General features: G+C 32.2%; 1 long non-coding RNA gene across 1 annotated transcript; it reads right to left on the bottom strand.

The window, feature by feature from the left end:
• Nucleotides 1-6,069: 6,069 nt before the first annotated feature.
• LOC146531543 (uncharacterized) lies at nt 6,070-57,662 on the bottom strand. Its single transcript, XR_014878775.1, has 3 exons — nt 57,552-57,662; nt 39,508-39,598; nt 6,070-6,470 (listed from the first exon to the last, which is right to left on the bottom strand). It is a non-coding gene; the product is annotated as an uncharacterized LOC146531543 (long non-coding RNA).
• Nucleotides 57,663-65,126: the final 7,464 nt, after the last annotated feature.

Raw genomic sequence — 65,126 nt, forward strand, 5'->3', positions numbered from 1 at the left:
AATTTCAAATTTTATAAAAATCGGTGGCGATTTCAGAATTTTTCCGTACAAACTTTCAACCCCTTATTTGCATCTTTATGGAAAGAATTCTAGAAAACCATGAAACACATGTTCAATTAAATACTTTTAAGAGTCTGAATTTCAAATTTTATAAGAATCGGTGCCGATTTAATTTTTTTTCCATACTAACTTTCAACCCCTATTTCGCCCCTTTAGGGTTTAAATTTTCCAAAATCCCTTCTTAGTGGATGTCCAGATTACGAAAGTAAATATCTGTCCAAATTTCACGTTTCTACGCACAGCGGTTACGGCTGTGCGTGCGTCTTACCTCAGTCAGTGAGGACAAGTCCTTTTATATATATAGATTACTTTTGTATCTCAATCAATTAAGGATTTCAAATGTTACGTCAACAGTACAATGTGGTAGAACATTTTGTTAAAACTTTCATCTTGGATATGAGCCAACGCGAGTTTGTTTATTTATTATTACAATTTTATAGAGCTAGCAGATGTGTAAAAATAAAATACTAGATAAATCATCTCTAACGTGTTCAGAATGCCATTGTTGCTGAGCGAATGGTGATAAAAGTTCGTGATAATGGAATTTAGGTCACATTACTACTATCAAATACCTGTGTCATGTAAATGTAACGTTATTATATAAAATAAAAAAAACTTATGATAAAAGAAAAGAATCAAAGTAAAAGATCGAATTCTACTAGTAAAATTAAAAGGGCGAATCCAGTTGTGGCGTAGGGGTGTAACTGTATACACTGTAGGCACGATAGGTTGTAAGTTTGATTTCCACTCAATGTAATGAAATATTTAATATTTTCATTTCTTTGGTAACGAAGCAAATTGCGTTGAGGCATTAAAAGTGGGCAGTGTCTTAATGGGAACAGAGGATCTTAACACTAGGTTCCTAGGCTTCCTTTGCCTATTTTGCTATATGAAACTATTGTTTAGTTTCATTATCAACTATTGTATTGTTTTTTACAAACAATTATTATATTACAGCTTAAATAACAAAGAGTTGTTAAAAATATCAGGGCAAATATGTATGTATTTTACGTATACGTTCTTTAAAAGGTAAACATTAAATCAAAATCGTTTCCTGTTGATGTACTCGTATGCTAAAAGGTTGGTAATTAAATTCTTTGTGTACTCATTAACCGTATATATTGAGAAATTTTTGATCGCCATTAAAATAACAAACTGATTTTGATATTATTATTTTTTTGTTATTTTTATATTTTTGAAAAGGCCAGTCGTGGCGCCAGGGCAAGGTTTTGTCTGAAAACTTGACAAGTTATTAGATCGATTCCTACTCCAGAAAAAGAAATATTAAATGTATCCATTATTTCTGTGTTGACATCTGCCACTAAACACGCAATACCTCCAGAATTCGGGGGAAAGTGGGGAATGTAGTGTCCATGACATTACACATTAGGCTCATTCTGCCTATCCTTTTATATGTTTTATTTCTATCTATCCCTATCTTCTATTTTGGGTCTCATGGTCAAATTTTCTACGCTGAAATTTTTATTAGGTAATTTATATAGCGTATAAAAAAAATTCTAGATTTTTAAAAAAGATATAACTATATTATAATATAACATATAATATGAAAGCATTACGTGTAAAACCTCTAATTGTTATGTCTTTCCGTGGAGCAATTATAACTCGCTGATAAAACTGTTCCCATTAGCTATAATGTCTAACTGCTAAAGTATTCAAATAAATAATAAACTTTCGTTATGTTGGATTTCATAAAAATGTATATTGTATTTATATATTTAGGTCACAATGCTGTCCATTTTTAATATATCAACTATAACAGTATTTTTTTTGTAGTTATATATTTTTTTCTATTCTGCATATAGCGGGTTAGAAAGAGAAAATCTGTGAACCTAGTGTTAATACACTCACGATTCCATAAAGACACTTCCGATTTTCATTTTCTGACGAATTCTCAATAAATAAATTAAAATATAAATAAATAATATTTTCAAAAGAACTTCCCGTTGTAGCGTAGTTTGTCGTAGGTACAAGCGTATAACTGCATACATTGTGGGTTCGATTCCCATTTGGGGGAATGAATAATTATTTATTTATAGTTTAATTTCCTTGTTTTGGTAACAAAGCAAAGCGCTCATCCGGAGAAAAGTAGAGAACGGTATGTCTTAACACTAGGTTATCTCTGCCTATCCTGCTACAGGCGGGATACAGCGTGAAGCTGTAAAAAAAAAAGAAAAAGGAATTATTATTTTCCTAAAGATATATATTTTTCAGTTTATTACCAGGCGGTATAATATGTTTATTATGCGTGGGCTTGCGCCAAATAGTCTTTTCATACAAAAACGATATATTACAGCACATTTTTTTTTCATATATAAATAATTAAAACGTTAACCTAAAAATTGTATACAAATGGGGGAATTTGGGTCAGATTTTTTATATGTTTTTCACTTATACCGTAACTACGGAACTACGAAAATTGTACCAGCATTGTTATCTCCAGAACGATCTTAGTGGCTATTGTTCTACTAATTGTTGTGCAAGTCGGCACGGTCGGGTAGAGTCGCAGTGTTTTGTTTTAGCTGATACAGCCAAATGAATATTTTTGATTGCAGTTTCTCTATATCAATCAAGGAATAGAAGTACTCTTGTATAGAATTTTTTTGTGATGAATATTGTTGAAAAATTGCTTTTTTTTAGATATGAAATATGTAGGTTCATTTTGTGAAAACGTTACGAGTATTTACAGATTTTCTTATGTTAAATATCAATTATAATGTTTGAAAATGTGTCTTTTATTTTGTTGAAACTATTATTAACATAAGTTTATAATTATTTTTTCTATGAAATATCTATAAATTTTCATTTTTTTCTTTATTTGTACTACAATAAGTTTTTACTCAGTTCGTGCCAAATGTCATATTTGTAGGTCCACGGGAAGTAACCAATAGGTTTTGATTTCATAAAAAATGCAGCAAAATCAATTCATAAATGCAACATATCTTGTTCGTTGATTAGCTTTATTTTTCTGTTCTTTAATAAACATAGACCAAAATATTTGATGTTAATATTAGCTTGACGCGTCCACGCGATCTCGATATAAATGGTCTTGACAGACGGTTTTTACTTGATAAAGTACGGAACCCTAAACATAACATCTTCAAAAACAGTACATTCAGACGTGCAAAGAATATTTTATAAAAACATACTACACAATTCTTTATATTTGCCTAAAATAAAAATAAGACAAGGCCAGCACGAAAAGATCATTTTTTTCATTTCAAACAGCGCCCCCATCTCGCTTCTTTAACAGCATAAAATATGCTTGTATTGTACACACGTTGGTAGAATGAAACAAACCAGACCCGTCTTTCATAATTTATACGATAGTTAGCTCTATAGTAGTCTACGGTTTGCAATTTTGTTCTGGTTCTGAACTTTTTGTTTGAAGTACTACGTTGAGCATATAGTGGATGCTATGGCCGAGGAAATACAAGCTGTAACTTAACAATACCTTTCTCCCTTTACATTACATTCCGCACTTGCACCGTAGCAGAGTACCCAGAGGGAACCTGGGAACCTAGTGTTAAGATGCTCCGTTTCTATTAAAATACTTCCGTTCTCAACCGAGTTGAGTGGCGTGCTTTGCATCGGTAACAATACCTTAAGTAAATTGCTTATAAGACCTTTGAAATATGTACTTGTAGACCTACGTGTGTAAATGGTTCGTCCCTGTAATTTGAACATAGTATACGGTGTCGATTTGAAAAGAATAAGATTTTTGAATATATAATTTAACACCATATATAAGACCGTCTGACTGTAAGTGGGTTCACTTCTCACTCAGGGACATTCTTATATTTAATTTTGTTTCTTGCTCCGGCTGAATCGATGTCTCAGAAAATTGGAAAATGGCAATACCTATCCTGTCATGCAGGAAAAAGCGTAAACCATTTTTCTAATCTAAAAAAAAAAATAATAATAAATAATCATTTGAAATTGGAAAATGTAGAAGGGAAACCTTTATAAAAAGAAGTTACAAGGCTTAGCCCCGTTTCAATCAGTTCGATATATAAGAAGTTTTAGTTCAGTACGACTCTATCGGTCACATATAATGCAGAGATCGCGAAAGTCTGGAAGTTTCAAATTAAAAGAACTAGAACCCTACATTCATTTTATTAACTTGTTCTGTTTAATTTCATATAGAAATATAATACTTAAAATATTATATGTAATATATAGCATAGTATATAGACTCGCAGGAAAGTTGGAAACGTAAGTGTCTCAGTAAGAACGTAGTGTCTTACTTAAAATAGATAAGTCAAAGAAACTGAAATACAATAAATGGTATAAAGAAAAAAATAAACAATATTTATTTAAAAAGGTATATACTTTTTTCCTCATACCATCATATTGAAGTTGATAGAAATCCTTGCGTCAATGTTTGTAACATCCGTATAAATCCCGGTTAACAAAAGTCGTGAATACCGTCAATAACAATATACTCGTACAGTATGTAGAAGCTATATCAAAATTACAATTCGTAAATCTATTTTGCTGATGGAAAAAATAAAAATTATATCCATATATATTTATTGTTTTTTGTTCGATTTTTAGGGTTCCGTACTTTGAAATGGAAAAAAAACGGAACCTTTATATGATCATTTTGTTTTTCACAAAAAAGCGTGGAGGTATCAAGCTGATATTTATTTGAAATGTTCTACTGTTCTTTTGAATTGTGAAAAAATTAAACTTCTAAGCCAATACAATCAAAAGATAGAGCCATTTATGCCAATTTTCGAAACTCAAGGGAATCAAAACCTATAGGGTACTTTCCGTGAACTCGGACTCTTGAAATTTGGTACGAAACAACGTCTTATAGCACAAATAGAGGAAAAATAACGAAAAGTAAAAATTACTACTTATTATTTTTTATAGAAAAAAAAAATTAACAGCGTATATTTGTTCATTGCATACAAAATGAGTGCCCGCATACTTAAGTTTGTCTACATAAGTAAGCTATACTTCGTTTTCCAAGTTGACCTACTATCCTGAAATTGGTACGGAAGCTTCGGTGCGTGAATCCGACTCGCACCGGTTTTTTTATACGAAATTTCCCGAAAATTTCCGTGTTATTTACTTCATTAGAATAAAAACAAAATCATATAACCTTGCCCAATATGATTCTGAAATTGGGGTCTACTAATGGTATTACCGGCCCTTTTGATTATATATTAACGTGTGGTACCGAATAAACAATTAATGCCTGACCGATACAGTCAACGCTTTGATCTTCTTGTTGTTTATTCATGTTATTACTTAGCAAGTCATATGGCGTCGGTAGCTTAACCTGTCACATGTCAAGAATTACCTAATTACTTGTTGATTTTGTTTTCAATTTCACGCTTTATCCCGCATATATTAGGGTTCAAGAAGTTCAAGTATCAGGATTTGAGAGGTTAAAAAGTTCAAGAGGTACATGGGTTCATGAGATTCAAGGGTTCAAGAGGTTCAAAGGTTCAAGATACCCCGTTTCCGACTTTCCTCTGAGTTTTTAGGGGCATTGCTTTTTGAGTGATGGAACAAAACGCGACGCTTTGTCTCGTTACCGAAGCGAAAAAATGAAGATATTAATATTTTATAATTTATTACCTCGAGTTGGAATCCAATCCATAACTATCGCTTTTACAGTCACACGCTTATGTGACTATACCACGACGGCAATAGTTATTTAATATTTATTATATTTAAATAACTTTGTAATCCACCTACATTGTAAAGCTTCATATATATTATACAACGATTCGACAACTGCCTCATAACTCTAATTATAAGCTTCAAAACAAATGTTATAATTTATTAATTTATAAGGAAATTCCACATCGGTCGATGCGGTTAAAGTTTCGATTTCAAGGCCCTTCCTACATTCCTCATATATCGTTATAATATATTACTTATATTATATTTAATCATGGGGAACGGAGTGACTTAACTCTGGGTTCCCTTTGCCTGTCATGATAGATCTTATTATTAAAATATTAAAAAGGATATGGATTCGTGATCAGCTTGAGGCACCAGCTTCTAGGGCGTGTCTCCTGTGTTAAATATATGAGAGCAACCGGCGTGAAGCCAGGGTAAGGTAAGCCCTGGCCTCCCGTACTCTCCGTGCTCAGCCCACCCTCTGAGTCCGAGTCACCACCATCTGAGTCCGAGCACCCCCCACTCGAGACCGACCCCTCGCGGTACCCGTAGTAAGGCATCTCCCGTTCTCCCGACATTCACTTAACTTAACTTATAAGCTCATTTTTATCACTACACTACACTATTTCACCATATTTGTTTTTAACTTCAACTATACAGATAGGTGTCGGTCTGGATCGGTAACGAGTGCGCGCACAGTCCACTCAGAGACAGGAGAGCATGTTCCATGTTCACGGAATGTGGAAATTAATCTGAAACAAAGAAAAATAAGTTGAAATATTGAAAAATAATCTTATTAATATTGTTTTAATAAAATCGTTATATTTTAATTTCCATTCCAAATTTCATTTCGAAATAAGATTAACAGTTGTCAGTCAGTCACATTGATATAAATTAGAATTTTATCTTTATGCATTAAAAAAACGAGCTATACATTTATTTATTTTATACGTTTTTTTCATGGTGTATTGTATTTTATAAATAATTTCCTTTTATATGATACCCATATTAGGATTGTGTATAAATTAGTAAACCGCCATTTTGTTACGGCGGCCATTTTGGATTAACGAAGTCGTAATATAAATATTAACTGAATCGTACACTGGGAAGTGTATCAATTTGAAATTGCAAGAATCCACACTTACATATACACTAACACGGCAAGACAAATAAATGCTTATAAAAAACTAAAACAATTTTATATTTCCGCACATATATAAATTTATTATTCCGTTTGAAAACACATAATATTGTTATATCGTACATCAAAGTGTATATCAGCAAAAAAGAAACAAGAACAACTAATAAGCTCCGCGTGTGGAGGAAGTTGTAAATAATTTATGGAATACGAGAGTTATATGTGATCTTGGCTTCGAGAATTATTCCTTTTGATGATTGAAAGTGATCGTTTCGTAGTACTTAATTTAATTAGGTCTAAGGTTAAGTTTTCGCTGAAAATAAGTTTGTTTAATCAAAAATATTTTTATATTGCTTCATGCGAGTGATTGTGAAAGCGACAGGTTGTAGGTTCAATTCCCAATAAAGGAAATTAAATAGTTCAATTTATATAAAGTAAACAATATGTTTCTATTATTTTTTGTCTTTACCAGACTTTTTTAAGACAAGGTTTGTCACAACATCAATATACTACAGGTTTAGACCAAAATTTGTCTTTGAATAAGGAAGTAGAATAGATGATATAAGGAATTCAATGTGAAGTTTAAAAAAAAATCTATATCAATTTGACATAGACATAAATTGTCTCATATGATAGTAATAGAAAATTTTGTTAATTATAACAAAAGGTTAAAATACACAAAGCACCATAAGTTCAATGAATTCTGGGCTTTACTAAAAGCCAACTAGTAGAAGGCAAGGAAATGAAAATAGGAAATAGCGGTGAGATCAAGCGGAAGTACGCGTAATAGACGGAAAATTAAACTGAAAAATGAGAAAAGTTTTTGATATTATATTCGCTTTAAACTAGTTCCTGTAGAATAGAAAAATATTTATATATAAAAATATTCAAAAATGATTTACAAAAGTTTTAGATATTTCATATAAAAATCATTAAAAACTTAATTCATACAAAATTTTATACATCCGCAAATTTAAGTTTATCTATTTTTATAAATACAATTGGTACGGAACCCTCTGTAACCCCGAGTCCGATTCGCATTTCACCGGTTATTCTAATTATCAATATACTTAAATAAAAAAATCTACTAATAAATACTGAATATAATCTCTGAGTATTCTTAATAAATATTAAAATATATTTCTAAACGTATTTCCGAGCTGTGGGTTCCTTCATTAAGAGACAGGCTCTTAGTATCGAGAATACGAAAAATATTTTAAAGGAAAAATAAAACCTTTATTACGAATACTTGCGTAGGAACAAAAAAACGCTTTGTCGGGAGTAATAATTTGCGGACAAATGCTTGCCTATCAACAAAAAAAAAAAATAAATAAATAAGTTAATCACAATTTTTGTGGACCAATAACTATGGACTTTTTCATTAATTTATTAAATTTTAAGTTGGTGTAGGTGAGATCGATATACTATAACATAATGTGACATTACTTAACCTTGAAAAAAAAACATTATATTGCTGTACTTATTATCTTCTTTCTATACGATTCAAATTTTACAAACAAATTTTAGTTCCCCTATATTAGTGGCGGGAGCTTAGTCATTTGAGTGACGTAGCTTAAAACGTATTTAACCTAATTTTATTTTAGCTTGAAAAGTTTTAAAATTTCAAGTATATTTATTGCACTATTGACATTATTTTTAAATATTGCCTTTTTATTCGTTTTGTTATGCAGTAATCATTTAAGGCAGTCGTGGCGTAGGGGCACAAGGGTGTGACTGTAATGCGATGGTTGGGGGTTCGAACTGGACTAGGAGAAATTAATTACCAGTATTATTTATTATTATTTTCATTTCTTCGCTCTGACACCAAACCAAAATCCCGGCGTTAGATTCCGCCGCTCAACACGCAATGCCTCGAAAAATTTGAGGGAAAATGAAGAACGGAGTGTCTCAACACTAGGTTCCCTCTGCCTACCCTGCTACATGAGGGATACAGCGTGAAGCTGATTATGTAATGCAGTAATAGGTTATATTAATATTAATTCTAAATACAGTTGAATTGCTAACGGTACCTATATATAATTATAATGTTAAACTTAAAATTTTATTACTCATATTTTAGTCTGTGACGTTGATATTTTGCTATGTTGTCAGAATTTCTAATGATTTTATTTCAGGCAGTTGACTTCAGAAATGAAGAATTTCATGCAATTTGAATTATAAATGTCATGAAAGCATTATTTCAAATTATCTACTTTTTGAGGTTTACAATTTTTGATCATAAAGTTTCTTGTATGAAACTAGACCGCAGATATAACAATTACGACTAAAGAAAATGAAATATTTTCATTTCTTTGCTCTCAACACACAACGCTACTAGAATTTGGCGGAAAGTGGGGGACGAAAATGTCTTAATGATATTCCGTTATATATCTTAAAACTAGGTTTCAAGGTTCCCTCTGCCCTATCTGCTATATATAATTATACAGTATTAAACAAAAATAAATAAATCAACATCCATATTTAACATGCCATACCGACATTTTTAACATGCAGTTAAATAATGTTATGTAGTAAACAATTACATAAAACATAATTTATCCTTTACTCATTCTCAACCTCGTAATTTTCCTCTAAATACAATTCGCACATCAGTTAATAATAAAACACGTTACAATGTAACCCTACCAAATAATGTTTGCTCGAGAAACGGAAGGAATTTATGTTAACGTCTCAATCTGGCATGGAAAAGTAATAAAGATTGGGAACACGCGGAGCTTCTGTATTTGGGCATCATAATACCCCTTTAGTGTGCATAAAGAAGCACTCGTATCGTTTTTATGTCGAAGTTTCATGACTGTGAAATATTCTTTTAGCTTGTATGTATGTATGTATTTGTAGTGTTTTGTTGTATTTAATATGTATTTTGAAGTTTTTATTGCATACATGCCTTTGTTTTGCATAAAAACATTTGTTAATTGATTCAATATAATTTGCATTATATCAAAATTGATTAAGTTCTTTTTCTTTGATTTCCACTCGAGGAAATGATTGATTTCCGCCACTTAACACGCAATGCCTCTAGATTCCGGAGTCGGAAAGAGGGAAACGGATGCGGGAAACAGCGTGAAGCTGAAAAAAATCTATGCAAAAGAAGTATATGTAATAGAACAACTTAATGATAGTGCGTGACAACTGCTAAGTAATAGAAATATAATAAATATTATATGATTTAATAAATCTTTATTAAATGTAGGTATATAAAACATTTTTTATAGTAATAAAGACATAACAACACATTCGTAAGAATTATATTCTTAAATTACCTTCTCTTGAGAACTAAATTGAAGTAAAATTAGTTCAACTACGATCTCAATCGAATACGCAAGAATGTGAAATGTATCTAAGGCTCTTGATAATGTACATATATGTGCAAAGTTGGACCTTTTGTAAAAGCATTCCTGATACTGTACTAGTAGCTCACTGAACTAGTAGTGTATCGTGTTGGTAGCATAACTTATCCATTTGCCCGTATAACTTTGTAACAGTATGTACATTGGATGGGAATAGTAAAATAAATAATAATATGCAAGGTAATACACTAATAAGCAGAGTTCATTATGCATAATACAATCAATATATTTTTAATATCATATTGATTTACATTCAGTTATGTATGGACGTCCCGAGTGTCGCAACCGTCATTTTATCTATATAGGGGATGGGTAGCTGTAGCTGACGGACGGCAGCGGCCGAGTCAATTACTACGGTACTAATATATATAATACACATAAAGACTTGTACCAAAATAGTCGATATAAAACAATAATTCGAAACTTATAATGGCACGATGTTTTAGGATAGAATTTCTTATAAAGACAATATATGTGGGGCGACACATATTGTGGATTAAAGTGAATTGACCAATAGTATAATCACAAATGTTGCTTGACGTCGCGAAGGCTGACGTGATGAGGTCATGAAATGGAATGGAATCTGCAACAGCAGAGTTTACAATCGCAAGGTATGCGCCACGATGGCCTCTATAAATTTATTTTCTAAAAATGTATTTTTCTTTCCTAAATGTGAAAAAAACTTTCAAAATGCAAAAAATAAATAAGAATGATATATCATAAAAATATAGAACAAATATAAAAAATATAAGAATTTTGTCAAAAACACGTATCCTTCAATACTTATAAATTACCTGCGGCACGCCAGGCAATAGTCAGGCCATTTGTACCGTCAAATCGATTGTCACTACAAATATGCCATTATTCCTACGTGACGGTTCGTGCAACGTGATACCTACCGTGCTAAGGGAAATTGTACGACATTTATCATATTTTGTATTATCAAGAACAATTTATTTTTATTAGTAATAATATTTTAGAATTTTTATCATTTTAGTTGTTGAAATAAAACGGGAAAGTACGTGTTGGAGTCGCGCATGAAGGGTTCCATGTTATTATCTTTAAAAACGACAAAAAATTACGTTTCTTGTATGGGAAGCCTCGTAGAAATTATTTTATTAAAATTTTTAGTATTTTTTTTATGGCGGCAACAGAAATACATAATCTGTGAATATTTAAACTGTCTAACTGTGACGGCTTAAACTTACAAGTAGCTTCACGCTTTTATCCGCAGATGAAGATAGGCAGAGAGAAAATTGAGACTCTTGAGACATTGAGCGTTGAATGGTGAAATTCAACGCCGCGCTTTGTCTATCATAGCGAAGGCATGACTATAACTTAAGTGTAATAATTTCCAAAAGTAACAGTCGAATTTACAATGGCTGGGACACTGCGCTACGAAGGCTTCCACGTAAACGACAATCTCTAAATTGATATTTAAAAATTTGATCTAAATATTTTTTATTATAGTATTTGATATATACAAGTAAAATATATGTATAATACTACAGTGAAAAATATTTTTTACTCAATGACAAATTATTTTTAGTGAACTAACATATTAACGATTTGTACTGATGTTGTTAGATAATTGATTGGTACACCTAAATTAAATTAGACGACACTAAATTTCCATTAGCTATAGTCATCTATGTACATGTGTTTTTCATTATGTGTTGTGGCTGACAAGCGACACACGGTTGTGAGTTCGATAAATACTTAAAGAAATGCCAAATTTAATGCTGCGTTGAGTTACGCCACACAACACGCAATGCCTCGCGAATTCAGTAGAAAGTCGGGAAGGGAAGTGTCTTAATGAGAACGAAGTGTCTTAACACTAGGTTTCCATGTTCCCTCTATACTGAACGTACAAGAAAATTGTCTAACCGCATATAAATTCACCAAAACTTAACAACGTAAGGATACTATAATGAAACAAAAATATTTTTTCTCATTATACCAGAATCACCTTACCGCGCATCTCGTTAAGCGGAGTGAACAAACACCGTGGAGGTATGGCAATTAACATTATTGTGGCACTTCGGTCGATGCGGCTTTATGGGCATTACGCTCGGAATGGCCGCCATAAAGGATCGTGGACATACTGCTGTGAATGTTTTCTAAAGTGGGTTATACGACGAAAATCTCTAAATTTAACTTGCGAAATGAGTTAAAATAGAATATGCTTTTTTATGGTTTTATTAATATTGTTTTTTTAAACGTAAAATAAACTATTGAAATAGGTAAGACAACAATGTGTAAATATTATATTTTGCATATTTTTGTAGTCTTTGGAAACAGTTATTTTATGCGTAAAAGAACTTTGAAGGTGGTACTGTTGTAATAATATTTCAATTTGGTTAGATAGAGAGAGAAACTCGCACGAGGCGAGTATTGACGCGGATTTCAAAGGGGCCTTTTAGACCCATACTTGGATCGCCGGTACAGGGCAATGTTCCGTGCTTATAACTGAGCTGAGCTCTCATATATTTTTGATTTTATATATATTATATTCAAACAAATTATTATTAATTATCAATAACTTTAATGACAATGGTTTTATGACAAGAGCATTATATTAATTTACTCTACTTTATTATAAAAGTGACATAAGTTGTGAGTACCTTAATAATTCAAAGCTAACTATCAAAACTACATATACTACTACATAAGTATAATATACAATTTTTAATCCTCTTTAGAACATAATTACAGGTATATAGTCTTAGTTTTTCAATCCTTTGTATTGAGTTGTGGAAAAAAAAAACTATTTCTACTACATCATATAACGATAACCATAAAATTTAAAGAAAATTCTCATATCTTTTAATAATTCAATTAACTCACAACATATCCAATATCAATATATATTAATAATATCACCAATAATTATTCTTGAATAAAATAAAGTATTATATAAGTGACACATAGCACTATCCATCACGTTAAAGAGGCCATGTAAATGGGCTGAGCGCAGCAAATATTAATCATTTGTATGACAAACTAACAACTCCATACCGATCGAGTCAGTCGCTAGCACGTCGGGATAATAAATCAAAAGTTAGCATAAGGCCTGAAATACATTTGCTTCTCAGAAACTGATATTAAGTTTTATTAATAAAAATAGTTTTAATAAATTTAAAATATTTTGTTTCAGCTTCACGCTGTATCCCGCATGTAGTAGGCAGAGGAGACTAATGTTAAGACACTCCGCTCTCCATTTTTCGCCGAATTCTGGAGGCATTGTGTGTTGAGTGGAGGATCTCGCCACCAGAGCGAATAAATGAAAATATGCAGCGTGAAGTTCTGATATGAACATACAAAAAGACTAAAAATACTTGCAATTTTGTGTACTCTACGTTTATGTTTTTACAAACGAACATCTATGAAAACAAAAATTAATAAAGAATTTAAAACTTTCATTTTACACAAAATGTTCCCAATAAGAGCAAAACTTGAAATTACAGAAATTTAATTCCTCTGTCTACCAGAACAGAAAAAACAGAAAAAAACTTCCAAATAAAAAAAAAGAAAATATCCAGCCAAAGAAGAAATACTTATTTCAGTCAGCAAGACAAAACAAATGAACTCGCGATAGGAATAGCGACGGTGAAGCATCATAGCGTGGACTGAACGGCCATCAGAAACATTCTCTCTAAAGGTCGAGCGTAGCAAATGGGTTACAGATAGATGGATGGACATAACCTGATGTACGTGATAGGTTGGTGTTCGATTGGTAACAAATATTGTATAAGAAACTTTGTTCTTATTTTTACCTATTTAATAAAACTTTACAATATTTATTATATTTATTCAATATTTATTCAATTATTTATTGGTAAAATTGGTAAAAAGGTAATTAATGATTGGTAAAAATTAATCATCAATGTAATGTTTCAAGATTTTCGAATATTTTTAGTCTTAATCACATAAAATGTACTCAATTTGTTTAGGAATATCATAAAATTTTACATAGTTAACATTTGATTAAAATAAATATGGCGTTGAAGTTCGCCATTCAACACGTAATGGTTCAAAAATCTAGCGGAAACTGGGGAACGGCGAATCCTAACACTAGGACACCTCTGAATACTTTACTATACCTACGGGAAAAAACGTGAAGCTGCTTTTTTTCTTAACACTTTGCAAGGAAGACAAATAATATCAAATAAAAACATGCTTACAAGCTTACACGAATCTTTAGTCACTTTACATATAAATAGTATCACAGCAATTCCATATGAAATGACTGAAGCGCGTGTCTTGAATGGTCGGCCGCGCTGATGCCGCATGCCGATGTACTCATATAGTACCGAAGTGGTACAATAGGTTATATTTATTTTTGTCTGTCTGTTTGTGATTCCAGACGACGTGATAGGTTGTTTGAATTTAAATCACTCTTTTTTTTAGTTTCCTCTTGTAACCCACATTTAACAGTGTAGGGAACTTGGGAACCTAGTGTTAGTAGACATTTTGTTCTCCACTTTCCGCCGAATATTTTAAGGCATTCCGTGTTGAGTGGTAAATTCAATGCAGGGCGTTTATTTTGGTGCGAGAGTGAAGAAATGAATATTAAGTATTTAATTCACTCCAGTGGCAATCGAACCCACGACCGTCGACCCTGCGCCATTACTGGCCTTGTAATATACTAATAATTATAATAAGTTTTATAAATTTTAAATACATTAATTAGCATTCCTATGAAAACTTGGTAGCATAAGCTCTTTTATATAAGCTTTATACGTTATCGATATAGTGAATGTTAATGAGGCCTATTCACTATATTCCAATTCAGTAGAGCAAATATTAAACAGCTAAAATTTTAATTTTAAATATTTGTATTTTATAGCAACTTTTTAATCAACTAATAGAAAATGGGAAAAAAATATATAAAGATTGAGGCCAGTTATGGCGTAGGGACACAAGTGTGTGTGTGTGATTGTAAACGCGTCTGTTTGTGGGTTCAATCCCCATTCGAGGAAGCAGAAATATTTATTTAAATTTATATTTTTATTTCATTTGTTCTAGTGTCGAGTCAAATCGCGGTGTTGAGTTCCGCATTCAACACCTACCCCACTGTGTCCGGGATACAATGTGAAGCTGATTTAATTTATTAAAGGTAAAAATATATGTTTCTTTTGTCTTTCTGTAAATGCGGTGGCTGTGGTTTCGATTCCCACTCTGGTGAATGAAGTATATTCGTTTAAGAAATAATCCATTCGTCTCATCTGGTATAAGACTAAGAGCGGCGTTGAACTCCGTAACTCAACAGCGTCCAATCAATCTACTGTTAAATTAAAAGGCTAATGTACACTTTTATATTATTTAATATAATTATTTTTATATTTTTTAATTAATATTATGTATACGTTAATTAAACACCTTGCCTGTTTAAATAAATGAATTATTCGTGGGGCTTCTTTGAAATGAGTGAAATGAGTGATTGTAAACACTAATTGTAGCTTCAAACGGAATATGAAGCCGACGTTGTCAAATGTGAATGGCGAGAGTAATTTTAGTATGGAATATTATTAATTATAACATATTTTAATTAAGTTAAATGTGTAATAAAAGGAGTAATTTGGGAGCGTAGAATGGGACAGAAATTATTTGTTTTCATTAATATTTTGGATATGGAGGAAACATTTATGTGATATCGTATATTATAGTATTTTTTTAGTATAGCTTATAAAGCAGCATATATAGCAGAAGGAACCTGGGAACCTAGTTTTAAGACACTATTTTCCCATTAAGACATTTCCCTTATCACGAGTGGGAATCGAACCACAACCAACCAACCAACTATTTACATTCAAACACATTTAAATTTGTATTCTTATAGTTTTCATCGATTCAGGTCTAATATTGAATAAAATGTATAATAGTATTCTGTATTATCATTTACTATGAATCGAGTAAACATTTGTTAGGTGTTGATATGTTAAATAGTTTGAAGCGATATTTACAAGTGTATTGTGATACTCATTTATTATAATAATGTCAAAGCTAGAATAAATGTCTACATATTATATTTTTTAACCTGTTTCTGTAATGTGAAAATATTAAATAATAAAAAATTATATTTCCATTGCGGTGTTCCGCTGCTCAACACGAAATGCCTCCAGAGTTTGATGGAAAAAGGCATAAGTGAAATCTTAAGAGGAATAGAACGTCTTAACACTAGGTTCCCAAGTTCTCTCTGCCTACCCTGCTACGTGTTGGATATAGCGTGAATCAGAAAAAAAAACAGAAAAATAATACAAATGAATTTTCCCAAGTAAAATATTCTACAAACATAATATATTAACAAAATCTATTTTAGAGTGCAAAATCAAACACGCGAGAGCTAAATAAGAACATTTAAACCCCTTATTTCCGTACTACAGTTATTTCCAATGTCAGTCAGTCAGTTTATTTTCATAACTCCCAACATCAATATTTTCTTACTCCATACGAATTTGAACACCTCCATCGAGATTTGATAAATGTTTATTGTATTTATTGAGATTGTATAGCAATGCTATCAATATAATTGTTTTTATTTAGTTTGATATACTGGGGTATTTACCTTTGAAAACTTTTATAGATTTAAGTGTAAATATTACTAAAAATATGTACTGAAATCTAGTAATATCTTTGTAAATCGTACGTTATTAATTTCCCTCTGCCTAACCATAGGAGGGCAGAAAAAAAGCAAAAAAATACCTAAAATCTGTATTCCCAAGAATCGCAAAAAATAATAAACATAATATTAAGACGTTGGTAATAGCGTTAGAAATGACGTTTGGGGCTCCGATGTCTCTCATCCCTTATTTAAAGTAAATCTATTTTGAATTCAAAAATTCTTGTAAAGTAAGTAATTTTTGAATTTTAAATAATGAATATAGTTGAGTTAAGAGACTAACATTTCGTGATTTCACGATTTAAAAAGCTTGGGTTGTGATAGATGAAAAATTTTAAATTTTAGAATAAAAAATTTTTCCCTGACATGAACAGATATTCATATTAAATAACGCTGCTACGGCAACTGAATGGTTGCAATTGCAACTAGAAAATTAAATTCAACGTTCTAAAGTACGAGATATTATAAAATTCCTACATGTTTCATTCTAAAATTATAATTTTATTACTTACATATATTTTGAGGCATAAAGAAAGATTAATTGGAAGAACATAACGTGACACATGCGGATCTTAGCGCTGCAAATTGTCTTTTTAGACATATAAATAAAAAAACTTTAAAATACGTCAATAATATTCCTTTCAAATATTTTTAAATATTAAAACAATTAAGGGACTAAGCTTATAATATAATTCTATAACAAACATATTGACGTGATAACGTCAATAGTCAATGATTATAACCGTAAACGTCATTCGTATAAATCGATGAACTCGATTGCACGCACGATATAGCATGAGTCATTGTCACGTTCCACTTGAGCCGAAAGTGAGAGCGAGAGAGAGGCTCAAATGATAGAGAGGGACGACCGGTATGAGCATTCATAATGTTACTTGTAAATAATCAGAATAATTAGTAAAAAATGATTAAAATTAACGAGAGCAAATAAATGTTAAAATATCAAAAAAATGGATTTTTAATTAACTTTTTTTTTGTATTACAGAAAATAATGTTAATCCAGTGATAATAATTCAAATTTATTCATAAAAATATGCATTTTAATCAATGTATTCTTAATTTTTTAGCAAATAAAACAAGGATATCATAAGTAAATGATCACAATAAGAAATAACACGAATAGTCTTTTTTTCAAGTAGGTATACGTAACAAAAGTAACTTTATCCAATACACGAACACCTTGTTAAATAAAAGATCCACTCGGTTCACCCGTCTTGGTATCGTTAGAAACTACTCTAGCCTGTAAGTGATTGTTATCTTGTTTCCACAGCATTTAAGGAGTTCCGCCCACGGCTTGTTCAATGCTCATTAGGTGCTTAGGGCAGTGATTTGCGCACTTGGGTTAAAATTGTTTACAGATTTAAAGTTTATTTTTTGAGTTTTAAAGTTTATTGTTACTTATAAAAGTCATGTTTATAAATATTAATAATCGTAATATAGTTGGATTATGTGAATTAAAATGCAGTAATAGTTGATTTAATTTTTTTTCCTAAGCCTAACCTAATATAATTTAGTATGATTTTACTAATTTTCATCTGACGTTTTCTTGTTCTCTAGGGACTTTTCCACACATAGGGTAGGCAAGGGGAAGTTTCTGAAAAACTAATGCAATTATTTAATTATTTCTACATTACATTACTACAAAATAAATAAACAAGTATCGTTCCACCAAAACATTAAGTTTTCACAATACAAACCCAAGTTATTTCGATATTATATTGTTAAGCTCCGATATTAACTGGAATAGTTTCTGCGTTCATCTATTTCATGCAAGAGTTCCAAAGTTATTGTATTTCTTGCTCCGTATATCGAAATCTGCTTAATTAACTTAGTTTAACCCCAGCTATTGGGTAGATTGATTTGATAGCTTCTGGAACCTACTGTTTATTTCAATGGGACGGAGAGTTTTAATATTAGGTTCCCAGGTTCCCTTTGTCAAACTTTCTTTGTATGGTAATACAGCGTGTAGCTAAAAAAAGCAAAAAAACCTTAATAATAATAAAGTAACGACTCTACAAAAAATATTATATATGTATATTTCTTAGTTATTGCATTTGTAAAGTTAATTGATAAATATTGGAAACATATTTAAAAGTGCCCTGTGAAATATTTTACGACTACTATTATTGATAAAACAATCTATTATAAAAATAACAATGGAGTGTCTTCTCATTGTATTATCTCTCTCAGAATATGACGTACAAACCGAGAAGATAAAAAATAGAATAAAGAAACTTGCTCATATATCATCACATATTTCTCTATATTATATCTAAAATGAAATAAAATGTAATTATACCAAAATATTATTTAATAAAATTATAAATTAAAATTAAATTTAATCAGCTTCATGCTGTATCCAGCACACAGCAGGATAGACTAAGGTAACCTAGTGTTAAGACACTCCGTTCTCCAAATTATAATATTTGCAAATATAAACAAAACACAAATGCTCCAGGATATCGTAAAAAATTTAAAAGTAAATTATAAAAGAGTGTATAAAACGACAGAAGGTCAGCAGTTGGGCCTGTTCATCGGCGATCACTTGTCCGCATTGTTTATATTACGCATCTATTTTTACTTCATCTACCCATTGTTAGTGTTAGCGGACCGTGGTGTATGCTTGTGGTGTTGGGTTATTAATATTATGGCTTTTCTACCTTATTTTAGAGTAATTATTGGTTGGATTTTGAAGATTTTGGTTCATTTTGATGAGAAATTAAGGTTATCTTTTAAATGTATTTGAAAAATAAGCAGTTTCACGCTTTTTTCGATAGTAGAGGCATAGAGAAAGCATAGTGTTTCTTATGAATTATTTTTATTTCATTATTAATAATTGTAAACGATGTTTTTTCAATACATTATATTATATTTATGTTTAGTTCTATACATAACTAGCGGACCCGGACGCGGCTACGCCTGCTTGAAATATAAGAATATAATTTCTATAGAAGTATACTATTATATTTATTTTCATAAGGATGAATATCAAAATGACGCGGTAACGAACGCGGTCGCGTAGCGACGACGGTTGTTATTAACATGGCAGAATAAATTGCATGTCAAATTAGAAAGTATTTTAATTTATTAGTATATATGTGTAATGTAATGTTATATAGCCTATAGCACTTCTGAAGAATGCAGCTTTCATACAAAACAAAAACAAAGTAAATCGATCCAGTAGATCCAGAGATCTTAGCGTTCAAACAAACAAACAAACAAACAAACAAACTCTTCCGCTTTATTATATTAGTATAGATAGCAAAAATAGTTACATAAAGAATTCTTATTACAATATTTATGATATTGAAGAAGGCAATAAGACAATAAGTAAGTACAGACAGACAGACAGAGTCATTTTTATATGAGAAATTAGTTTAAAATTAAAAAAAGTTTAAAATCATTAAAATAGCAAAGTTTTCCGTCTGCGAATGCTAAAATGAAAACATAGTGATCTCAGTACATATGCATGGCTATAATTAGATTTCAATATTTAACTGTACAGGACGAAAACACCATAAACAAATGTGTAATAAATAGTGTTCTAATATGTCGGTACTATTAATATGTTTCCAATATTTATGAATGAAATAATTTTACAAATGTAATAACTAAGAAATATACATATATAACAATCCTTGTAGAGTCGATACTCTATTTATTTATTTTTCTTCGTGTGTTAAAATATTTATCTATGTTGTGGCAACTCTTGTGACTGTTCGAGGAAATAAACTATTTAATAATTTATTTTTTTCACTGTAGTAACAAGACAAAGCGCAGCACTAAGTTTTACCAATGATCTCGAAAATCTGGTGGAAAGTAGGGAACAGGGTGTCTTAAAACTAGGGACACATATCCTGATATATACATGATACAGCGTTAAGATAAAACTAGTGCTGGGAGGTCACTTCGTTCCCATTAAGACATTTCCGTTCCCACTTTCCACTGAATTCTAAAGACATTGAGTGTAGCCTCGTTACCAAAATCAGAAAAAAAAAACTAAATACTTCATTACTACTTCCCTCGAGTGGCAATCAAATCCACGACCTTTATTTATTATCGGATTCACAGTATAATTGTAATTAAAAGAAAGACATTTTGGAATTTTGGTGCTAATATAAACAGATTTAATATAAGAGCAATTTGTGAGCATATGGTATCTAATTCGGCGTTAGTGAGTTTATTTTAAAATTTGCAAACATTTAAATTGGTAACGCAGCATAAACTAACATCAAAGTCTACTCTGGTAACACACAACCTGCACATGTTTTAGAAATAAAAAATAACGATATTTTCTCAATAAATTTCAGAATCTCGAATAACTTAATGGAAGTAATAATAATAAATTAGAAGCAAACGATATCTTTAAATTAAGACATTGTATACAAATTTCGTCCACAATAAGAAAATGTTTTATTCATTTCATTATTTACAACCTCATCTATTAGATGCCATTTGTGTAGATGCTATTAGATGCCAGTGGGTGCGTGTTCGATGCTCCGTTTGGGAATAAATTTCCCTACTCTGACGAAATATAACATTAGCGTCAATAAAACACTTTCGAGATATTACGTGTTCAGAAAATTAACACGTAAAATGTCGTATTGTGGCGTTAAGTGGAAAACACACACTAAGTTGTCACCCTCCGGGAAAAGGCGTGAAGCTGAAATATTTTAGCATTACAATGAATCCTGCGTACATAGCAGGGAGGGCAGTCCTGGGAACCTAATGTTAAGGAACTCTGTTCTTATTAAGACACTTCTGCTCCCCACTTTGCAACAAGTTCTTGAGACTATGTGCATTTTGTGGGGGAACTCAGTTTCCAGAAAAAGACTAGAACATTATTAAATACTTAATTCCTCGAGCGTGCATCAAACCCACTATCAGTAGCGCTTACAGGCCTTCCAGGACTACCCTCAATAATAACTAAACGAAAAACAATAAAAAAACTGCACAAACCTCTACAATTGAGTTAGAAACCATCACATGAGCTAAACTCACGTAATTCCTCCGCCTTTACGTAAGGGAATGTTTTGTATCACTCAGTAGTAAATCAATTGCCAAATTCCAGTTCGTTTATTATGTTTGTCCGAATCTTCCGTTGTTTGATCGATTGTTGGACGGATGGATTCTTTCTTTTGACCGTAGCGTTTGAATTTTGAAGATGAAGTTGAAAATGAAGTTGAGTTTGAAGATTAAACATGTTTTGTGAAATAATATTTGTATATTATTCTTGTTTAAATGGTTGGAATGGAATGGTTAAAGTATGTACTGATCGAAATATTTATGGTATTGATGATGGGTCTACTGCAACAAACCATTTTTAATGCTATTGGTTCTTGAACCCACGTTATACAGCAGGGTAGGCAGAGAGAACCTAGTGTTAAAACACTTCCCACAGCTCTCCACTTTCCTCCAAAATTTTCATGGTATTATGCGCTGATGTGCGAGCCTGTTGCCAGAGCGAAGAAATGAAAATATTAATAAATAATAATTCATTCTACAGAGGGTATATATGTATTTGTTAGGATTTATAGCCCACGCCTTTTAACCACTAGTCTTAACACCCTACTTTACCTAAACCGGTGATAAAATAAAAAAAACAATACCTCATATTGTTATAAAGCCAATTAGATTCCCTTACAACCACGGACGGAAGTGACTAAAGTTTGCGATTAAGTTCCCGAATACATTGTGCTTGGCAAACTGCCGAGGTGCACTCGTGCGGACTTGGAGCTTAGAGAATGTACTTTAGCAGGACTATCCGTGTTTAGTAAACATTTTTTGTGCTGAGCATTGTTATATCAGTGTTTGGGAGGAGAAACAAGGAGAGCTTGTGAAGTGAATTTATTAATATGTAGCTTCACGCTGTTTCCCCACATAACAGTGCTTGCAGAGGGAACCCGGGTGCCTAGTGTTAAGACATTTCTTTCTTATTAAGAAACTTCTTTTCTTGGCCTTTTGACTTTTATTATTATTGTTTACAAACGTATTAGTAGATTTTTCTGATTATGACAGTTATTTTAATATTATTTTTGTTGTAGTCTACAGAGAACATTGAAGACTTTTTATTGGATTCCTATTCAGGTTTCCAAGCAGAATAATTTTAGTAAATTCCAACCTTAGAATGACCAAAAGGTATAAATGCGTCATTTTACAGGTCACTTTAAGTGAGACTTAGCAGAGGTTTTTGACAAAAATTTCCCGTTACAAGGGCGACAAAAAGACAAAATATTTTACTTTTACGTCATCCTTTTAAAAGGGAGCAGAGATTAATTTTTTTTCCAAGCGTTGTCGACCCATATTTTTCGGTGATGTCTGAAAACTTTTAGGTAATTTCACTTCTTTATGCCTACATCAGAAATAGAAATGTATATCGTTAGCTTCAAATGAAGTGTTCTCTTTATTAGGTTAGCTGCCAAAATGTTATTTTACCGTGCTTTCCGTGTTTATATGCATGTAGGAGTACATGTAGGTTTTCAACTTTCACGAATCAAATTTACATATATAATATTCAAAAAATTTCCTGCTTTTATATATCAAATTATATGAAGGAAGGACACATAAAAAGCAGGATCCCCAATAGGATATCTATGAAAAGGTCGATGATAGTGAGTTCGTAAGAGATATGCATAGATTTTTTTTGGTTCGTCAAATACTAACATTTTCTTTGGTATGTTTGTTTTTTTTTTAGCGGGAACAATGCATCGAAAATAAAATTTGCATTACAATGGTCCATTATGTTTCTACAATATATCTTTTACGTCCTTTCCACTTTTATATCCTTAGAGATTTTTCTTATTTTTGTAGAGTAGCCAAATAGGATTTAGAGATAAGTTACCTCGTTACTAGCTTCTTATTTATTTAGAGGTGCTGACGGAACGAATACGACGAAAATATAAAAATAATAGTAGCTTTAATATCCTTTTAATTTCAGCTTCAATTTCACTTTATATTTTGCATGAAACAAGAAAGGTAGAGTGAAGCTAATGCTAAGACACTACGTCCTCAGCTTTCTGCTCATATTTGAGAAGTTAGTTGTTCATTGAAGGAAATGAAAATATTTTTTTTCATAAATGGAGATGGATTTCAATCTTCATTACTTTTTTTTGCTTCACGCCATCTCCTGTAGCAGGGCAGGAAGGCCTAGGAAACCTAGGAATAGTGTTAGAACTCTCCATTTACCATTAAGATACTTCCACTCAAATCCACTTCCACCAACGCCGCACTTTAACTGGTTACCAGAAGAAATTAGAATATTTAATATTTCACTCCCCCGAGCGGGAATCGAACCGAGAACTGTTGCGTCACACGCTTGTGCCCCTTCACCCGGTCTCACCCGGACTTTCATATAAAAAAATATTCAACAACCAACTTCTTTAGATAAAGATGAGTTCATTACAGCAAGTACATATTTTTAGTATAGTCTAATTCCACCGACCAGAGTCGTTCAGGGCCAAACAGTTTTTCCTCAGCAATTTACACGGAACGCGTACAGGCTGACGTAGAAACAATTGTTATGATGCTTGATTTATCGGGTGCACATTTTGTTAGAAAGTTTGGCATGAGCTGAAACCGCCATGAATCTTGGTAACGGCCGCGGTAGATAAACAGTGTAAAGGTGATGTCTAGTTTATGTTTCTGTTGTACGCCTACCCCTTTTTTAGGATTTAAAGTATTTTTTTTTAAATATTTTTTTTTTTGGATTTTATGAAATTGGAGATATTTGAAATGTTTTGTAATCATCCACACCATAAATGCGAGTCGAACTCGCATTCCGAGGATTCTGTACCAATTCCAGGATGTCAAACTGTCAAGATGACATGATGATGTCATCCTCGCAATCTCGAGATAAACGGACAACGGACAGACGGACAACAAAGGGGTCCAGTTTTTTTCTTTTGAGGTACCTCCAAAAAGAATAAGAAACTATATTTTTCATTCAAAACAATATACAACGTTTCCCCGACAGTTATGACCAAGTTTGTGGTATGCACAAACAGTTGCTTCATGAAGTACAGGTATTGCGGTCAAGTTAAAATTAAAGGCATCTCAAATGCCTACTAAAGTCGTACCGCACAGCGTCGCGTGGAAATATTACATTCTTGAAGCCTAGAGAACCCCACGGAACTTTAATTTTCTTTCATTATTCTTATCGAACAAATTTATAGTTACAAATGTATAGCTTTCAGATTTTTCCTGAACTAGTACTACCTGTAGATGATATCTGCCAATTTTCATAATTCTATGTTAAACGGAAGAACCATTTTTAGTTTGAAAATACTATTTTTCCTGATATAGAAGGTCTTTGCAGACAGACAGACGAGCTGTTGCTTGAACAAAATGATCTCTTCTTCCTGTATTATATATAACCCTAAAAACCGGGAGATTTTTATTAAAAATCCTAACCCTAATTTTGTAATAACACGCAAGCGTAACAAGATTGAACAATAATTTACCAATGGTTAAAACACCATCAAAATTGGTCAGTAATTCTAAGTATATTGTATGTATATGAGTGTACTGAGTATCTTTGTACCTAGTTAACAATAAAGTTGGTTAGACTGTCACGAGCTAGGTACCTGAATGCCACAGGTGATAAAACTATATCTAAGTAAATTAAAATAAATCAAAATAATACTAACATATTTAAATAACAATATAGTATTTTTTTTATTCCACACATAGCAGGGTAAGTACAGGGAACCTGGGAACCCGGAGTTGAAAACCCTGGACCTGTACTTCTGAAGGCATGGCACGCTTTGCCTCGATTTCAGAGCGAGGTAGTAACACTATTAAATATTTCATTTCCTCAATTGGGAATCGAACTCACAACCTGTCGTTACAATCGCATTCTTGCGCCCTACGCTACCACTAGCCTAAGATTACAATTTAACGATAGATTTAGTAACTAATATAGCTAATTTTAGTATTAGTTATTATACTTTTAAATCGAAATAGGCAATAACGTAGCTTCTTACCCTTGTCAGTTTATGCCACAGTGCGTACAACCCTATCTGATATTCATATTTAATATTTATCTATTTCATGCCTCATCAGAATACACACAATGAAAACGCAGAGGGCGTACTCATAAAAGATGCTCGCTAAGGGCTGTGGCCTGATTCCTGGCTTTAACTGGAACGCCTGGGAAATACAGTACATTTATTTCAAAAGTTTCTGCACACTTGTTACATTATATTATTTCAGTTGAGGCCAGTCGTGGCGCATAGGTTCAAATATTGTACTGTAAACGCGACAGGGTTCGATTCCTATTCGAGGGAATGAAATATCTGATATTTTAATTTTTTCGCTCTGATTTCGGGGTAAAACGCTTCATTGAGATATGTTATTGAAAACGCAATGCCTGTAGACCTCGGTGGAAAGTGAGGAACGGAAGTATCTTAATGGGATCATCATCAGAGATTTTTAACACTAGGTTCCCAGGTTCCTCTGCCTTCTCTGCCATGTGCATGAAGCAAAAAAAAGCTCCAACATATAGTATATATAAGTAGAATATTTCAAGGTCAAATCCACAATGCCTATCGATCCAAATATAGATACTTAAGTACGCACAGAAAGCATTCCTAAGCCGTGAGATCATACTCCACCAATACTTATAGAGAATCTAGACATTTCAAAATTAAAATATATTAAATCAGCTTCCCGCGGTATCCCGCACACAGTAACGCAAGCAGAAAAAACCTAGTGTTAAAACACTCCGTTCACCACTTTCCGCCTAATTTTTCGAGAGTGGCATACATACATAGCTTCACGCTTTATACCTATCGCATTGGTGCCAGGGCATAGAAATGAAAATATTAATTAATAAATAATAATTTATTCCCCCGAATGGGGATCGATCCCACGACCATCGCGTTATAGTCACAGCCATGAGCCCCTGTGCCACGATCACCTCACTAGATATTTCAGGAAAGACTATTTTCAAGTTGCCGTTTGAATGTAGCTCATTAGGTACTATTCATTTCGATTGCTCTTTAGAACTCCTTATATTTTAAAAGGAAAGCAAGAATAGTGTAGTTAAATTCTAAAACAATAACAATAAATGTGCATGCAAAACGTTTTCTACTATTGTTGGCAATTTTCCCAAAATAATGGTGTTCCAGTTTTTAAATTTTCTCAATAAAATAGTAAAATGGCGCTATAACTCATATAAAGATATAGTAAAGAAAATTGGTTCTAAGAAGTGTTAGAGAATTGACGTTGTATATATTTTGTTATATTTATTTTGTTTTTTACCTGCTTAGTTGTATCTGCGGGTTAGCACAATAATGTTTTTAGCGTTCATTTTGTATTCTGTATCCCGCACACAGCACAGTAGGCAGAGGCAACATAGTGTTACACTTCGTTCCACATATTCCACCAAATTCTGGAGCTTTTCCGCCGAATTACCGAAAATTCGGGAGAAAGTTGGGAAGGGAATATCATGACACTAGATTCCCTCTGCTTACCCTGCTATATGTAAGTGCGATACATCATGAGCTGAAAAAATAATATTGTTTCACAGCGATTGGATTTCCTTCAAATCTGGTTATTTTCCATTGTTTCAGTAACTCATAAAGCTATAAACATTAAACAGCCATAACTTACAGTAATCAGGTATGGTAAATTAATTAGTATTGAATGTAAACATTTCTTTAAAAGAAATATAAACATGGATTATTGATATTTACCATGGCACCGAACACGTGTTTTTAAAATTGATCCCGCTTTTACCTTGACCTTGTTGGAGAATATTATTTAAAATATAATTAATTTTGTATTTAATTTATATAAAAGAAAATGTTTACCCTATCTCAAACATTAATGAGAAATGACAGCCAAGTTAAATGATAAGTTATACGTCGTTCCCGACTTTGTCGACAAACGAATGGGTATATAAGTATTGAGGCCGTAGTGGCGCAGCGGCACAAGGGTGTGACTGTAACGCGACGGTTGTGGGTTCGATCCCCACTCGAGGAAGTGAAATATTTATTTACGTTTATATTTCCATTTCTTCGCTCTGGTGTCGAGGCAAAGCGCGGCGTTGAGTTCTGCCCCTCAACACGTAATGCCTCCAAAATTCGGCAAAAAGTGGGGAACAGAGTGTTGTCTTAACACTAGGTTCCCTCTGCCTACCCTGCTGTGTGCGGGATACAGCGTGAAGCTGATTTATTTATTTATATAAGTGCCAATTTCTATGTTCATTCGAGATAAAATTCAATCTCTAAATCTTACTTGACAATTTATTATCTACATGCGTGTCTTAATTATTTTTGTATTTTTATTATTACCCCTTTGCTTGTTATCCTTGAAATTTTAATATTAAAAATATTTATGTCTGTAAAATACTAAAAGGCTGTTACATTAGCTATAACATGTTTACATAGTATAAAACAAAGTTACTTCGAACCGCGCTTTTAACTACATCACGAACTTTGCTGGTTTCACTAAAATGCAGAGTGATTCTAGAGGAAGGTTTATTTAATCTTCCATAATTTAAGCTTCCTCAAGTACATAAAGAATAAAAGAAAATATTCTGGACATATCCATAAAACAGAAAATTATGAAATAGCTAAAACCGTGAAATCTACGCAGGAATATCCAACATTAGGTCTTAGCTTATATTTATTAAGTCCATTAAAATAGATTATAATTACAGAATTTTATGAAAATAATAACTAAAAGAGGGACGATCTCTTTTAGTGTTTGTAAAGGAATACTCTCTGTTATTAATTTTTTCATTGTACACTTTCAATGGGCCTTTCGTAAAGTGTTTTTGTTATAAAAACGCAATCACGCCGCTTCTCAATCTTTAAATTGAGTTTCTTTACAATTTTAACGATAGAAAAATATAATGAGTTTTATTGGAAGTTTTTGACCATAAATTATACGATTAAAACTTTATTTTTCTACTTTAAATTCGGTTAAAAAGTATAAAATAATAATTAACAAAATCATTAAAATTCAGATTTTGCAAGAATTAAGAAAAATCTGTCACAATTTACTGTTATAATCAAGTTAAATAAGAAATGCTATTCATTACATAAATCATAATAATTTTCCAGTTACTCGAAGTATTAGTCTTGAGAAATGATGGAACACTAATAAAATTATCCTTAAAAAAGAATAAGTATTTAAATAAGGCTTGCATATATTTTTCCACGCCATTACGTTTCTGTCAACTATTAGAGTTTCAGGCGGAAATGTGTTCATTTTGTGTCACAGGCGATCAATGTCGGTAGATCAGAAAGAAAAGGAAAGATTCTGTATCTTTTTTTGCGCCATTACTTGTAAGAAAGTAGATTTTTCCTTTTTCTATCTTTAAATCTATTGTAGCTTTAGCAGCACTATTAATGTTCTAAACTTAATCATAATATAAAATAAGTTTGAGAAATTTTAACAAATACTTTTAAATATCTGAACAGATTTTTTAAGATCTGTTTAGATATTTAAAAAAAATATGGTACACAATTATTTTATACTTGTATAGTATTTGGAGCACATTTTTTGATAGGATTCCGTCTCTCATCTCTTCCAATCTTCAGGACATATTTCTGGAATTCTTGCTTTTAGCCTAAATTTCTGGGGCGACATAAAATTGAAACACTTCAAGTATAACAAATAGATTGAGAGACTTTGATCTTTTGTCTTCCAATCCAATTTCTCAAGGTGAATGATTTGATTGAAATATTTCGTTCTCATTACAATGCCTGCTTTAGAATTATAAAGTCATCTGATTAACAATAGCATTGTTAGGTAAATAATTTTACGATAAAACAAATTCAAATAGATTTTCATATAATTAAAGTTTTGAGGCCAGTCTTAATGCAGGATCACAATTTACGTGACAGGTTGTGGGTTCAGTTCCCACGCGAGAAAATTAAGTATTTAATTTGTTTTATTTCCTCTCTGGTAGCTCTGGTAACCAGGCAAGGAGCTTTTAGTTTTGCCATTCAAAACGCAAGACCCCCCAAATTTGGTAGAATTGCATGGAACGGAAGTGTCTTAATGACAACGAAATCTCTTAATACTAGGTTCCCAGGTTCCCTAGACCTACCCTGCTATATTATGGATACAGCGTGAAGTTAAAAAAATATACAAATATAAATATATTACAATACAAATATAAATATATCACTCTTATATTTGTCCCAGAATTACTTAAAATGTTTCCAATATTTGTTACTTAGATTTTCTTAAGTAAATTCTGCGAATCCCAGTCAGATATTGATGAGGGTGCATACGTGCAGCACTTAAGTACTCGATCCCGGTTGTCGATTTAACATTACCTAAGGTCGTTCGTTTCAGAAGATTGCTAGTTACTACTTAATATTTAAATTTAAAATTTCCGTTGGAAACAACAGAAAATAATTTTAAAACGTGATAAGCGCTCAACCAATGTCTCCAGAATTTAGCGGGAAGTGTGGAACGAAAGTATCTAAATGGGAACGGAGTGACTTAACACTAAGTTCCTAGGTTCCCTCTGCCTTGCTAGGTACGGGATACATCGTCAAGCAATTAAAAAATCTACGATTCCATTTACGTGAACGATAGTTATAGTAATTGGAATGTCACTTACTAAGCGACAGCAAAAGTTATAATCAATGAAAACTTTGACATCACGCGAGGTATGCTAGTAAGCAAAATAAAAGCTACAGATTATTAGTTAAGGCCGTCCTGGCAAAGAGGCATAAGCGTGCGACAGCCGTGGGTTCGATTCCCACTGCGCGGAATTTTATTTTTTCCCTCTGACACCAAGGCAAAAGCGCGGCGTTGAATTACGTCTCGAAAATTCGAAGGTAAGTTGAGAACGGAGTGTCTCAGCACTAGGTTTCCCTTGACCACCCTTCGGGATTTAGCGTGAAGTTGGAAAAAAATAAAAATATATTAATTTCTATGAAGTTTTCTATGAAGAAATAAAAATGTTTCATATATATTGTGAATGGAACTAAATAGAAAATATATGTTTTTATAATTTCTTATATCTAAGTAGAGCGCATTGCGTTATTTTTATAGAGAACGTAGGTTCACTGTTTGTATTTTCTTTTCGCAAACATTTTTGTACTGTGGAACATATTTCTTATATAAAAATAAAGTTTATTCATGTTTGCAGTGCAGCTTTGTATAAATACGAGTATAACTATTTTTACAACTTCCACTTTAATTCGCATGAACTACAAGTTAATTATAAGATTAAACTTTTTTTCAACCTCAAACTGTATCGCTTATAGCAAGGTAGGCAGAAGGAACGTAGACTTAAGACACTACGTTCCTCACTTTAAGAAAAATTCTTGACACATTGCATGTGAGACCGAACTTAACGCCACGGCTTCCATCGATATCAGAACAAAGAAATTAAATATAATAACCAACATTTAATATATAATTACCTCGAGTGGATATCGAACCCAAAGGCAGAGACCGAACACACTCCCTGTCACATTTACTTATTACTACTCACTTGTTATTATTATTCACATACCCTCCATTCAACTGCCAACCTCAATCAAAATCTACCTAATTTAACAACAAAACAATACAACATAAACAATGTAATATTCTCTTCAAGCTGTTCCATACAAGATGCATTAGGAATTAGCATAATAACTTATTAAAGCACTCTACATATCTAAATAGTATATAAACTTTAGTGAAACACTGACATGGTTCTTATCTCCAGCTTCCGTGATGCTCATAGTTTAGTGTGGCTTTCTCCTTGGACAACAAAACAATAAAAGATTAAAAAAAACACTAAAAATAGAGGGAATATTAAGATACTCCATTTCCCGCGTGTTGAACGGCGGAACTTAACGCCGGGCTTTTGCCTTGGTGCTACAGCGAAGAAATGAAAATATTAAGAAATAATAATTCATTCCCTCGTGCGGGGATCGAACTGACAATCGTTGCGTTACAGCCACACTCTTAACCCCTGCGCCATTAATGGCCGCCTCTTCCAGCTGTTCCATACAATATGTATTAGGATTCAGAATAATGACTTATTAAAGCACTCTACCTAACTAAACAGTATACAAACTTTCCTGTAACACAGACACGGCTCTTATCTCCACAGCTTCCGTGATGCTCATAGTTTGCTGCGGCTTTCCTCCCGGACCTCGCACCAGTTTTGTGATAAAATGAAATTTTCATTTCCATTTGCATGTTATATTCATCGGGATGCTATGGTCGGGTTATGGCCACGTTTTGCTACGGTATGGCCTTAATGAGTTCAATATGCTTATATGATCTGTTGTCATGTAGTGGATGAGTGTTTTGGTTATTATTTTGGGTGGGTACGAGGTTTCAGAGAAGTTTTAATGATTTGAATTATGAAGTGACAACTTATTATACAAATAAAGAAAGGAATTCGAAAAGTGAAACCTTAGATACATTTTATAGAAATAAAACTATTGCAAGTTTATATTTGTAGTTCATTTCATAGAAAATTATTGACGACCGCCGCATACTTTACTTTTTTCAATTATAATGAAACATGTAATTTGGCATGTGAACGTATAATACAAATAAAGGAAAAAGGGGGAAAAGAAAAAAAAAAGAATCGGTATGTGAAAAAAGGGGAATTTATTAAATTACGACTAAAAACTACTACAAATTTATAATTGCAATTTATTTCATACAAAATAAGTGCATGCAAGTTTAATTTTGCGAACTTTTATAAGTTCTTCTCGTTGACCTATAATCCTGAAATTGGTACGGAAATCTCGATTGGCGAGTCCGATTCGCCCTTGACCGATTTCTTTATTAATTATAATAATACAATCACATATAAATAAAAAAACATTTTTGTCCATATTAGAAAATTGTAAAACAACACAAAAAAGGTCACCTTATAATTATTTGTCCATTAGAATCCACTGAAAAGTATATTTAGTAGAATGACCCATTAACGCGTTCATTTACAGACTTTTTAATACGTGTGATAACAATAACGAGGGCTGGAAATTTTAGAGAATCGCAAAAAAAATGCACAAACTTTTTTTTATACCCGCAGTTGAGTTTTAAATAATTCCAGAAGTTTCCGCCGCAGTTTGCTGAGCTGGGGACAGTATTTAATTACTCACTAAGAGTTTCTTACTATCTAAAATTTTTTGAGACTTTCCAATACAGTCAAGAAGAAATTGGTTGGAGATTCCATTGAGAGATTGTACTTGTTCTGGTTTGTTTGGGGTCAAATTCATATCATGGCAATATTTGTTTTATTTCTTTTTAGTAAATCTATAACAAAGTGCGTTGAACCTCGCATTGCAGAATAGGCAGAGGGAACCGGGAAACTTAGTGTTATTTCATTCCGTTCCTATTAAAACGCTAGTGTCCTCAATTAAGCGCTGAGCGCAAATACTGGTGTTGAGTTTCGCCATTTATCACGCAATGCCTCTAAAATTTGTCGGAAAGTTGGGAACAGAAGTGTTTTAACGGGAAAAGAGTGTCTTTACACTAGATATAGCGTGAAACCAAAAAAAAAACACAATACTAATATGTTATTATTAGTTATATTATTTCAGGTTTAGTATACGTTCTATTTCTTGCTTATTTTGCTTATCCTCTTATATTAGCGGTATCTCCATAATGTTATTTCTACAAATCGGCTAAGAAATCGTACATGACGTTATCATTTAGTTAAACATGGCGTTTAAAATCAGAATTCTTGGGTCCAAGGCCGCACTGTTTTCTTAATATATGGCAACATTCCAGCAAAAGTATATCCACGAAATGACGCGAATTACTGGTCTTATAGGTCACTGTGATAGGGAGGGGTGTGACGAAAAGGAAAAGAATTTGGATAAAAGGTTCCCGCAGCATGGAGACATGTGTACAATTGTATATTATGGGATTGTCACGGAGAAAAAAATACATTTCAGTATAAAAAGAAACGAATATATTTTGTATAATTTAATTACGTTAAAACTGTCCGAGTTGTATTGTATTTTATAGTAAAAAATCTTCAAGAGCTTTCTATTGTTCTTGTGATTGATGAAAAAAAAGCTTAGTTTCCCAAATGGAGAACTACGGCTAGTTTTTTTTATATTTGTTTAAAAAATGTACATGTTTCACAGAATATAATATGTATTTATCAAGTTCCAACTATGTTACTGTAATAGTTTCGGAATAAAGCGGCTGTGGCATACCCACAGATTAAACGAATCTATAAGGATTACATTTTGTACACGGTTACGAAAACCTAACCTCATATATTAAACTATTGATATTCAGAATGAATAGAATTGCCTGAAAATAGACTAAAACCCGTCAAAAGTAATTAGAAAAATAACTAAAACGTCGGGCAACTTAAAGCTCTACTACACAAGTTCTTTCATTATTACAGTATAATATAAGTATTTACCCAACTTTATATCCAAAGAGAATCCTCATTTTACTATATGTTTAGACTATAAATATAGTAATATCTTGTGTTGCCATAAAGTAAATATTAGATATCAACTGAAGCCAAGTTGAAGCCGAGGGTACAATCGTGTTCCAATTTCGCAATCTCTCTATAAGCTTTTCTGGTAAAATGAATTATATTTTACATTTGCATAAGATTTGAGGCCAGTAGTGGCGCAGGGGTACAACGTGACAGAGTTAGAGTTCCACCACTCAACACGCCGTGAATTCGACGGAAAATGGGAAACAGTAACTTAACACTAGGTTCCCTCTGCTTATCCTGCTTTGTACGGGATAGCGTGAAGCTGAAGCTGGATAATATTAAAAAAAAGTAAGCAAAATATATTAAATCCAAACATAATATCAAATATTAACCCAGTATCGACGCTGTATTCTCAGGAGACATATTCAAAAATATATCTGGTACGGCAAATCCGAGCCGTCCTTTATAAGCCTCGCTGAATGGCTCGTATCACAGCTATTTGGCGTCTGCCAGCTGAATTTTCAATACCTAAAATTTCATACTTTATATTGCTGATGCGAACGAGAAAATTAGTTTCGTGTATCTCTCTATCTCTAACCACATTTAATGTTTGACCAGTGTAATTGGAACCACATTTTGGAATTATGTTGCTGGTACACAATTGTATATAAAAGATTTTAATGGAGTTATTAAATAAAAAGTGTAGTGTTTTTAAAAATGAAAATAGCTAGGTTAGGTGTTGAGTTCTGTCACTCAACGGAAGTGGGAGAGAACACTAAGCGAGAAGTTGGGAACGAAGCGTCTTAACACTAGGTTCCCTCAGTCTACAATGCTATATGCCGAAAAGTTGATTATATATTAAAAAAATATAAATCTATAAATCAGCCATTTAAAAATTAAAGAAAATTTTAAATGAACTACAAGTCGATGTCTTCTAGAGTAACTTGACTTCTGACTCTGGTGTCAAAAATTGATGCAGATGGAAGTACAAATAGGTATTATTTACTATTTAAGAAGTGTACAAAGAGAAACTATAAATAAGAAATGCTGGTTTAAATTCTCCTAAGCAATGTAGAGTAGGGGAGAGCGGGGCCAAAAGTTCCGATTTTTGATTAACCTCAAATATTGTTACGAATACTCCCCTACATTGTTAGGACTTGCTTTATAAAACCATTCCTCGAATGAGGAAGAGATTTGAATACACAATCATCATTTTTCAAATAAATACTCATCCATAGTGGAGAAAAAAATAATAGAAAAAAATCATCGAGATTTTTTATTTAAATAGTAGTCTCTCTTGGATTCTAATCATTTCTCATTATACGTATGTTAAAAGGCAGTATCGATATATATTTTTTAATTATAATGAACTAGCTAGATGGACTCCTACTAGTGAATGTGGATAGTGCTGGATGTTCTAGATACTTCCACACTATAACGTGATCTATTTAAATAGAATGATTAATAAAAAAAAACTGTTTCACGCTGATTCACTTAAAACCCGTGTAGCTTAGGTAGAAGGTATATACTAATAACACGAATGTTAATCCAACTTTCTATATTATAGCATTTTTTTATGTGATGGTTAAATAAAATTATCAAATATATATAATACTAAAAAAAATATAACTTCAAATATGGTTTTTAATTATTTCCCCGACGGAGATAGACAAAAACAGCGAACCTTTGGGTTCCATTATTTAATATCTATTATTTATCTAAAAAATAATGTTTTTAAAATTTCTGAAAAGTAAAAGAGAAATTTTATTATTATTTATGAAAGTTCTAGGAAAACTCTACGTATTTTTTTTGCAAATTTTTCTTTATAAAATATTATAGAACATTGTAATAAAAGATTAAGATGTTTATTTATACCAAAGTAAATATTACCACGGCTTTATATTACAACGTCGGTCTGTCTATATAACGACTAAATAAGATTTCCGATGCGAAATTCCGATCTTAAACTTGTTTTGATCTCAGCACGATCCGTTTGTTTGCTCCAAAAATAGAGTCCGTCTCATACAAGAGTTCTGGAGAATGGTTAAGAAACATGGTATTATTTTAGAGGTATAGCTGTACTCGTGTCAATCAATCAATTGCTACTGCTGGAATCGCTTCACTATTCCATGTTCCAATATTTCTGTAATGTCGTAGCGGTGCAGAGAGACGAGGGTGTGACCTAATTACCCACTCGGGGGTTTGAATTATTATTATTTATTAATTAATGAAAATCATTTCCTCACTCTGGCACCAAGGCAAAAGCCCGGCCTTGAGTTCTACCACTCAACATGCAATGCCTCGAAACATTCGGCGGAAAGTGGGGAACGGAGTGTTTTAACACTAATAGTATTAATAATACTAGGTTCCCTCTGCCTATCCTGCTGTATGCGGGATACAGCGTGAAGCTGATTTATTATATAGGTGTTTCCGTTTGTACGTATACGTTTCATGCTTTCTTAGAAATGTTGATATGGTTCTACAAATAGCAAGGGCAATGGAACGATAAATTTGATGTGCATTGACGTTTGCACTGTACATGACTAATATAGCTATGGGTTCGAATCCTATAAAATTGTGGATGTATTATCTATTTTATTTAACTATGACTAAAGAGAAAAGGTAAATCTGAAAATTTATATTTCAATTTTTAATAAATTATCAAAAATTTCACTTATAATTTGTCCATTTTCTTTTATTTGAAATAATGAAATATACATTTTTTTTTAATTTAGTGTTAACGAGTGCATATAAGTATACCTAGTTTGAAAGTAAATTTTACTTATTTTTCAAAGTAATTTTTACTAATTATTGTGTAACTTCTCTACTTTTATACAAGAAAAGATTTTAGCCATTTAAACTATACAGGCGTTATTTGAATTTAAAATGGTTTATAGTGCCAAATTCTAGTGGCGCCAACCTTGGTTGGACTCGCTGTCTCAGGTCATATTTAAGTACTACCTAAGAAATTATTTTGTATAAATAAAAATGTGCAAATATGCATGTTTTCACATGTGCATCTTTTCTTCATTTTAAATATTATTTTATGACAGTTTTGACCTACTTTAGGTCTCATTGTAGCATTTGTAGGAGTAAGTACTGTTAATTATTGATTGCACAGTTGTTATTGTAATTTTGATAATATTCGAGTGGGGATCGAACCCACAACCGTCGCGTTACAGTCACAATCCTTAATTATTTATAAATTTTATAAGTATATGATATTTATAATGAATTAAGGCCTCGGGGGCGCGGTAAAAGCGAAGGACTGTAAAAACGATAAATTGTGAGTTCGATTCCCACTCGAAGAAATGAAATATTTAATATTTTAATTTCTTCGCTCTGCCTTCTAGGAATTTGGCAGAAAGAAGTTTTTAAAACTAGGCTTCCTCTCGCTACTCTGCTACATATAGGATACTGCGAGAAGCTGAAAAAAATATATATTTATGTACGTACAAAAAAATAAAAAATAATAAGAAACTGCTAGTAAAATAAATGTTTCAGAAAAAAAACTAAATAACATTCCTATTTAGGTCTTGTAGGGCACTTAACTTAGTGCAAGTTGCTTGGGAATTTCGAACATTCACAAGTTTTTTCATAAGAAGGTAAGTCGACAAGAACTGAAAGTCGGTAACATACTTTTGTTTTTCTTTTTTAATATGTTAGAAAACTTAGGAACTGGTTTATAACAACTTTTGTATTTTATTAACTATTATTTAATTCGGTAGTGCTTGGAAAAGGAAGTAAAATATAAAGTAAAAAGTACTGAATCAAAACTCTACTAGCGTGGCTTGTTAATATTTTAATGAAATTAATAATCATTATTATCGTTAAAACACTTCTCTATCACTAGAGAACAAAAAATCAAATAAGATTTTACCTTGTTCTTGCCTCATTCTTATAATTCAGGAAAAATATTGAAGATCAAAACAAAACCGTTGTTCTGTTAAAAAATTGTTTAGACAATACAAACCACCGCTAAATTTTCGTATATTTTTCCAAGTACTCCCTTTAAACGGAATCTTTACTCATGCTACGATTTACGACCTGAACGGACTGTTCGCGTTATTCACTGATGCGTCGAGCATCTGCTTCAACAACACATTAATTTAGACAAGAAAGCTTATACTGCTTATTGTCCACGTAAAGCTGACCACGGACGGTGTGGATGACGGTATCTTTATACGATTTTAAAAAAATATCTTTATACGATTATAGAATTGAAATGGATATATTTATAGTAAATTTAGTTATTATTCGTTTTGAATAGTCGGGAAATAACTAATACAACACTAATTTGATTGAGGAAATTTCATTGAGGTAAAGAAAGTTATAGTTATACTTTATGGTTATTAAAAAGAAGTAAGTGGGATTTGAAACCATAATCGTCGAAAACCAGTCAAAAATATTTGAACTGCATCAAAAGAGTGAATTAATTCCACAAAATAATTTAAATGCATATTTGAATTCGTCTTGGTGTAGTGGATAAACGCGATAGTTGTGGGTTCGATTCCTACTCAGATGAATGAACTATTTTAATTTCAATTCTCTCAAAAAATATTATTAAAATTCTAACATTTTGATTCTAGAGCACCCTCAAATATACAAAACACTCAGCCATATCTTCCTCTTTTACTAAAGAAACCTCCACAATACGCTCAACGGGAGTAAACTGGGGCGACCATGATATCTATTCCGTTCCAATCTTATCTCTCAGTTCCGTTCCGTTCCGTTCCGTGCGATTATAAAGTAGACAATACACTTTTGTCAACGGACCGCCTTATTTATGCTATAGGCGATCGTAATCGAATAAATGGTGGTCCTTAGTTTGCACGCAATTAACACTGTTTACCTATAACGGGGATGTGTGGCAGAGATTATTAATATTACTAAGGGCGTTGTGGTCTATAGATTGTAAGCTCGATGATTGATTCTTACTGGGGAAAGTTTTTTATAGCTTCGCTCTGTTGTTTGTACATGGCAAATATTTTGTTTTCTCTAGTGGGGATTGAACTCACGACCAGTAGCTTTTACAGGCACACTTTGTGCCCTGCACCATGACTGGCCTCAATAATAATTAATAAATTTAATATCAAAGATATTTCATGTAAAAAATAACGTCCAAAAAGAACTTTTTCGGTTTTATAATTTCTTAAGTTTTGGCGTGTGTTTAATTTAAATATTTACATACCATACATTATAAGCACATTTTTTATAAATATTATAAAAATTATATTAATTTAATCTCGCTCACCTTTAATGGAATAGAGTATAGTCCAGTCTTGAAAGTAACATACACTTCACTGGTATATAATCGAATCGAATTTGAAATTTATTAACTGTATCTGAAACAAAAACAAAATGAAATTTAGTTAAATAACATAAAACATCGGAAATATATAATGTTTTTCATCTACAAATGATATTCCTTTAAAAAGGTATTAATAAATTAATAAAAATATATATATTTTGAATGTATAAACAATATCGTTCATTTGGTGCAACAATGACGTATCTACATATTTTTAAATATTGCAGGAAATGCGAACTAATTTTATAGGTAGCCTATTGTATATATTGACATATTTAACGTTTTTTTTAAAGTACAATTCATATAAATTTGATATTATATTTTCAAGCACAATATCGAGAGAAATATTTAAATAAACCTACTTTTAAGAAACATCAATATTTAAAAATGAATCTAATTTTAATGAATTGACAGTACCTATAACAGAAACAAGAAAGTCAAATATTCGTAACAAACTTTTCCAATGCCAAATATTATTTACCAACCTAAATCATTATTTTCTTAACAAACAATCATTCAAAGCGAAAATGTTTGACATTGATGAATCATGAATTTCGTAAATTAAATAACAAGATTACAAAATTCTGTATAAGAATTTATAATTACACCACAAATCCACTACATCTTAATCTGGCCGAGCTGGTGGTTGTGTAAAATATTCTCTTTTGGCAGAATTGTTACCTACGTAATGAGAAAATCAATTATTTACGAAAAAGGTGCACGCGGTAATCTCCTGACAACGTTTTGGTACAAGTAAAAATCAAGGCCGTAAAATAGGGAGAGCTTATTATATATATATATATTATATAATGGAAGGAATAAAATTGTTGAAGTCAGTCGTGGTGCCGTGGTATGGCGTGGTGGTAAATGCGACGGTTATGGGTTCGATCCCCACGCGAGGAAGTGAAATATTTGTTTGTTTACGTTTATATTTCCATTTCTTCCCTGTGGTGTCGAGGCAAAGCTGCCACTCAACACGCAATGCCTCTAGAATTCGGCAGAAAGTGGAGAACGGAGTGTTTTTTCAATAGGTTCCCTCTGCCTGCTCTGCTGAGTGTGGGATATAGCCTGAAGCCTTTCAAACAACAAAAAAAAAATCAAAACCAGCTCATACGTTTAAGAATTACGATACACAATTACAAAAACACGTAAACCTACATCCTCTATTTTTATAGATCACTAGCGGCCCGCTCGCGGTTACACCCGCGTGAACTACGTTATTATTAATTTCTGTCTCCATGACTACGTCCTAGTGACGTCTATGCTAAATTTGAGACTCCATTTATAGTAACGAAGTTTCATACAAATTCTCGACCCCAAAAACAACCCCTTAGAAGTCGAATATTGCAAATTCCCGTCTTAGCGAGCACCTACGTCCTATAAGTAACTCCTATGCAAAATTTGAGATTCCTAGCACATGTAGTTTCTGAGATTTCGTGATGAGTGAGTGACCTTTCGATTTTATATATATAGATAAGACACACGAAAACTGGAAATACTATACTTACTGCATTTGTTTTTTTTTTAATTTTATTTTATAAGGACGTGTGAAATAAAAGTCTTAATTTTTTTATTTTATTCAGAAAGCTTTATTTAGCATTTATAGATATAGACATCTATAGTGCCGTAAGGGCACAAGTGTGTGACTGTAAATGCGACTGGTTGTGGGTTCGATCCCCACTCGAGGAAATGAAATGATTATTTAAATTTTATATTTTCAATACTTCGCTCTGGTGTCGAGGCAAAGTGCGGCGTTGAATTTCGCCACTCAACCTCTATACCTCCAGAAATCGGCGGAAAAAGTGGGAACGGAGTATCTTAGCACTGGGTTCCCTCTGCCTACCTAGGAAATGAAAATGACTTATTATTCCTAGTGAAAATCGAACCAACAGCCGTCGCGTTTACAATCGACGTTGTTTGTTATTCACATCAACAATTTCGTCATGTTATTCCCATTTTATCGAGATCATAACATTTTATATCTCACTTACGTCATTTTATATGATAAGCTAAAGAATTACTAAATAAAATAACTCATTTCTTATCAAAATTATAATTTGTCTAATAATAAACTACTATTTCATTTTGATCGTATTATATTCATGAAGTCACTCCATAAGCAAAAACCGTTTTCGTTTTTACTACATCCCGTTATCTCCAGTTCGACCCAACCTGGGGGATTTACCTCAGACAATTTCGTATTTTCCCTTAATTGTTCAGTTTTTTGGTAAACAAAACTAACTTTCAAATAATATTCATTATCATGCGACCACTTTTCGAACATTAATTTACCCCCCACAGGCGTAGTTTCGTATTGATCTGGTAGTGTATAATATTTAAAACCTACGGCTGACAGTACAGAGTTCAAATTCGCGTCATGTCCATGCAATAAGGTGAATTTCGGAGAACCTTTCATGAATACATTTTTTATATAACCAATTATTGGTTTCGCAATTTCTTTGGCAGCGGCCGTTAAATTGAATCGTGAATTCTGATTTTCTTTCGTGATTTTAGTTAATAATTTCCAATTTTCATCTGTTTTTATTTTACCCCAAGCTACGTCTTCTGGTGGCATACCTTCGTAGTAACTCATTAGAAATGAATCAACTATTGTATTTCCTTGTTGTAAAGGCCCAATTAAATCTGGTTCTTCCCCGACTTCGTATACAATTTTATCTCTTACATCAAAACTGCATATGCCATCATTCTTGCACGCTGGAGAATTTTCAAGGTCTAATATTTTCTCCAATAAATCATAAGACTCTTTAAGTTCTAATTTATCTAAAGCCGCCTCCATTTCTTTTATTACAATATCTTTTAATATAAGTGAATCGTTACGTATAATAGGATTGAAAATAGGATCCATTTTGTCAGAATTTATCGAATAAACTGTTACATTGCACATTGGAAACGCACCTTTTACGAACGCCTTTGCTGATTCTCTGGTCCTTTGTATAGTATTGGAGTAAACGAAAATAGAGTCGTTTTGGCAATCTTCAGAAAACAAGGTTTCCTTTTGAAGCCACCGTGAAATATATTTACCCAAATCTTCTTCTAATTTAGCTCCCTTGTCAGTTAAAACTCCAGCTTCTTTCCACTCAGGCCAGGGATTGGAAGAGAACTGCTCCAAATTCTTAGTCAAAGGAGTCCTTATGTTGTGACGGCTCAGAACAACCACTTGTTCCAATTTATAACCACTTATAACCACAAGGAGATTTAATAATAGAAAAATATATAACATTTCACGATTTTGCATTGTGCTTAATAGTAATAAAAGTTTATTATAGTAGAATTTTTATTATGAAAGATTGATAAATTTTGACCTGCTATCATATGGTTTGCAAAATGCGTCTGAGCCAAGGCCAGGACGGCCACTGCTAACTGGTTTATTGAGAGATTTTCATGTTATGTATGAATATATAGTAAGTAAATCTGACTGGCATATATAAATGTTGCCAATATATTTGAAAATTTACAATAAGCGATGTTGCTATATAAAATATATTATTTTTATTTATAATTTTATATTATCTATAAGAGTATATTTAAAATAATTTGTACATTAATAGTTTATTTTCTCATTCAATATATTAATAGATATTTTTTACATTAAAGATGCTATTTTATTATTGCCTGATGTCCTCATACCGAAGAAAACTAAAAATGTTTAGCATTACAAGCTATGCTTCAATTTTCAGTTGTGAATGTTTTATTCTCAAAATATGACTTTATAAAGATCTTTTGGTTCTTACCTTCTAACTTGAAAAATAAACGACAGATCATTTAAGTATACCTAAGTCTATATTAATTAGAATGGCAAAGATTAGCAGCACGTTTTTTTTCAGTCACGTTTTTCTCGCATTGGAGAGTAAGTAGACGAACTAGTGTCAAGACACTCTTTTGCTCCTTTTCCGCCCAATTTTGGAGACATTGCGTTTTGAGTGGCGTAACTCAACCACGCTTCATTTACCAGGTTTTTAAAAAATAATTTTTCCGTCTGGGGATTGAACTGATAACCGCGTTTACACTCACACGATGTGCTACTGCGCCACGACGACCTCAGCATGAATCTGTTATATCCTGGAATGACAGACGCCTCACAATCAGTCTGACATTATAGAACGGCACCACAATGGTGCGTTGAATATACAAAAAAAAGAACATGCTGTTTCCCGGGTAGCTTAGTAACAAACGGATCATAGTGTCAAAACATTAAGTTCTTTATTTTCCCGAATTCGTTAGTGGAGCTGAACGCCGCGACTATTTTAACAGTTAGAGAAACTGAAAAAAATTTAACTGCATTCCATCCCAGTTGATATTGAACCAATAACTAACATTTATTTATTAAATTTATATTTTAAATAAACAGATAAGCAAGCCAAAAATAAAAAAATATTGATAGTTCTCAAATAAAATGTTTTACGCTTATCCGAAAGGGTATCGAACTCACGACCCTCAACGACTTATTAAGATTTTTCTTAGGTAAGTATACTTATAATAAAGTATAATTTACTAGCGGCCCACTCGCGGCTTTACTACCTTTTAATTTTTTTTTGGGGAATACTGGGATAAAAAGTAGCCTATATGTTGCTCCATAACCCCGTCTATGTTCCAGTCTGAATATATTAAATTGGTTCACCAACCGGAGATTCTGGGAAAGAATCCGGAGAAAGAGAAAGTCATACAGATAAAACTTTTAAAATCGTTTGTTGGTGTTTAAATGAAAATGCATGTGTGCACTTGAAAAAATACACACACAGACACTCAGTTACTGCAATTTTGTTTATATGAATAGATAACGGATGTTTAATACATTTATTTACTTGTGCACACAATAGCTGTAGTATTAATTCATGCTAATAAATAATTATATATATAATCAGCTTCACGCTGTATCCCGCACACAGTAGGGTAGGCAGAGAGAACGTAGTGTTAAGACACTCCGTTCCCCTCTGCTGAACTCTGGAGGCATTGCGTGTTGAGTGGTAGAACTCAATGCCGGGCTTTGCCTAGACACCAGAGCGATGAAATGGAAATATAAATTTTAAATAAATATTTAATCTCCTCGAGTGGGAATCGAACCCACAACCAGGCGGTTTTATAGTCACACTTTGGGCTCCTGCGCTTCGACTGCCCTCATCTATATAAATATAAAAGTAAATTAAATTTCAAATGCACAATATATAGGGGTGCCACATCATTAACATTGCTTAATATAATCATTTTTTAATTAATAATTTTAATCTTGGAAATATAAACTTAGAGCTGTAATATTTTAAATTTCTAAGTAAAAAAGGGAAAATACTTTTTTAAAATAAGGTAAAACAATTTGAATATCTCTACAATTTTATATCAAATTCACTAATAATGACATTCATAAATAGGTTTTGCAATATGAGCGAGTGGGGGCTAGGGGCGGCTCTAGCTCGTGTAGCGCTCTCGTGCAATGAAACCTTGGTGCACCCTAGGCCTGAATTCTGATAATCCTTTTTTTATTGGATAGAAAACACTTCAAGGGTAGTTTGATGAGAGTTTGGTTAGGTTCTGATTATGGAATCCGGCGGAATTCGGGTTTTTTGTAAAAATTATAATTATTTTACCAATATGAATTTATTGTCACAACTAATAATAAGAAATAAACAGTTAAAAATTAGCTTTCTAAGTATTTTTATGGTGTAAAACAAGCCCTTTCACTTGCTATCCATATCAGGTGGGCTGTACAAAAAAAATTATAATATTGATTATATGTAATTTTATTATCATAAGAATTAAAGTTGCAATCCAAATTTCAGCTCATTCGAACACTAGCAAGTAGTTCAATTTAGCTTACAATATTTCACATACTTTTTACTGACTAACACAGCAACTTAATAGTATATATGTATCCCATCAAAAACATAAATGTAAAAAGAAAGCCAAGTTTCGTAATAAAACGTATGCTTTCAGCGATAAAAGAAGTGAGATGTAAATGTATGCCAAGTTCAATGGTCAGTCCTGAAATTTATTTTTAACAATATAAAATATTTTATAACAACTGAAAATGCCCATTCTTCTTACAACTTGGAGACTTTATTTATGTGTAATATCTGACTTGGCTAGTTTTCATATGAATTTACAATAGAATCTTAATAGAATAGAATAGAATTTGAATACATTCATTAATATCGATGTAAATTAATTTAAAACTAGCCAAGTCAGATATTACACATAAATGAAGTCTCCAAGTTGTAAGAAGAATGGGCATTTTCAATTGTTATAAAATATTTTATATTGTTAAAAATAAATTTCAGGACTGACCATTGAACTTGGCATACATTTACATCTCACTTCTTTTATCGCTGAAAGCATACGTTTTATTACGAAACTTGGCTTTCTTTTTACATTTATGTTTTTGATGGGATATCATTACTTTTTGTACAGAAATTATAAGTAGGAAGGTTTATAATGTTATCAAAATCAAAATATTCTTTATTCAATTTGGCCATTACAAGTACTTTTCCTATAGGAAGCTACTATAGCACGAAACTCAAGAGTTGCTCTTTTTAAAACATAGTTTAGAGTAAGCGCTTCATAGGACATTTCTCTTCGCCGAATAAACCAAGTAGGACACCATTGTGATAATACACTTCTATCTTAATATTGTACAAATCTACTGCAGCCTTTATTTCGGAAGTAGCTCCGTACGTAGTTAAGCAAAGCATGTCTTCTTTAGAAGAGTAAGGATTCCCGTTTCGAGCGCTAGTGTAGATACTTAAATCATTCCAGTTACGACATACGTACTCTACTATAGTCTCGCGCAATTTATTAGTTTGTTGTATATCAAAACGCTCAAACAAAGAATATGCAAAAGCATGGAAGAGACAGCTCCCATCGGGAGGCATTGGAACAATTCGGTGTAAGGTTCTTGTTTCACCCACAAGCAATTCTATTGAACGACTCATTGTTCAACATGTCTTGGAATGTCTTTATATTTATAAACAATAAGTTTATTAAGTGCTGACGGTACCAATCTGAATTGATATGATCCCAAGGTTAACTTCGTTCTCTGCCGTTTTCACAAGTGTTCCTAACCTAACCAGTAAAATCATGAAACCCAGGCCAAAAAAACCATTAAAATATGAGCGCCTTCGTACAATAAAATGTATCTAATATAATTAGGTATTTACTTTTTTTATTATAGTCAATAATATTATGTTTTATTACTCTTAAGATGATATTTAATTATATATGAATTTAGATTATATTTATCTATGAATCTCGACTATAGTTTTTATTTTGTTGATTAAATGACAGTTGTCAGATTATAAAGTAATTAATGTATGCTGCGTTTAGAAATCTGATAAATTTATTATTATTTTTTTCTAATTTTATTATTTTGTTGGAATAACTCAACACGCAATGCCTCCAGAGTTCGAAGGAAAGAGGGGAACTGAGTGTCTTAACACTAGGTTCCCTCTGTCTACCCCGCTATGTGTGGGATACACCGTAAAGCGGATTTATTTATTGGAACGAAGTTCCTTACGGCAGGCTTGGAAGGGATAGGGATTTCGCTGCGTGAACGAACTGAAAAAAATGTGATAGTAAAACCGTAAGAAAAATGCGTGGAATAAAACCGTTAAATGAGACGTGCGCAGGCGCGACAGTCGCATACACAGACGAGTAATGTATAATACCTTTCTCTTTCTCCCTCTTTCTTTTTTTAGTTGATAATTTGAATTACGATGTTTTTTTTATTTTAAGTAATTTATTATTTCCTAAAATACTGAATTTTCTAAATACTTTCTTGTACTTAAATAAAAACAAATCAGCAAAATTTAAGAGAAAAATCAAGAAAACCTACATAAAATTGAGCACGACTTTTTTTGCAATTTGTGTCGATTCTAAATTAGCCGAAGGACTCGTCGTTCGTCGAACTTCGTTCCTAACTGGTGTCCCACGACACCACATTTTGGTTTTTTTTATTATTTTGTTTAAGTAATTTTTAATTTTCTCTTTTTTTCTCTTATTTTTTTATTAACAATTACTTAAATTTTTACTGTTAATAATTACTTTATAATTACTTCTGTTAAGATAGCTGGTAGGCTGACAATGTTTCAAAATAAAAATCAAATCAGCTTCACTCTGTATCCCGCACACAGAAGAGTAGACAGAGAGCCTAGTGTTAAAACACTCAGTAACTAGTAACCAGTAACCAGTCAGGTTTTACAGTCACACTTTATGCCCCTGTGCCACGACTGACCTTACAGATAGTATATTATTATTAAATTTTATATATATTTCTATCAATATAATTACTTTTTAAAAGCTTTTATTTATATTTATTTTTTAGTGTATTTTTTTCTGTTTTAGGATTCTGTACCTCGAAAGCAATAAAACAGAACCCTTATAGGACTTAGTACTTAAATATTGTAATAATAATTTGTTATTTGTTATCATTGTGCCGATAGTGGTTTCGGTTAACGGTTTAATAGCGAAAAGCCTCGACCAACACCTTAAGAGGCTATCGCTTAGCTGTTGGATCAAGAACCGGATACAGAAGGAAGTATTACTTGAGACGGCACGTATTGTGCGGCGGTTCCTCTCTCTGGAGCCCTAGCCACCGATGGCTTGGACCCTTGTCCCGCCCTCGGAAGAGTGGTTTTTTTATATTTTTAAATGTATCTTTTTTATAATAATTTATATTTAAAAATGTAAAAGTGATTCACTAATTTAATAAAAGTTCTTCAGGTATTTAATATCAAATACGTTAATCGACTATGCAAATGCTCTTAGTATAATAAGTACTAAAATGTTTAAATTATCTATATATATAAAAGGACTTGTCCTCACTGACTGAGGTAAGACGCACGCACAGCCTTAACCGCTGATGGTAGAAACGTTAAATTTGGACAAAAGTTTACTTTCGTAATCTGGACATCCACTAAGAAGGGATTTCGAAAAATTTTAACCTTAAAGAGATGAAATAGCGGTTCAAAGTTTTTATGGAAAAAAATTTAAATCGGCACCGATTTTTATAAAATTTGAAATTTAGATTTTTAAAGGTATTTAATTGAACACGTGTTTCATCGTTTTCTAGAATTCTCCCCTCTTATTATTCCCCCCCTAGAGAGAACCTTTAGGGGTGCAAATATTCATAAATATTCATAAAATTTGAAATTCAGACTCTTAAACGTATATAATTAAACATATGTTGTATGGTTTTCTAGAAATAACCCCCTAAGGGTGCAAATAAGGGGTTGAAAGTTTATATAGAAAAATTTTTAAAACGCCACCGATTATTATAAAATTTGAAATTTAGACTTAAAAATATTTCATTGAACACATGTTTTATGGGTTATTAGAATTCACCCTTAAATAGGCAAGCGAAGCTGCGCGCGTCCGCTAGTAATAAATAATAATGAAGGATGTTAATCCATTTATTATATTTTTATATTTTTACGTGAAGCCCTTGAAGTCCACATGATGACAGGCTTTCTCAGGACATAAATTAGAGTCATTTTCAGCTACAAATGGAGACATATCTTATCTTAAAATATACTTGAAAGCATCGTGTTGTTTGAGATGGTTTACGTAAGTAATAGTGAAGTTAGTCTACAAAACAAATAAAATATTTACTAACGTGTGACATAAATAAAAGCAAATATATATAAATAATGCATTGCTCTTATTTTGTTGGCAGGCGCTATGCCTAAAAATCAGTTATAATTAACTTTGATTGCTATGCTTTCATTACAGGTGCTATAAGTAAATGTTCCTAATTGAATCTATTTATTGAAAAATTATAAGAAAATATTTAAAAAAATACTAGTTTCGGATTTTTCCCTTGACATACACCCAATTACTTAACCGGATGCTAAATTTCACCATTCTAGATCATCTGGAACTTGGTTAACATTAAGGTCTATAGGTCAGTCACCCCCCTAAAAATTTACGATTTTTGGACGTCATTATCTAAATAACTGTTTGAGCTGTGTTTATGAAATTTTATGCACGTATACAGGTAGGGGGTCTAAATATTTGAGCCAAATATGACAGCTTTAGGTGGAATAGTTTTTGAGTTACGAATAGGTAAAAAGTGGCTTCAAATGGTTCGTGTAAAATAACACACGGTGCTGCTCGCCAGTTCTGAAACCCAGAAACTTGGCACGCGCTCCGCGCGTTTTAAATACTAGCGGACGCGCGCAGCTTCGCTTGCGTAATTAGGGGTGAATTCTAATAAACCACGAAACATGTGTTCAATTCACGTGCCCCTTATGTGCCCCTTATTTGCACCCTTAGGGGAAGAATTCTAGAAAACCATGAAACATGTGTTCATTTAAATACTTTTAAGAGTCTGAATTCCAAATTTTATAAAAATTGGTGCCGATTTTAAAAAAAATCTATACAAACTTTCAACCCCTTATTTGCACCCTTAGGGGGAGAATTCGAGAAAACGATGAAACATGTGTTCAATTAAATACTTTTAAAAATCTAAATTTCAAATTTTATAAAAATCGGTGCCGATTTAATTTTTTTTCCATACAAACTTTGAACCCCTATTTCACTCCTTTAGGGTAAAAATTTTTCAAAATCCCTTCTTAGTGGATATTCAGATTACGAAAGTAAACATCTGTCCAAATTTCACGTTTCTACGCACAGCGGTTACGGCTGTGCCTGCGTCTTACCTCAGTCAGTGAGGACAAGTCCTTTTAAGAAGAATGGAGAAATATCTACATATTCCTCGTACCAAAAATAAAAAGTGCATTCTTCTCCAAACACCTATACACTCGTACAACGGCTTACGTAGTGACGTGAACAAGCTTTTAGTTATCGTCTGTCCATTAGCGCGGCCCGCTTAGTTTATCCAATACATATTCGTGTTTCAAAGTGGTTGTTTATCATTGCACCCGCTATCTGTTTTGTACATTCAGTTAAACAATATTCAATTGTTTCATTTAATATTGAAAATAAATATTATATTATATAAATAATAATTAAGGTTAATCGTAACACAGGGCACGCGCTACTATAGCGCGTGATTGTAAAGGGATAGGTTATGGGTTCGATTTCCAATCGTGGAAATGAAATATTTAATATTTTAATTTCTTCGCTCTGATAGCATTCCACATGCAATGCCTCCGGAATTCTCGGGAAATCTCCGAAAAAAGGAGAATGGAGAGTCGTAACACTTCTCTTTACTTTCAATTATGCAATAAGTGAACAAACATGTATCAACCTCCAAGTTCTGTTACCTATTTAAAAGATCCGTGAGCAAAAAATAATATACTAAAAATTCAAAAAAAATTTTTTTTGGTGGTGTAAGCAAAATAAAAGATCCTTTAAAACTTCTCTGTGTAGGAAGTTTCACGTGAACCTTACAAGAATAATAATAATATATCTCATATTAAAATTTGCATGTCATGATGACGAGCTATTACCAGAACATTCTACTTGATGTATAGAAAACTAAATTTACTCGATTCCGTTGAAAAGCTCATATTACGAAAGTCAAACATGTCTGTTGTTAATGTTTCTTAGCATAATGTATACTTGTTTCTAGCAACCAATAAATCACTAGGATTTAGGAATTCTTCTCAATTTACATTTTAAAGTGAATGATCGAGTGCTTATTCACTACGTCGTCTTCCTGTATATTGCCTTGAAAATAAGGAGTATTATTTATCTTCTTCTTCTTCTTCCTCCTGGTATTAATCCTGGCTATTGCCAGGGTTTGCCAAGGAGTATTATTTATGTAGTAACATTTTTAGCTTGCTTGCCTACCTTAGGCAGAGAGAACTTGGGAACCTAGAATTAAGATACTCCGTCCCCATCCCATTAAGACAAGAAGTTCAACACTTTCAGCCGAATTTTGGAAGCTGTGCGTGTTGAGTGTTGGAACTCAGTGTCTCGTTACCATGAAAATGTTAAATATTACATTTCCCCGAGTGGGTATCGAACCCACGACTTGACGGGTTTACAGATGTGACTTGTGCCTCTGCACCACCACTGACCTCAAAAATATGTTCTCCATTTGTTTAAATTATCTATTGACGAAAAAAATTAAATGATTTTAATACCATTTGATTGTAATGTGGTTTAAATTTTAATAAATCCAAGGCTTCTACTAAGTCACTAGTAAATAATATAATATAAATAAATAATTAAGAAATTAATAATTAATGAAAAAATATTTTTTTAATTTTTAACATCACCAAAAACATATTACGAGCGTAATAGAAAAAAATCACCGGTTATGATTATCAGAAAGATTTCCAAATCATTAACCTTTGATGTCGGTCGTATTCGATGAGTGATGCCCATGACAGGACAAAACGTTTTTACCGTATACAACCGTATATTTTCATATTTATTTAAGCAAACATAAAAAAGGCCGATTGATTTCTAACAGTTTAATGGCCAATATTCAGCTTTTAATGTAAATAGGTTTTTATTCAACTTCACCCTGCATATACCAGGGTTGTGAGAAAGAGCCTAGTGTTAAGACCTTCTGTTCCCCATTTTCTGTAGAATTCTAGAGGCATTGCGTGTTGACTAGCGGAACTCAACGCCGCGCTTTGCCATCGCACCAGAACTAATATACCATTTCTTTAAGTGGGTACCGAATCCTCAACCTATCGTGCTTACAGTTTGTGCCCTGCGCCACGAATACCCACTTGCCATGAATAGCACAAAATAGGCGGTCGTAGAAAAAAATAGTAATAATTGCGATTAGAAGAAATAATATAGGAATAGTGCGGATAGGAGCAATAGTGTTTTCCGCATTTTCCGCCGAATTCTAGAGTCATTGTGTGTTAAGTGGTGGAACTCAATACGACGAGAAATGAAGATATTAAATAATCCAATTCCTCAAGTGAGGATCGAACCCACATTTTGTCATGTATGTATATAAAATTTGTCTGTCATAGCACCTCCTAAATGCAATTCTAACTGAATATGTTAATGTTCTACACAAAGTACTCTAATATTTAAGTAACTGACTGTACAAGCTAGATCCTGTAAATTAACCTCAAACGTCGCGATTTTATTAACTGTATTTTAATTGCAAATCTACCCGCCAGTATTTAAATGAACGACACTTGTATGAGCTTTCCGAGTCATATTTGTGTCAATTAGATTTAAATTGTAGTATTTTAGTAAGTGGAATCTCTTTAAATAAATTAAACTTAATTTTAACAAATTTTGTGCTATTATAAACTGATAGATGTATATACCTTTATATGAATAGTTCTTTTTTTAGGGTTTCGTACTTCACAATGAAAAAACGAAATCCTTAAAGGATCAATTTATTGGCCATCTGTCTGTCAAGACCATTTTTCTGGAGATCCGTAGAGGTATCGAGCTGAAATTAATATTAAACATTAGCCCCCCCCCCCCCCCCTTTTGCCACAAACACCAAGACTCTGTCTATGTCATGTATAATTAAATAATTTTAATTAAAAGTACATATTTTATACCAAAAATACAGTAAAGCAATAACAATTGCTTACATACAAATACCATATAAATAACATTTAATTTCTTTTCGACGATGACCGCCGACTCCACGCGCTCGCGGTAATATAATTCACATTTTTAATCTCCATGAATATTTACAAAAGTTTCACAAACAACAGTAATAATAACTTGTTTTACAAACAGGAACACCAAAACGAAATGTAGTTCGTAAATATTTATAAAGGCGACATACATATATTTCACGGTATATTCTAAAAAACCCGTATGGAAGTTAGGATAGGCCATTTTTCTAAGCATGACTGCCGTGGAAGTGAAATTGAAAAAATATATTCACTTAGAGGGACCCCTTGTGAATAGAATCACTCTATAGATCAGCTTCAAAGGTACGCCATCTAGTCGACAAATGAGGCAGGAGTAAGGGGACGATCCAGATTTTATTATGAGATTTCGGCTCTTTTTTTCAACGACAAACAATTGTATGTGTATATATAGTTATTTAAATATTAATATAATAGCTTTCATTTTTTTAGCTTCACGCTGTATAGTAGGCTGAGATAGATTAGTGTTAAAATACTCCGCTCTACCAGTACGCCGCTTTACCAGTACCCATTCATTCCCTATAAAAACAATCACGCAGATGAAAATAAATCTTCGCTTTCAGCTTTTTTTTGATAAGATTTTCTTAGATATTGTAAAACGTCTCTTAAATTTGTAGGAAGCTAAGAATACTTCCATGTACACCAATCAGGGTAGTCACGTTGCATTCCAAGCACGTCCAAGTGGATACACTTCCACTCTTGACCTGGTAACCTCCTTCGATTGCTCAGAGGATGTCAGGTATACATTCAATACGAAGAGAAGAAAAATCCTTTAATATTGTTTACCCCACAATCTTATAATATCTCAATGCTATATATGTGTAATAATACTAAATCTGGGAAGTAAATTAAACAGGAAATAATAAATTCTCGTTTAATTATTTGTTCACGATATGAATGGGTGTTTGTTTTGAAGGCGCAGGGGCACAATGATTGTAAACGCGACTGGTTGTGGGCGCGATTCCCACTTGAGGAATTTAAATATTTATGTAAATTTATATTTATATTTAGTAAAGGCTAAAATGTTAACAAATGTTTTACACACAATTCTACCTTTACCGCCATATTACATGATCTTTCTATTTTTTCTTAAACTCACGATGTATCTTGCTTATTTTCTCTCTCTCTTTCTCTCGGTTAGGCAGGGGTAATTTCGTGTTATGCCAGTCTACCTCCACCTGTCACCCAATTTTCGAGACATTGCGCATTGGGTGAGGGATCTCAACGCCGTGCTTTGTCTTGTCACCAGTGCGAAGAAATGAAAATATGTAATTTATTACCCAAAGTGAGCATCGAATCCAAATCGATCCATCCAAAAAATCTTAATGTCACGTTAAAATTGAAATTTAATAAATATTTACTTAAATTCAAGGTTTGTAACACCGCCTTGTTCTGATTCAATTGCAAACCAAATTAACCTCGTGTGCCAATAAATAGCTATCTCATAGATAAACGCGAATCCCGATATCCCGATAACCAAAACAGAGTGTGTTAACACTAGGCTCCCAGGTTCCCTCTGCCTACCCTGTTAAGTGTGGGATACAGCGTTAAACAAAAAAAAATGATTTATACTTTATTTAATTGAAGTTTACTAAATATTTACTGAAATTCAAGGTTTGTAGCACCGCCTTGTCCTGAACCGATCGCAAGCCAAATTAACCTCGTGTGCCAATAAATAGCTCTCCAATAGATAAACCTATATCTAATGGAAACATAAGTAAATTCTTGGCTTTTGGATTCATTATTAATAAATGCATTATCCACTATTACGTCCGTATTATTATTTATTAACGATTTTGTAGTAATAAATAATGAATCTGTTTTATGTATTCTATATTAATTTACTAGTTTTGCTATTAAATATTATATACTATACTAGCGGTCCACTAGCGGCTTCGCCTGCGTGAACTACGTTATTATTAATTTCTGTCTCCATGAGTACTTACGTCCTATAAGTGACGACCATGCAAAATTTGATACATTTGTAGTAACGAAGTTTCATACAAACTTTCGACCCCAAAAACCCCTTAAAACAACCCCTTAGAAGTCGAATATTGCAAATTCCCGTCTTAGCGAGCACCTACGTCCTATAAGTAACTTATATGCAAAATTTGAGATTCCTAGCACATGTAGTTTCTGAGATTTCGTGATGAGTAAGTGACCTTTCGATTTTATATATTTAGATGAATACAGGATTATAAGTCTCTATCTTTAAGTAGTATGCGGAATGAAACGAATCTTTGTATAGTAAAATAATATAAGAGTTCATTCGCGCTAATCTCAGGAACTAATGGATTAAATTGAAATATTTTTTGTATTGTATATAACATTTTAATTGTTTCTATTTAATCTACTGTACCTGCGGTCATAGCTAGCTCAGATGTCATGCGGGCTATTTGAATTGAATGCAGACTTCTAAAAGATTTTAAAGCAGTTTTAATCTTTTAAGGACTACATTTACGTATAAATATTACATATTTAAAATTTCAATTGAAGAGATTTCCTAGAGTTGGAATCGAACCCATAACAAATTTATATTACTTTATAGCTTTAATCTATTTCCTATTATATTATACAAATACAACTTGTTAGCAAAACCGCGATATCAAATTTCTTAATCATATCACATTTAGTTCTAAGTCGCTGTTTGTTATCAGCGGTAATCGAACTAGTGACCACTGCGGTAACCAGTAAGCCAGTTTACAGCTGAACTAACATTTTAATTTAATGACATATAATTATACATAAAGTAAATAATGTAATTATATTTTGAGTGAACGTACGTGACAACGATGCCTGCGGCCATATTGGATGTGCTGCTACGAACACGTTATTATATTAATAGTGAAAATTGATTTTCACTTTAGGCGTAACTTTGTGGTAAAATTATATTTGAACTTTTATAATATATCTATCAATAGTTTGATTATTTTTAATGGCTGTCTTGGTATAGTGACATGGCGTGTGTAAACGCGACGGTTGTGGGTTTGATTCCCAAGGGGGAAACGTTATTTTTGTTTAATCAGTCTGGAACCAAGAAAAAGCGAGGCGTAGAGTTCCACCTCTCATCACTACTTGTCTCAAAAATTTGGCAGAAAATGGGAAACGGAAAAGTGCAGTGCAGTTATAGGTATATAGTTTTCTTTTATGAAATTACATACTTATACTAGTAGATTAGTAGCGACCCAAACGCAACTTCGCCCGCTTAAACTTACTGTTATATCCAAACTATACAAAATATTTATAAAAATTGTAGCCCATGTCTTATTCTGATGTATAGGCCATATTATTTCAAAGTTTCACCTAAATCCATTCAGCAGTTTTGGCGTTAAAGTGCAACAGACATCCTCATAAAATTTCACATTTACAATATTGGTAGGATGAAAGAAAACGTCAAATAGGGTTCAAACCACTATGACCATATCTAATCTTAAGTTAGTTTTGGGTTTGAGCCAAACCCGGATTAGAAATTGTCCCCAGCCCTTTGTCCAACTTGTACCGTCTCGGCTTTAACTTTCGCTTTCTGATATATAATTTACATTATTACTGTTGTATGGTAATCCTTCTAAATTTGATAAATTATATTGTATTACTTAAATAAATTTATTTGGATTGCGGGTTTGATTCCCACCCACTTGATAAAGCCTTAAAATAATATAAAAAAATAAATTACTTCTTTTTCTTTTTTAATCACAATCCGAATATATGTACATATTTATGTACTCGTATATTGTAAAAGTAAAATTTTACAGCAAACAATGTAGTTGGGAACAAAAAAGAAGTTTTAGACACGTGAGTGAAAGACTGAATAAATATTCGTTGTTTTCAAAAGGGATGTTTTGCCTATCTTTTTATATGCAAATTTATTTTTAACATTTACAAATAAATCGCATTTATTTGAGAGCTTTTTTGTTGTTTTAAAAGTGATCAGTGATATTTTGTGTGCCATTTTAATATATTTTATTTATAAAAATGTATAATATACCCTAAAATGGGAATAGTTAATTGGTTTATGAATTGTGAATACATTTTGTACAATTTTATCCTGAAATATTATTAAAAAAATGTCTCTGTCCTTATATATCAAAATTCCTACTGCTACTTTAAAAAAAGTAAACAGTATTGCATGAAAAGCGCCGTAATATAATTATACTACGTAATAAATGTTTAACTGAAATAAGCACGATTTAACTTTAAATAAATGAAGCGATCGTCAAATGTGCAACAAGTAAAATCTACGTGAACTCTAGCCGCTGTAATGGCGGTAATTATTTTATTAATATAACATTTATTATTAAAAATATATATCTTATACTTAAGTTATTAAAAAAATACAATATAATATAAATTGATGAAATATTTCAATTAAAATTAGAGAAAAAAAAAAATGAAAAATATTTTTTTTACAATAACAAAAATTAGAAAAATACGTACCTTAAAAATCCTTATTAATAATTAAATAAATAATTAAAAACTAAACGGCATAGAACAACACAGAATGGGAACGGTCACAGCACACGCGCGTCCGTATCGCGCGGAGGCGGCGGTAGCACTGCCCGCCCGCCCTGCCTCCCCTACCTGTTACAGGTAAAGTAGCTCATATTGACGGACAAATTGATTCTTTCATTAGCTTTGCGTTTGACAATTGTCATTTTTTTTAAATATATTTTTATTGTATAGGGTAATGGGTTTTTGCTAGGATTTAGAGCTTTAAGCTCTGGTTGGGCGGAATTGCCGTAACTAGTGTTATTTGTTAGGTAAATAGTTTTAAAATCTAATTTATTAAATGATATTAAACTAAATTATGTAAATTTATGTTTTTTTTATTCTGATATCCTTTTACAAAAAATAGAAGCTTTTATATAGAATATTTTGTTTATATACATATTTTAAATAGAATAAATAAAAAACTCTTTTTCAATTTACAATCAAAATTCATTGTAGAGTCAGCGGAGTAAGTAGAGAGTACTATGTGCCCCTAAGTTCGACATTGGGCGAAAAATTAGAGAACATAATATCATATTAAACATAATATAATAAAATCTTTTAAGAGTTCAATATCAACAAACAGCAAAAAAAAACAATTTTCCTAAAGGTAAAGAATTCACTTTTGCCAACGGCATTTTTAAAAAGGCTCACATACTCAAAACGAAGCCGAAAAAATAGGAACGGAAAAACAGACGCGCTCGAGGCCCACGTTTATGAATTTTGTGAACAAAAATGAATGTAGTGTCACCCGAATACTTTGAACATTTGTTGGTCACAGTGTGGTTGTTAAAGCTTTCTTAGCTTCATTAACTAAGATGATTTTAATGATACTCATATTTTTGCTTAATTTTATTATTTTAGGAATTTTAGAGAACTTGATCATAGAGGCAGAGGGAACCTAGTGTTAAGACAGCCCATTCCTCATTTTCCGCCGAATTTTTCGAGGAATTCATTCCCTCGAGTTGACATCGAACCCATAACTATCGCCGTACAGTCACACGCTTGTGCCTCCAAGAAATCTGATAAAAAAAACGAAATAAAAGTTGAAATTATTTATCTAATTGTTACTTTAATCAAAATTTTTTGTTCATATTAGACGAATATTTATTAAAATAATAATAATCATTATTATTTAACATATTTTTAGATAAATTAAGTAAAATTTAAGCTTATAATTATAGAATAATATGTAATTTTTATTTCCTTAAATATTATAGCAATAGCTGCATCTATGTAAACTAGATTGTGTTAAATAAAAAAATAAAAAAATCTACGTCAGCATTTAACATTTAGTTAGTGTTATATATATTCACACATGTTATTTGACATGTACATGTTTGTACCATGAATAAGTAACATGTTATTTCGTACGTTATATACGCGTTGAATACTAAAATATTCTTTTACACTCATTTATCTCTAAGGGTAGCTAAAAGTTTATAAATATAGGCGGAAATGAAATGAGGTTTTTCTCAGTTCATATAGTATCCTACTACAGAGAGAACCTAGACTATACTTCGCTCTCTACTTTCCGCTGAATCCTATGGGCATTGTGTGTTGACTGGCGGTTATCAACGCCGCGTTTTGCCTCGACACCAGAGTGAAAAAATGAGAATAAATACATTTCTCGCGTTAACAGTCACACGCCTGCCACGATTTCTAATAAAATAAATAAGCTTTTTTGAACTTTTCAAATAAAAAAAAGGTAAGACCAATACACGTTCATACAAAATTATACAATCTCATCGGCATAATAGATATAGCTAAATTACTTTTGTAGAAGTATTACTAAGTGAAGAGAAAAAGCGGGCCTCTCAAATTGCAGATAATATTTCTCCTGGTGGCATCTGGTCATAGCAAATGAAACATTTTGAATATACCTTAACTTGAGAAACTAAGCTTGGGTTCCTTTCTTTTTAAAATTGCATGAGAAGCTTAGGTTAAGTTAGAGTTCGATAACTTAGGTTTGAGGCCGTAATGGCGCAGTGGCACAAGCGTGTGACTGTTAAGGAGACGATTGCGGGTTCGATTCTCACTTGGGAAAAGGAATTATTATTTAATAATATTAAATAATTAAACTTAGGTTATATTTACATGGCAGATGGTGGAAGAGAAGAAGAGAATGTGGAGAAAGGTTTTTTAGCTTCTCGCTGTCTACCCACAGGCAGCTGTAGGAGGATAGGCAACTTAGTTGCCAGAACAATTAATTTAAAAAAAAACATAAATAATAATTTATTTACCTGAGTGGGAATCGAACTCACAATCACGATGCACTACGCCATGACGGCCTCAATAAATATTTATTTTATTACATATATTTTTATAACTTACGAATACAGATAAACTGTACTGAAATATATTATTATATATTAAATAAATAACGATATATTGAAAAGCGTTGCCGAGATATCGGGTTGCCTTTCATTTTTTATTCATTGTTTGGAGCAAATATACCTCCTTCAAAATTAATTAAATTTTAAATTGCTCTCTCCAGAATTACTATGAAATTCAAATATACTTTCATTATTTCTATACATATAGCGAAAGTATATGCTAATAAACCATATTAAGCAATATTTAGTTAATCCAATATTACACTATATTTAATTTTCACGCTTTTCTCATATTATTGTGGTGTAGGCAGAGATAACCTCTGGGAAGCCAAGATATTTATTAAGAATTTTTGTTATTTTACATATACATATAATGTATGTAAACCACAATTAAAAGGAGTGTTCTATGATTCGGTTTCCAGGTTTCCCCTGCGTACCCTGCTATGTGCGGGATACAGGGAAAAAGCTGAAAAAAAAATGTAAAAAATGCTATTAAAAACTTATTTTTTGAGTTTTTAATGGGTATTTTCATGGACATGCATTGCACATGCACGCTTGCACGATAAAGTATTACATATATTGGGGAATTATATTAATATATACTTATTTTATAGAAAATCAACAAACAAAAAACCCATTAAAACAAAATCAATTCATTATAAACATGATAAATGGGTCCAAAAATGTAAAAAAGATCAAATTGCCGGCAACTCTCACGCGAGCTTAAAATAATTCACAGAATTTCGGATAAAATTGGTGGTAGGTATTTAATATTCGCCAAATTTGTATTCAACTGGTAGAGTTTAAGCTACTATATATAAAATTGTATGAATTTGTCCACCATTAGCTGGTCTTTTATGAACAGAAAAAGATAATTCAATGGATTCGTTGTCAGTGGGTTCGATTTCTCGTTGGGTACCAAAATACAATCAATGTTCTCTATTTCCAACAGGAAATGTTCAAAATTGATTATACTCATCAGAGTATAATGGAAACAAATAGATAGATAGATAATAGATTTCTAAGTCTAACAGTAAAGTGATTTGTCACTATGTTGTTAAAATATATGATCCACATAAAGCAGTACACAGATTGTGGTTTGGATTTCCACTCGAGCAAATTAAATATTTAATATCTTCATTTCTTCGCTCTGGTGCCAAGATAAGCGCGGCGTTGAGTTTCGCCACTCAACACGTAATGCTTCCAGAAATAGGCCCAATGTAGGAAGCAGAGAGAATAAAACGAACAGGCTTAGTAATTTGATATTGTAGAAAGGTTGTTGTAGCATTAGCTTAACATCTACGTCAAAATTATAAAATGTTTGTGAAATTATTTTTTACTTTTTAGTTCGTTGTTAGAAGTCGGGTTTTCTTTTTGTTAATTAATTAAGTAAATACTTGTTTATCTATATTTAAATGTACATGCTTACTACACGGTAAAAATATCAAAATTTATTATATTTTATTATATTATAACTTAATTATTATAACTTCATTGGTAAGATACACATAAACTACGTTAAAAATAGGATTTGCTTCCTAGAATCATCCAATTGAAACTAAAATTTAATTAGGAAATTATCATCAACACCCAATTCTTCGTTTTATCAAATAGACCCAAGCGGTTACCTCGGGGAGCTACAATGAAGGTTTACTTGCGCTATATTTTCTTAGTAAATGGGTAACCTGAATAAATTGGCTATTAAAAGATTTTACTTTCATAATATTATTAATTCCAGATATGTTTTCATTTTACATTATATTTCCATTTCCCCCATAGTTTAGGCAAGCTCTTTAAGTTCTTCATCAGGTAATCGAGACCTTCAATTTTTGTGAAGAGAAAACATGAAGAGTCTCACGTCGCTGAATACATTTTGCAAATACAGTATGTCGATATGTATAATAGTTTGGCTAGGCTCTTACAGTTTCTCATCAGAGTCACCAGGTACTCCAGATCTTCGATGTTCCTACATTTGATAATTTTCCATTTATGTGGGCATTAAACCCTACACCTATATACTAAATTTCAGTTCTCAAAGTCTATGGGAAGTAGTAGTTTTATTTGGTGGGTGAGTTTTTTTATTAAAATCACACTGTATCCCGCACTTAGCAGACCAGAGAGGTATAGTGTCAAGACACTACGCTTAAAAAATGATTTAAAGAAATATGACTTTAATATCGTTTATAATTTAAGATATAAAAACAATTTCAATTTTCGTTAATATAATAAACATTATTAAGTTTATGTTGAATATTTAATGAAATTCTAAATAATCTCGTTCTTAGACCCTTCTTAGTACTCCTAGAATATTTAAAGCTTTCTATTCATATTATGTTTTACTATCCATCTAAATATGTTTATTATTTAAATCCTAAATTTGAGGCGTAGATACGTGATAGGTTGTGGGTTCGATTCCGTTATGGGTTATGGGGGTGGGGTGGTTCGTGGGTTATGTTATGAAACCATCTGATTAAGGTTTGGTCTACCTTGGTGGTTGTCTCTCCACTGAGTGTCATCTATAGAGAACCATTCTACTCAGATACCATAACCCAGCTACCATCAGCTCTCTTCGCTAAGTGTTCTATAAAAAGAATAGGCAATTAGAGACTATTGCCTTATCATCTTGAAAGATATATAATAACAAAGGAATATAATAACTAACATAGCTTCCACGATACTACAAAGACAATAAATATGATAGTCTTGTCTACATTGCAGCTTCTCTATATAGAATGTCCGAGCCACTTCCATATACTAGTATTGTCATAGAGTCAATACCATGTTTCAGTACATATTTCAGCGTCGTGTTCTATAGAAACGATGTTCGGATGTTAGCGTTTCATCATGAACGCCGTTGCAACGGCAGGTCGTAATTATATGTAAACTGGACTATATGTTTTAAAATAAAGGAGTATATATGCTTTGTTTTTAAGTTTTTTAGGAAGAGTCAGTCATAATGTTATAATTTAGGTTATATAAAACGTATATGTTCCAAAGGTATAAAAAAATTTAAATACTACCCATACTATCTTGATATGAGGCACTCCAGTACTGTGCGCTTTCGTAGAAGCTTCCGTCCACGCGCTACGCAGCTGTTGAATGGCCTGCCTAGGGCAGTTTTTCCAGGTTAATATGACTTGGATACCTACAAAAAGTGCGTCTATCTCCACTTTAGAGGCCAGCAACGCACCTGTAGTTCCTCTGATGTTACGGATGGTCGTGGGTGGTTGGGTTGGGTGGACCTTGTATTTCCATCAAAAAGTACTTTTATATCTTTTATGAACTTTGTTTTGTTTGAACAAAATTTTGTTTTCAATAAAAAATAAAGATTATTTTTCATTTTATTAAGTTAAAAGACTTAAGTAATTGCTATAACCTATTAAGATAATTAATGCAGCTTTAACATGAAAATATTACATATCTTTTTTCCTTATATCTCCACTTTGATAAATGCTTCCCAACTTTTCAATTTTTGATAATACGAAAAACTTGATGGTAATAAACAATTAAAACTTATACTAAGTTAAAACAATTATCGTCTCTTACTTTTAATAGAACTTTTTTAATCAACGATATTAGAAAAAATGCATAAAAATCTCTGTAGGTCGACTTAACAATTTTTCAGTAAAACTTATTCCAGTATATTAAATAGTGCCAGCATGCTTCAGGGAGTGCTCATTTTTTATGAGATATAATAAAAGTTAAAGGTAGCGAAACTACTTGAAACTTTGACAGCTTGAAGCTTCGAATCGAAGTTCATAAGTTTCAACTTTAAAACCATCCGTGCTGTAATCAATATCTATTAAAAATATAACAAAAAATATCGTTAAGATGTCAATAAGATAAAGCAATCGTGGCCCGGTGATATAAGGTTGTGACTGTTAACGTGGTTGTGAGGTCGATTCCCACTCGGGGTAATAACATATTTAATATTTTTATTGCTTTGGTGAGATATCTCGCAGCGTTGAGTTCAGCCACTCAAAGTATTTGGCGGTAAGTAGGGAACGACAAGTGTCTTAATGGGAACAAAATTGCATGGAGAGCGTAGCCATGTGTGGGATAGTATTATAAAGATTAAAGTTATATAAGTTTTAATAAGCATTTTTATAAAGAAACTTATTCGAAAAGTAAACATTAGTTTTCTTTATATTTATTCTCGTATCGTAAAACAAAGAAATAAACTACAATTCTAAGTTGCAAATCTTAATACAGCTCTTAGAAAATCGTGACAGGGAAGAATACTAGATTTTTATAATCAGTAAAATTAATTTTAATAAAATCCTTAAAAAAAAATCGCGAATTTTTAAACTTCCGGAGCAATATTATATTTAAAAACTAAAACTACTACATGGGTATAAATGTTTCTATTTCAGAAATCCGACGTTAAAGTCCTATGAGAGAAGCATTGGCGAATGCAGTTCAATTATTTAGTTATTTATAGCAACTAGCATTCGTTGTATGTTCAAAGCGAATATTGAGTGACCATACTGCAATGGATTTTCATTTTAAAACAAAGTAGGAAAGAAAATGCAGGAAGAGGGGAACGGAGTGTTTTAACACTAGGTTCCCTCTGCCTACTTTTCTGTGTGCGGGATACAGTGTGAAGCTGATTTCATTTTTTGATTTTATTTAAAATGAACATTTAATTTCTTACAGTTTATAGAAATTTTGTGTACGTCTTGTACATTTTATTTATGCAAATAAAATGAAAAGCTTAAAAAAACTTCGACCCAATAAATCATTACCTTATTTTAGCAACGTGCTGGCAGCTCTGCCACTTATGCCCATGAAAAACTGCACCCAAATTAGTTCATTCATTCGGGAGCTACGGTGGTACAGACAGATAGACAAATTTACGAGTATAATTCCTCTTTTTTTAAATCGGAGGCTAAAAACAATTAAAATCTAATCTTTCCCCCGAGAAATAATCGAATCCATAACCATCACGTACAGATCTAAAACTAATTTCGTAACTTTAATAATATATTTAATATTTATCTATCCTAATTTGTATCCATATGAATTGCTAACTGCTGGATAGTTTTGACACAACTAAAACCCAAACTACATTTACAACTATACCAAATAGAGAGAGTCAGAGTTACGGGTGTTTAATATTATCTATATAGATATTATCTATACAGATATTATCTATACAGATATTATATTATCTATACAATTTGCTCTT

The sequence above is a fragment of the Heliconius melpomene genome, chromosome 15, assembly GCF_056956725.1.
Source record: "Heliconius melpomene rosina isolate 202511_hmr_F chromosome 15, ASM5695672v1, whole genome shotgun sequence".
Lineage (NCBI taxonomy): Eukaryota > Metazoa > Arthropoda > Insecta > Lepidoptera > Nymphalidae > Heliconius > Heliconius melpomene.